Here is a 72,089-nt window from a genome sequence, read left to right as displayed (position 1 = left end):
AAGAGATTCTTAATGAACGCAGCGGGGACTCTGAGTTGCATTTCAAACTATTTCTCCTCCTCTGGGCTTTTGCCCCTCTGTTCCGTATCATGAGACTTCTCTCCAGACATGCAGCCCTGTTTCAGGATGGGCTGTCAAATTTGGAATTGGCCCTGGTGAGGAGAAAGGAGGGATCCCTCTCTCTTCTATTTTCTGTAACAAATGGATGTCAAAACTGACATAGGCTCAATGTTTAAAAGTCAAGTCACTTAAGATGGGTAAGGTACTGAGAAACACTCTAGAAGAGATTCAAAGTCAACAAGGCAAAAAAATCTGGATAATGATATTTGTAAGAAGAATTTGTGCACTGCAGAAAAAAATAATCCCAATAAATATTTGTCCATAGTAACAGTTGTTTATTTTCTGTGGTGCTGCCTTCAGGGCAAAGGAGGCCTTGATCCAGTTCTCACACTTTAAATAGCCCCTGGACATCACACAGGCATACACACATACACTTATTAAAGTGCACACAGACACCCCATCCCTTGAGCGCCAGCGTTCAATGCAGTCACAGCAACCTGCAATCTCAACATCCACTCTTTTGGCCAGTGCTGCTCAGGCCCCAGGGACATTTCCTCACATTGCCTGTCCTTGCATCTTGCCTTTGCAATAAAAGGCAACTGTATCCCAGTACTGAGGTGTCTGTGCAGCCTGCTGTTGACTTCAGAAATGCACACCACTTTAGAGTGTGGAGGGGATGTGAGCATCAGAAGTGCTGATAAGAAAAGACAAACTCACTACCTTGTGAGACTCTTCCTGTCATACAGCAAGGATGTGACAGATTTTTGCATAATAAAGAACTATTTCCCAATAGAGCCAAGAGTTCATTTTTCTCACTTCTCTTCCCATTCCAATTCAGAATTCCAGAGGTACTAAAATATTGCACACAGTAGATTCAGTAGTTCACATACACTAATTTTGTAATATTATATAACTCCTATTTCTCTTACCTTTATATATAAATATAGTTGTAGATGTAATATACGTGAAGTACAAAACCAGTTCTTTACATTAGCAACTAAATGGACTTTGCCAGAATTACAAATCGTTTTCTTTTCATAAAAATATGCAATAAAATGTAATTAAATCATTTAAAGATTAAAAACTCTTCAGATCTGTTTAAATAATTTTATTTTAATTTTTGATACTTATTAATTTGCATTTTGGTTATAATGGATTATTCTGAATATTTGAGAGGAGAAAGAACATTTTGAAACATCCAAAATAATTAAACCTTTAGTTTTTTATATTAACATTGATTTGCATATTGATGAAAATGCACTCAAATTTTGTATATTTTAATATAATTACATTTATTTTCAATCTGTTAGATTATTGCTATCAATGGAACACAGATTGCATGAAAATTTTGATTATAAGAATATAATCGGTGATTTTCCTGAAAGGAAGGCAAGAAAATAAATTGTATTAATAAATATATGAGATTTAATGAATTTATATGTGTTTATTCTTATTACTCATCCAAACATTGCTAGCTGAATAACATCCCAGACAGACTCACAAATGATTAGACTCTTTTCTCCTTGAGATTTTGCTAATTCTTATCGCATTTTACATCCATTATATCACAGCTTTACACATATTTTGTACATTTTGTGATAAAAGAATATTTGTCAGGATGGAAGGATGGAACATACTTAGTGGTCATTTTCTTTGTTTATCTTTTTTTTTTTTTTTTTTTTTGAGACGGAGTTTCGCTCTGTCGCCCAGCCCAGGCTGGAGTGCAGTGGCGCGATCTCGGCTCACTGCAAGCTCCGCCTCCCGGGTTCACGCCATTCTCCTGCCTCAGCCTCCCGAGTAGCTGGGACTACAGGCGCCCGCCACCGCGCCCGGCTAATTTTTTTGTAATTTTTAGTAGAGACGGGGTTTCACCGTGGTCTCGATCTCCTGACCTTGTGATCCGCCCGCCTCGGCCTCCCAAAGTGCTGGGATTACAGGCGTGAGCCACCGCGCCCGGCCAGTTTATCTTTTTAATATCTAAACACACAGCATCTGTGCCCCAGGCCCCCACAAATAAAGGCAGGAGCAGCTTCCCTTCCCTTCCCTGTGAATGCTGGCACCATGGTGTTTTCCTTATTTTTTTTTTTTGAGACAGTCTTGCTCCATTGCCCAGGCTCAAGTGCGGTGGCACAATCTTGGCTCACTGCAATCTCTGCCTCCCAGGTTCAAGCAATTCTCCTGCCTCAGCCTCCCAAGTAGCTGGGATTACAGGCACCGGCCACCATGCCTGGCTAATTTTTTTGTATTTTTAGTAAAGACAGGGTTTCACCATGTTGGCCAGCTGGTCTTGAACTCCTGACCTCAAGTGATCCAGCTGCCTTGGCCTCCCAAAGTGCTGGGATTACAGGCGTGAGCCGCCGCACCCAGCCACACCATGGTCCATGGTGTTTTCTTTCTTTTTTTTTGAGATGGATTCTCGCTCTGTCACCAGGCTGGAGTGTAGTGGTAAGATCTCGGCTCACCGCAGCCTCCGCCTCCCAGATTCAAGCAATTCTCCTGCCTCAGGCTCCCAAGTAGCTGGGATTACAGGCACACACCACCACGCCCAGCTAATTTTTGTATTTTTTTGTAGAGACGGGGTTTCACCGTGTTAGCCAGGATGGTCTCAATCTCTTGACCTCATGATCCACCGGCCTCGGCCTCCCAAAGTGCTGGGATTACAGGCAGGAGCCACCATGCCTGGCCACCATGGTGTTTTCTAACTTTTTTTTTTTTTTTTTTTCCTGAGACGGAGTCTCACTCAGCCGCCCGGGCTAGAGTGCAGTGGTACGATCTCGGCTCACTGCAACCACCATCTCCCAGGTTCAAACGATTCTCCCATCTCAGCCTCCCAAGTAGCTGTGATTACAGGCACCTGCCATCATGCTGGGCTAATTTTTGTATTTTAGTGGAGATGGGGTTTCGCCCTGCTGGCCAGGCTGGTCTTGAACTCCTGACCTCAGGCGATCTGCCCGTCTTGGCCTCCAAAAGTGCTGGGATTATAGGCATGAGCCACCGCACCCGGCCGTGTTTTCTAACTTTTATTGAGAGCTCACACTGGGACAGGCATTGTCCCAAGTGCTTTTGTATATTTCATTCACCCTTGCTACACCCTTCGAGGTAGGTACTGCTACCCAGTTTCCATGAGAAGGCTGGCACACAGGGAGAAGTCATGGGTCAACTGGTTGCCAAGTGTGGTGAGTGGTCACTCCCCTGGCCTCTCGGACCTCACATGCCTCTGCAGCGTGGGCCCTGGTCGTTTCATCCTCTCTTCTTAGCAGAGGCTGAGGAGCCTCAACTTTGTCTATTCCTCGTTTGTTTCATAGAGACCATTTGTTGAATGCTTTTATAATGTTGTCTGTTACACATTTGTTTTAAAAATCTGGATCAATATATCTGTTTTGGATTTCAGGTTGGTTAGGATAATCTAAATCTCTATATGCATGTACAAACAGGCACCTCCAAAATTACATTTTTAGCACAATTATATTTGTAAAACCTTCAAAACAACTGAAAGACCTAATACGCAAATGCATTAGTGCCTCAGTTAATAAACTTTGAGACAGCCATTGAATGGACAATCACGAAGGAAGTGAAAATGATGGTTATGAAGGTATCATAAATACTTATGACAGATGAGAAATACTTCCGACAGATACAATGTTACATTTTAAAAGTACCATATAAAATTATACATATCACATGTCACGATTGTGTAAAAATTAGTATACACATGAAAAACCACAGAAGAAAAGATGAAGAAAATATAACTAAATGTTCTCAGAAGTTCTGTTTAATGTAGTAGGTATTAATGTATTGGAACGACTTTTTTCCCTTTTCGTTTTTTTCTGTTTTTAAAACGGTTTTGGATTAGATTAATTTCTTCTTTTTTTTCTTTTTTTAGAAACAGGGACAGGGTCTCGCTCTGTTGTCCAGGCTGGAGTGCAATGGTGCAATCACGGCTCACTGTAACCCTGAACAGGCTCAAGCAAACCTCCTGCCTCAGCCTCCTGAATAGCTAGGACTACACATGCACCACTATGCCTGGCCAGGTTAATTTTACAATAAAAATATGATTTATTTAGAATGCATTTTTTCCTGAAAACAATAATGAATTTTAGCACAAGTTCCCATAATTTACAAACAGGCATACCACCTAATTGTTTATATAACACGCCTATTCCCCCACCACCTTCCTGGCTCTGTACAGTCTTTAAGAGGAAAGCAGCCGGGTGCGGTGGTTCATGCCTGTAATCCCGGCACTTTGGGAGGCCAAGGTGGGCAGATCACGAGGTCAGGAGTTTGAGACCAGCCTGACCAACACAGTGAAACCCCGTCTTTACTAAAAATACAAAAATTAGCCAGGCGTGGTGGCACATGCCTGTAATCCCAGCCACTTAGGAGTCTGAGGCAGGAGAATCGCTTGAACCCAGAAGGTTGCAGTGAGCAAAGATCATGCCACTGCACTCCAGCCTGGGTGACAGAGCGAGACTCCAACTCAAAAAAAAAAAAAAAAAAAAAAAAAAAGAGGAAAGCTACCAGGGCAGAGGAGAGTCTCCATTGCTGGCTGTTGGCAAGATGCAGTTTTTAGACCAAGCATTTCAACCTTGTCTTATACATTAGGAGGAGCAGAGATGAAAAATATCTGAGAGTCTTTAGGCTTTCATACAAATTCCAGAAACAGAAAAGTCCTACCACTTCCTAAAGAAAGTGCTGTTCCTCAAACGTTCCCGGACCTGGAGCCACTTGGTCAATGAGCTCGAGATAAAAGCAACCTGCGATTTGAATGTCTCCTTTCTTCAGTGACCAGGGCCTGTGGGTACGCCAGAGCTCCCCCATCTTTGAGAGAATGCTGGCATCCTCACAGGGACATGCCAAATCGGAAGCAAGCCTTGAGGGCCACAGGCACATCTATGAATATGCTGGGAAGGCATTATCTTTTAAGAAGCTTCCACTAGCCTTAACTGCACCTCTGCCTCACTTGTGCCTGTCTTGGTTTTTAATAGGTGGTAAATATCAAGAACAGAAAAGATTTACTCAATGGAAAACTTATACCTTCTCTCTCTCTTTTCACCTCTCTTTCTTTTCTTCCTTTCTCCCTTCCTTCCAAACACCCCCCACCCCAACACAAACACACAGCTGGTACAGTGCCAGGTACAGTGCCAAGCACTGAGGATACAGGGTTAAATCAGATCTGACACAGGCCCCCCAGGAGCTTGAGATCTACACCTTCCCACTGAAATGGTAGGGCTCAGACCAGCAGCACCAGCATGGCCCAGAAGCTTGTTGAAAACACAGACTCTCAGGCCCCACTCTGGGCCTGCTGACTTGGAATCTGGATTTTCACAGGCTCCTAAATGTTTGAGGTGCACTGGCCTATAGGACTCCACAAGGGCAAGCCTAATTTCTTCTGAGTGCAGTTATGATAAGGTCTGGGGTTGGCATTGTTACTTGGCTTGCATGAACAATTTTAGCTTATGTTTTACAAATATCACCTGGAATTTTAGGTGACTCTTGCAGGAATCACAGGCTGGGTCACAAGGACAGTGATTGCCTGTGGGTATGGAAAGTCCTCCATCTGGACCTCTCATGCGTGAGTATTTGTGGAGCGGGACAGCAGGGACAGGGACAGGGAGCAAGGGAAAAAAGAAGTGGATATAAGCTTCTGCGGAGGAACAGACAGAAAAGAGCAGGAGTGTGGGATGAGCGCATCCATACGATAGTGATGTACCCGGGCCTGAGAAAACAACTGTGGCAGGAATGCTCTCCTGGTGGCTGCATCTGAGGAACACACCTTCCTCTCAGGCTCAGAAACCCAATGGTTGCCTGTGCTGTGCCTCCTGAACCCATATAATGTGCCACTCAGCACAAGGAGTCCTTCCAGGGCACAGGAGCACGTGGGCAGTAGGACTGTGAGGGGGCAGGGATACCAGTGACTTCCACCTCTCCCTCCCAGTGCTGCAGAATGAAGGGTTCTTGGGAGTTGCAGAGAACTTTTTTCTTTTTAGAAGAGATAAGTCTTATTTTTGTTAGGGTCAGCCTTTCTTCTACCTAGATCAACTAAATTGGAAATAATGCACGTTTCAGAAAGGATGCTTCAGGAATAAAAAAAAGATTTTGGAGTTAGGCTGGACACCTCCTGGGAGCTATCCCAGACCTTACTGGCATCAAGCAGGGGCAGGTGTTTCCAAATCAGGAGTTAGAGGCTAAGACCTACAGCCTCTCTCGAGTCTCCAGAATCTCCAAGCACAGCCTGAAGCAGATCTCATCACACAGGTGCTGCATTGGGCAGAAACCAACTCTTGACGCTAGAGGTTATCAGGAAGGAGAGGCGTACATGAAGATTTATATGTCTTCCTTCCATAGTAATTCACATGTACCAACAACACAGAGGCTTTTTTTTTTTTTTTGGCATGTGCAGAAATGGTTCCAGTATATTTATTCTAGATGGGAATAAAAAACAGTAAGTTTCTTTTCTCCTGTGGTCTATGAAGAAACAATTTATAAGGTACCAATATCTCGTATCTCTTTTTGTTAGACAGGGTCTCTAAACTCAAACACTACCGAGGTTGGAATGCAGTGGTATGGTCATAGCTCATTGCAGCCTCCAACCCCTGGACTCAAGCGATCCTCCCACCTCAGCCTCCCAAGTAGCTGGGACTACAGGTGTGTGCCACCATTCCCTCCTATCTTTTTTATTTTTTGTAGATACAGGGATTCCCCCCTATGTTTCCCAGATTGGTCTTGAACGTCTACCTCAAGCAATCCTCCTACCTTGGCCTCCCAAAGTATTGGGATTACAGGTGTCAGCCACTGCATCTAGTCAATATCTCGTGTTTAAGAGTTGTACTATTCAAACTATACACAGACCATCGAGAATCGGTCAAAAGAGCCAAATGCAAGACAAAATTCCTAGGAAAATGGAACAAACTGGTATTGGAGAAGAAGTATCTGGGGCAAGGAGATAAAATCTCCTGAAAATTGTGTTGACATGAAATTGCAATACACCTAGTACCACTGTGAGGACAAACTGCATGCTCCATAAGGAATATGGTTGTTAGTTAGCCTTCACTATACATGTGACCTGAGACCCACACTTCCCATTATGAAGGCAGAAAACCATATTACTTGCTAAAAATGGCTGTAGATTAAATTCATAATATCTTTTCTGGTATGTGTTGAAAAATGTTTGATCATTCTGTACCAGAGATTATAGATTCATGACTCTACTAAAAGTTCTAGAAGGCTCATGAAAAGGGCCAAGTTTATCTATCAAAGGGAAATGAGAAAGATACTGTTTAAGAGAGTGAACAACTCATGGTTCTTCAGATACAAGTGAATATGCTTATTCATTCATACTATGCCTATTTTGATGAGGAATTAAGCTCTTGACAGAAAGATAACTTTTGTTTACACTGATACATTTTGGAAGATTCTCAAATGGAAAAACATAACATAAACTAACATATTGGAACAGGAGTTACCAGGGTCCTCTGCTACGGTTATCTGATAATAAATATTAATTTATCCATTTAGAAACACTACGGACCACCATGTTAATTACATTACTTTAGACACAAGCAACCTAGACTCTCCCTTCTACTTAAAACAATAGTTTTCCATTGTCCTTAAATTAGAGTAAAACTCCTTAATTTGGCTGATAAGAACATCCAAAATTTAGGATTGCTCCTTTCCCAATCCATCTCTTACCAATTTCCTTTATTTTCTCTTACCCAGTCTAACACATTTGTTTTCCTTTCTAGAGTGTGTCTCTGGCTTGAAGCAGATCCTCTCTCTGCCTGCATACCTCTGCCAATCATTTGGTTGACCAGTTAACTCCCTATATTAGTCTGTTCTCACACTGGTAGTAAAGACATACCTGAGACTGGGTAATGTATAAACAAAGGAGGTTTAATGGACTCACAGTTCCACATGGCTGGGGCGGCCTCACAATTATGGTGGAAGGTGAATGAGGAGCACAGTCACGTTTTACATGGTGATAGGCAAGAGAGCATGTGCGTGGGAATTCCCTTTTATAAAATCATCACTTCTCATGAGACTTATTCACTATCATGAGAACAACATGGGAAGAAACTGCCCCCCTGATTCAATTACCTCCCACTGGGTCCCTCCCATGGCACAAGGGGACTATGGGAGCTACAATTCAAGATGAGATTTGGGTGGGGACATAGCCAAACCATATCACCCCTCCTCACCCTCCAGTCCCAACTCAAATATTAATTTACTCAGCAAGGCCTCTTTTTCTCTCAATTAGGTGAGATGCTGTATTTTGTGCTCCCGTGCTATGCTGTGATCCTCCATCCTGGTTTCATCCCATTCGTGGTCTTTGTTTATTGCCTATTGGAGCAGGCTGGGCTCCTCTCAGCTGAACCCATGAGTGGGGCAGCTTCTTTCAATGGGACTGTGGTCCTGGCCAACACTGGGACTGGCCCACATAATGCAAATGCCAATCAAGACAAGGGACTGTGGGAACAACCTGAGAGACATCAGTGATGGACAGAATAGTTTTTGTCTTTTGGGATTTCATCATCTCTTATAAGGATGGGAAACACCCCCCTTAAAAGGTGAAAAGCATGAATGTGCTAAGTAGCAAAAGGCACAGTGAGTGTCTAGAGGTGGAGACTGTCCGTCTGCACTTGGGGGCCTGCAGAAAGCTGTATGAAGAATTTAGTATTCGTGCTCATTACAGGGTAGGTGGAATTTCTATGGGAAGGCTCGGTGGACACACAGAGGCCTGTGTGGCCAGGTCAGTTAAAAGCAAAGTCTGCAAGGCACGAAAACCTGAAACTTGTGCCAAGAATAGACAATCTCATATTTTGCAGAGTTCATAGGCAGTTAGACATTGATTTTTTCTTCTACAAAGAGAAATTGAGTCTAAATATTTTAAAGACTTTTTCATCTAAGGTAATTCTGAGGGCATGTGAATAATGCAAGAATCGAGTTTAGGCTTCCTGTCTCTGTATTCTCCGGAAAGTTTATTTGATATCTTAGTTTTCCCTCATGCTCCTCCAGAATAATTCTCAAATATGTATTGAAAGTCCATGACACAGCAGATAGCCATCTGGCCTCTGAGCCCAGTGTGTGTGTGTGCGCGTGTTTGCGTGCATGTCTGGGTGTATATGTATGAGTGCACACATGCGTGTGTTTGAACACACTGAGATGGAAGGAAGAACAGGAGGAACAGAGTGAGTGAGTTGTATTTCCAAAGATGGGCAGTGTCTCAGTTCTGACGTGGTCACAACCTTGTGGGGCTGGAGGAGTGCATTACCCTACCGGTGATATCTTAAGCCAGGATTCCCTTTCACCCACTGCAGACAGAGCATAAAAATACCACAGGCAGGCAACTTTCCCAAACAGGGAGAGGCAATTCACTGTCATGGACAATGTTGTCTATTGAAATAAAAGCAAACTGGGGGCGGGAAGGTTGAACTTAACTGAATGTCTTTACCCAGGATACTTGGAAGGACAACAGTGCCAAGGTACTTCTGGGAAACCTAGAGGGCAAAGGTGACATCTCACATCCACCCACAGGTGAAGTTCTCCCATTCCTCCCCAGGAGGCTCTGGGGCCAGCCCAGGAGCTGACATCCCCAGGCCCAGGCGGGACCCTCTCCAACAGACTCCCTCCTTGTCGTCCCTCACCCATCCCACCCCCCTTCCTGCCACAGCCACTGGGGCTCCTTATCCACTCCTCAACCAGCCTTATTTTCAAGCTACCCAAAAATAACAACATTTGATACGATGGCTCAGAAGGCTTTGGCTGGGGTCAAGTTTCCAAATTCTTGACTCAAGTATTGTAAATGAGAACTACTTTTTTTTTTTTTTTTCCAGTCAGGCTATTTTTTCCCTTTTTTTTTTTTCTCTTGAGATGTTGGGTGAACCCCAACCAAGGAATCAGTGCTTAATGGGTCACAGGGTATAAATAGTAGTGTTGAGACCATAACAGAAGGCTCTTTGTACTATCATGCAACTGAACCTAAAAAAAAAAAAAGCTTCCAAACAGACCAGCATGGGGCTCTGTGGGGGCGTCTAGCATTGCTGAGCGCAAGCTACATTCTATATTTGTCCACTCCAACATTCCACTACTGATATCTATTTATGGCTTTGCCATGTACACAGGATACCCTATTCATTAAATCTGTGCTCGAAAATGTCAGTCCGTGTATGTTTTTGTGCTGCTCATAGTTCACAGATACACACTAAGCAAATCCAGTGTGATCTGGAGCTCCGGGCTCATACTCTCAGCCCCTAGCTCTGTAGTCCTTGTTCTTGTTCACATGCAGCAAAGTTTTCTCATCCATAAAATGGGGATAAATGTGCCTATTCCCTAGAAGTTGGCTCTAAGTGGTATGTGGCACTACTTTGAAAATTAAGAGACAAAAATCTGCGGGCTTCTTTTGCTTTGAGGCACTCTTTAAATATGAGCTATTATCCTAATTAAACTAAATTTTCATCATGGGGTCAGTTTCCTGATGAAGTTAAATGGGATGATCCGAAGTCTCTATTAATTTGCTACCAGTCATTGTATTTGGAGACCCTGGGGGATCCTGAAAATTGATTAATTATGACAGGCCTGATGGTATATTTCTGGGTGATTATGGCAAGCCTTGGATGGTATTATTAGGGGTGCCCATTTTTATGTGACAGTGAAATGCATAGGCTTTAACAGAAGTACTATTATCCCACTAGCAGGGACCAGGCTGAAGGGCATGTGACTTAGCAGCTGACAAGTGCAATAATTCTCAGAATTTTGTGGCCCAGAATTTGTGTCGGCTGCTAAGAACCGGGAGTTTAGAAACAGAAAGTTCAGGTTACAAGCCTACTGGGCAGGAACTCAAACTCCTGGTTCTGGCAACAGGTCCCGGGCATTAGGGGGTGGGCCAAGGTTCTGACCATTCAGTGTCCTATGTTTAAATTGTGAGACTGTAAGCAAAAAGAAAAATTATTGGAAGGGTTCTCTTACCTTTTGGAGACAGCAAAATAAAAATCTCCTTTGGCAAAGAGCCTCTTTTTTCTGTGGGCTCTCCTACAGGGCAGCATTGACCTCTGGTCTGCCATGACCCCACCTCTCCAGCTGCCCACACATCCATCTTCGTGTGTGTGTGTGTGTGTGTGTGTGTGTGTGTGTGTGCGCTGTGGGGTTGGGGAGTGAGGGAAGGAGGGAGTATATTCTTTTTTTTTGCTCTGTCGCCAAGGCTGGAGTGCAGTGGCCGGATCTCGGCTCACTGCAAGCTCCGCCTCCCGGGTTCCCGCCATTCTCCTGCCTCAGCCTCCCGAGTAGCTGGGACTACAGGCGCCGCCACCACGCCCGGCTAGTTTTTTGTATTTTTTTAGTAGAGACGGGGTTTCACTGTGTTAGCCAGGATGGTCTCGATCTCCTGACCTCGTGATCCGCCCGTCTCGGCCTCCCAAAGTGCTGGGATTACAGGCGTGAGCCACCGCGCCCGGCCGGGAGTATATTCTTGTTCAAATTGCCAGACTAACCAGAAAATTAACAGGAAAATAAGGCAGCAAAGTGAAAACTATTCTGTACAGTAGAGGTTCTTCATAGATCATTTGACCTTTTAATGAAGTTACCATTTCAGCAGCGGGTATTTGAGTTGAGTTGCCAGGGGAGAGAAGGAAAGAAGGGTATAGGCTACGCTGCTTAGTCCTTGAACTCACACAGAACATGGAGAGCTACATTCTTAATAATACCAGGGATAGTGCAGTGAGCATTTCCTAGGCAGCAGACACAGTACTACACACTTTACATAGCTCATCTCATTCAATATGTACAAAGTGTCTATGAGACTGGTGCTAGCCTATGCCCAGTCTACAAAGGGAACGGAGACTTAGAAACGAACTTGTCCAGGATTAAATAGTGAATCACATTGTGGACACAGAATTCAAATCCTTTTTTTTTTTTTTAACTGCCCAAACCTGGACTGTTAGCAACCTTGCTAAGGTTCATGCCTTTTCCTGTACCTCTCCGTAAGCCTAGAACAATGCATCTAGGACTCAAGGATATCTCTGGGTGGGATTGGAGGTGAAGTCAGGCAGAAGTGTCAGGGATGAAATGTCACAGTGTTATTATAGACCTAAGGACTGGCCCTAGAGGAGGGGGGCTCCCATCTCCTGGCTCCTTTCCAAGCAGGTGAGAGCCTGACAGTCATGCTGGAGAGACAAGGACAACATCTAAGCTGCTGAATGGAGCTCAAGTCTCCACCATCAGGGGAAGTTCTTCTCTCAGGGCCTTTCTTGCTTTCTCCTTGGACCCAATCTGACTGCAGGAAGCAGAATTGCTGGAGAGCTTGCCTTTACTTGACGCTTGGTGCTTAAAAGAATGGTGTCTGGCCTGCAGCCAGGACCCTCTGCGGGGAGATGTGAGCTTACCCTCTGGAGTCCTCTCTGTCTATGGCATCAACTGACGAAAATAAAATCTGCATTTCATGACATTACTATATGCCCATGAAATAGGATTTAGAAGGATCCTGATTGGTGAAAATAAAAACGAGCCAGTTCTCGTTTGCTCAATTTTACCCTTCAATTCGAAAAACCTGTGCTCTGTATCTTAGCCTCTCAGAGGCCACACCAGATTCCTGTAGGGTCTGCTCAACTTCCTCAAACTGCTGTGGCAACAGCTCTGGATTCTTGGATACACTGAAACATGTTTCTAACCCTGAATCCTGCCACCCTCTGCTTTTGCTCCACCTGCAGAGAATTCCCAAGGGAAGAGCTCTGAGATCTTGACCCTCTTCAATCCCAGTTCAACACAACATCCCTTTGGTTAATTTCTGAGAAAATATCCCAAGTGGTTACTTCAGATAGTTTTCTCGGACTTACTCCTTCTGTCTTGAGTTCTGAAAGTCTGTGTATCTGTGCCCTCCTGTGTAGGCTGGGAGCTTCTTGACGGCCTGGCTTCTTCCTTTTTGCCCTGGCACCCAGCACAGTGCCTGGTGCATGTGAATGATAAGTCACGCGTGTCGAATGCGTGAGTCAGTGGAGGAATGAATGGAAAAGCGCTGCTTGGACAGCACAAATACAGAAATGGATCTACGGACTACATAACCAAAAGACTCCTCCTCTATACACACATCCTGGGCACCAAGGACACTTCTGTTTGGGCTGCTGATCATGAAATCTACTCTGCTTAGTTCCTGTGTTTATCTTCGTCCTCCAGTCTGGACTCTCGGTCTCCTTGACCCAGGACTCCTCGCCCCAGCTCTGCTCAACCCGACCTGGACCCTCGGCAACCTGGCCCATTTCCTGTCTGATGTTCTTTGACATCACCCACTACCACTCTTGCCCAACCCTGGAGGTTGTGGGAGGAGAGGAAGATCTTGTTCTGCCTTGCGGCATGTCCCAGCATAACAGCAAGTCATTCTTTTATGCTCATCTAGGCATTTAGACTTCTTCCAAGATTGGGTGGTGCTTCCATTCTCATAAATGACCCACATTTGCAACCTTGGCGTTGAAAGGTTTCAACCATTGTTGAAGCCTCCTTCTTGTCCATGTCCTTAAACAGGTCAGATTCTGAGTCGTATCAGCCCCTTCTTTGATATGTCTCATCGGCTCCTTCTCTGCTGCCATAGTGGGCCAGAATTGGGTTATCATACTGGCCTGTTGGCAGCCTTAACCCTATCCCTGCCTTGTTCCAGGGTTGGCTGCCTGACTTGCCACTGTCATCATGGGCCACACTGAATTCTTGGCCCCTCCCTGTGCACGAGTTTCTGGGCCCCTGGAAGTTTCATCTTACCCTATTTGCTTCCCATCAGGTAGACAGTTCTTCGTGGTTCCCAAAATATAGGATGCTAATTTCTGTCTCTTTGTCCCGCCGCTCATGTCCCTCCTCTCAGACCTCACTTGAGTCTGTCTTCTCCATGAAAACTTCCTTCTCCCTTTCACTCCTCTCTGAAACTACCATGCACCCCTAATCCAAATCCTACCACTCCACACCTGCGTGCGTACTATCTTACACTGGATTCATAATTGAGTGTGCATTAGCTTGAAATTGCCAAATAGGCTCTAAGTTCTTTGAGAACAGAATGTGAATCTTAACTTGTGTTTCTCACGGTACCTGCTAGAGAGAAGAACTTACAGAAATAGCATAATATGCTTCTGTTCATGATTGACTGATCTTTGCTGAAGAAAACTGGGTAAAGTGTTAGTTCAGAAATGTTATACATATTTTGCTTGGGAAAAATGAGGGCTTGCAATGGGGATTTTGTTGACATTGGCTGCTGCTGCTACTTTCATTTCTGCTTTTTCTTTCTCCTTCTCTTTCTCCTTTTCCTTCATGTTCATCAAATCTCTCTCTCTCTCTCTCTGTCCAGTCCTTTTGCTGTAGGCTATAAGACTGTTAGATCATAATAGCAATCTAAAATCTCCAGTACCACACACATAGGAGGCACATAATAAATGTTTGTCAAATGACTTAATCCATGAAATATTTGGTATCTAGAATCCTTAAAATCCCATAGTGGTGGCTGGGCATGGTGGTTCACGCCTGTAATCCCAGCACTTTGGGAGGCCAAGGGCAGGCAGATCATGAGGTCAGGGGTTCGAGACCAGCCTGGTCAACATGGTGAAACTCCGTCTCTACTAAAGATACAAAAAATTAGCTGGGCATGGTGGCATGCGCCTGTAATCCCAGCTACTCAGGAGGCTGAGGCAAGAGAATCGCTTGAACCTAGGAGGCAGAGGTTGCAGTGAGTCGAGATCGTGCCATTGCACTCCAGCCTAGGTGAAATGGTGAGATTCCATCCCCCAAAAAACAAACAAACAAACAAACAAAAACCGGTAGTGGTTAAGCCAAATACCTCCTTTGTTTTTAATTCCTAAACCCAGACCTTTCAATGTTTGAGTATCCTAAGCACTACATCAATTTCTATGTGTTTCTCTATGCGCTCCTCTTTCTTCCACTTCTATTCTGCCCTATCCAATTTTCTGCCATCCTCTTAACAGTGATTATTTGGTTTTCAAAACACCCTCTCACGAAATAAAGTTCCATGATTATTAATTGCAATTATTGGACATTATCATATTTGCTATAGCAAGAGATAATCCATGAAGATTAATCAGTGTGAAATGTGCAATTTATGAAATGACCTTTATACACCCTAAGGAAAAAAAAATTAACACATTAATAAGAGATGAGGTTGCTGGTACATTTGTTACTAGACTCTCCAAAGGTGATCATACATATATCTAGGAATCACCTTGCCTTTGGAATTGGAGCTGCAGATTCAAGGTATATACGTGTGGTCTCTGATGTTTCCCATAAACCACACTGTATTGAATTTGAACAATCAACCTGCATCTACAATGGGGCTGTCAATGAGAGTTAACTAACAATGTCACATGGCAGGACACTGAATGTTGTTGAATCACCCTGCTATCTGCCACAGTAGAACCGAGGGACTTATGTGAGTGCCCCTTGAGAAAACCTAAATAAAAATTAGGAAGAGGAAATAGGAATATTCCATTGACGATTTATGTCCATGTATAGATAGTATGTATTTTAAAACTAAATAATTTATGTTTTCTTTGTGATAGCAATTCCACATTTTATTCAGCATAGCAATCATGACAATTGATTCATAAAAGCAAAATTGCCTAATCAATGGACTAGAAATACAGTCACTGTGAATATAAATTCTTTCCTCTTCTAATGATCCCAAGCTAATCATTTCAGCTCTTCTGGCTCGTTTTCCTGATTAAACCAGGAGAATAAAGACAACAGTAACATGTGACTCCTACATTAGCAAGCTAAGCATGAAGAATGAGTATAAACCAGTCTGTAAGCAAAGGGGTTTGGGGGATTTGTATAATCCATTCCATGGCACGTCTTAACTAATATTCCCTGTACTGATAGGGCCAAAAAAAAAAAAAAAAAAAGTAACTCTCAAATAGCGAAAAGAAGAAAATGGGATTAGAGTTAGATCAGCTTCATTTTATAACTATATATAATTCAAAGCTAGTCGCTCGGCTTTGCCTCAGTTTTTTGTTCTGTAAAAGTGTTTCTTAGAGGCAGTTACGAGGATTAAATGACCCGACAGAGGCAAAACAGCTTTGTAAACCATAAGGCATTTTATTCAGAGTCAACAGGATGACTTTTTCCCCTCGCACAATTTAGAATTATGTACCTGTTGAGATAGCAACGCCCTTGTTTAATCCCAGCAATGCTTGGTTCCCAAATGCCTCTCTCACTTGCCCCGAGTGATACTGGAGCCACAAAAACCTCAGCTGTTTTTTTTGTTTTTGTTTTTGTTTTTGTTTTTATTTTTTTTCTCGTAGTCTTCCTCAGTTCCAACGTGGTACGCAGGTACCTGGCGTGTGTCTGCTTAGACAGTGGATGGCCCTTGTTCAAAGACTGATGGGAACACCTAGTGTAGGAAGCGGCGCCCGGGCGGCCCACACCAACAGGCCGCGCGCTCCCGTCTCACTGTGCGCGAGGAACCGGTGTGCTTTTCCGTGAGGCTGCATCGCCCTCCCTCCCTTGGCTTTCTGGGTGACGTGCCTGTGCCAGAGACTGCAGTGGCAGAACAGTAAAGAGGGAAGAGGCCTAGACAGAGGACGGGGTGGAGGAGGCATTTTACAACTTGTTAAGATGTGAGTCTTCCCACCTCAGCTGTTGGTTTTTTAAACAAAAACAAACTACAGATCAAAATCTCAAAGACAACCCCCTCTTCTGGGCTGCCCCAGCTTGTCTCTAAGCCACCTTCCTCCTTCGTTCTTTGTTCCTGCCAAGCCACTAATCAGAACAGCGTGAATCATGCACCTCAGCTCTGGGTGGCTCCCAGCAACACCCCAAATCCCGCAGTTGTAAAGCCAGCTGCTAGGAGTTTAATCCTGTTGAGGTGAGCGCTCCCTCAGGATCAGAGGGAGGAGCAAACAGATCAGGGACAAGCGCATCTGAAGTGAGCACATGTCCACCAGCCACAACCCCACTCCGCCATGATGTACTGATACTGCTCTGGTATCCACGCAGGGAGCACCCTTCTCTCCAGGCAGCCCTGCTTTGGAGGCTGATGTGGAGTGCTAAGTTCATCTCCCAGCATCTAGTCCATTCCTCAGCCACTCTGCAGCAACCATTTATTGTGGTGGGACTGATCCTATTCCCAATCGCAGGGAAAGACTCCTAACTAGATGCCAGTCAGGGAAATCCCATCTCCTTGCCCTGGGATTGGTTAGGGAATGGGCAGACCTGAGCCAATCAGAGCAGAGTTTTTCCTTGCCCACTAGGATGATGTTGAGACTGAGCCAATCAGAGGGAAGCTTGGGACTTGTTCTGGAAGGAATGCTCTGCCCTCTTTCCTCTTGGATGTGAGAGAAAGTGCATCATCTTGTAAGCAGGAGGGAAGGCTGCCTGAAGATAGTATCAACACAGCGAAGGCACAGATACGAGAATCAGAGAGAGAAGAAGCTTAAACCTTAAGCAAGTCAGAGCCAGGGCCTACCTGACTGTAGATTTTATTAGTTTCCAGAGCCATTAAGTTCCTAAAGTTTAAGCCTATTTGAGTAGGATTTTCTGTGATTTTGCCCTTGAAAGCATCACAACGGGTAGAGGCATCATCATCTGGTGAGGCCAAGGGAGAAGGAAAAGGAAACTTGGAAAATGGCCATGATGGTTAATGCTATGTGTCAACTTGGCTAGGCTATGTGCCCGGTTGGCCAAACACCAGTCTAGACGTTTCCTTGAAAGTATTTTAAAATGTGAGTAATATTTAGATCAGTAGACTTCAAGTAAAGCAAATTACCTTCCATAATGTAGATGGGCCTCATCCAATCAACTGAAGACCTTAAAAACAAAGACTGAGGTTTCCCAAAGAGAAGGAACAGGACCTCAAGTTTACAGCATAAATGTCCTGCTTGAGTTTCTAGCCTGCAGATTTCAGACTGAGGACTACAGCATGAACTCCACAACAAAATTCCAGCATGCTGGTCTGCTCTACAGATGTTAGGCTTTCCAGCCTCCACAATCACATCAGCCAATTCCTTCAACTCGGTCTCTCTCTTTCTCTATCCTATTGGTTCTGTTTATTAGTCAGGTTCTGGAGAGCCCTGACTTATAAGTCAGTGACACCAAACTTGTTTACTAAGAAGGGACAGGCACTGGTTCAACTGATTTGGTGGCAAAATCTGATTTGGGAGATGATGGGCCGGGATGAGGTGCAGCATCCTAAGCTCCAAGAGTCTCAGACACAGTCCAGAAAATGGTCGGCATCATGGAGCCCAATATGAGGTAGGAGAGACCCAACAGGAAGGCACGGTATGGTGACAGAGAACCTGGACAGAACGCCATCCCCTAGGAGATGCTGGGAAGAAAACCAGGCAAGCAGCAGAATCCTCTTCACTGCACTGGGGCTTATGGTAGATCTCCAGTCCTAGAAGAGACCTAAGGTTGTGGGGACAGGGCAACCAAACAGAGCTTAGTCATGGGCCAAGGCACAGTCCTGTCCCATGGACTTGCCCAATATGGGCCCAGAGAGGGAAGAAGTAGCTGAGAGGTGTGATCTAGGGGCCTGGAGCCACCTAGAAGCCTTTCCTAAGGACAATAGCCCTGGGGCAGGGAAGGAAACCCAGGGAGCCCCATGGGAACTCAGAGTTACAAGATGATCTTGAGACTGGGAGAGGCCCCTCAAAAGTCCACTTCATGCTTGGGTCAGCCTGGGGACTGGGGCGGATGTGAGCCTTCATGGTGGGACCTGGGAGCCCAAAGCAAAGGAGTTTCAGTGTCTCTTTCTGTGCGAACCCCTCCCCCTTGCTGCCTCTCTCCTGGCAGAGTGACTGTATCTGCCCCTATGGTGTCTTATAAATGCATTTATTATGGCTCCAGGAAGACAAAGCAGGTAGGCCATAGCTCCCACCTTAGCAATCTTACATTGAATCCTGGCCACACATTGAAATGAGACACTCATTTGTATAGGCCCCCAATTAGTAGCGGAGGTATTTCCAATCTCTGTCAGATATACCCAAAGGAACCAGCCTCCTTCTGTTTTTATATTCAGACTTGAATATAGTGGCCTTCCTATGGGGACTAAAGTAAAGGGCAGCTAGCCTGGCAGGTCTTCCCAGCTTTGCTAGGAGGAAGGTTATGGTATCCTCTGGTGCCTTTGACCTCCTGGCTCCTACTGTGGACCTCATGGCAAATTTGAGCAGAGCATTTCTGCAAGGCAGTGCAGAAACGTGACCCACTGACTTATAACTGCACCAAAAGCCATGAGAACCACCTCACAGAAAAGGCGGCGTCCTCAGGACGAGCTTAGGATTTGGAAGAATTGTGTTCGATACATATTTCAGGTGGTCAGAGAAGAGTTCATCAGTAGTCTTGATATTTGTAAAAATGTTGTGTAAGAAAAGCAGATTCCCAATTTCATCACTAAAGCAAAGTTTGGGTAGAAAATTCCAAGTTAGGCAATAAAAGTCAGCATTTTCATGTTACTTAAGAGTTTGCAGAGCATTTTCATGCTCATAATTCTATAATATAAGCATTAGTGTTCCCTCCATAGCTAGGGTGTGAGGAGTGATAAATACATTTAGTTAATTTAGCATAAAACTGACCTTTGTCCTTGCTGCTAGGGAGAGACAGAACCAAAACTAAAGCAGCCTTAAAATTCTCCAAACCAACCTCTCTCTGGCTCCTAGAACATGGTGTCCTTTCTTGCTTCTCTTCCCCACAGCCAAAAAGGGACCAGAGCTCCCCACAGTGGGGCTCGTAGGAGCCTGAACAGAGCACAGGCATGCAGACTTGCAACTGAAGACTTAGAGCAGAGTCTGCAGAGCATGAGCAGGACAAAGGACCAGCAATCTATTACCTCTGAAAGTGGTGGGGATGGGTTTCACTGAGTAGGGATCTGGAGAGGGGTCTCAGAAGCTTGAGGGTGTTAAATAAGCATTTAAAGAAGATTGGCCAGGCGCTGTGGTTCACACCTGTAATCCCAGCACTTCGGGAGGCTGAGGCAGGTGGACTGCTTGAGTTCAGGAGTTCGAGACCAGCCTGGGCAACATGGCGAAACTCTGTCTCTACTAAAAATACAAAACTTAGCTGGGTGTGGTGGCATGTGCCTATGGGCCCAGCTACTCAGGAGGCTGAGGCTGGAGAATCGCTTAAACCCAGGAGGTGGAGGTTGCTGAGCCATGATCATGCCACTGCACTCCAGCCTGGGCAACAGAGCGAGTCTCCATCTGGTTAAAAAAAAAAAAAAGAATACTGTCAGAGGAACTCTATCCACAGAAGACCTGAGTGGGAAGACTGTGTGAGAGGAAGAGCAGGTGAGGTTAAGTCACCCTCCCAGAACTCTGATGCTTCCTGCTTTGGGATAAATAATAAGACCTCACATATATTAAATCACAGACTCAAGGAGACTTTGCACATTGCGTCATTTAACCCTCACAATGAATTTAAGAAACAGGTACTATTATTATTCCCATCCTACAGATGAGGAGACAGGTTTAGAGACATCAAAGAACTTATCCATTGTCAGGTGGGATAATCCTTACCTCTGTTTGGAGGACAGTATTAGGACATGATGATTGGAGTCACATGATATGATTAATATCTGCTGCATAATCAGGACTCACAACACCCTGATTGCTCCTATCTGATTCTTCATGGCAATCTCTTAAAGAACAAAACGTATTTCCAAGGACACACAGCTAGCTATGGTGGAGCTGGGATTTGAAGGCAGTCCTGCCTTTAACCATGACACTGTCCTATGTCCACTTAGAATCTTTCCAAAAAAAAAAGAACTGCTGCTAACATGCTCCTCAGAGCACCCAAGGAGCTGCTAAGTGAGTCTTGCCCTCCCCCTACCGCCCTCTGTCTCCTCCCATGCCAGAAGATGGAAGACCACAGTGACTGATCAGATGGCAGCAGCACCCGCCTGTGACCCAGCAATCAGAACCAAGTCCCACCACTGCTGCAGGCTCAGCCTGAGCAAAGCGGTCACCATCCTATGCCACAAGGAGAACTGCTTCCTGCCTACTTCCTCCTGCTTTATCTTAAATCCCCCGAAACTCTGCACCTGTAAAAGCATCTCAAGACACATCACCCTTCTGATTGGGACTCTGATGTGGTTAGTTACCATACGCCCTCTGACTGCTTCTTTCCGGTTTTTTTGATCCAGGTCTGTCTGTGTGGACCCTGTGTCCTGGCTGAACAGCATTTGTGGGGTCCCTGTGCTTGCTCAGCATCCCAAAGCCCCTCATATTCCTCTGAGCTCTGTTCTTCCTCTATCCTGTCTGGTCAACCCCACCTCATGGCTGCTACCTTCAGCATTCTCTCCCAAGGTAGGCTGATTGGGTTTCTATTGTATCTTATAAATACATTGTTATGGCTCTTTTCTTATTTTCTATTACTTTTCACCATATTTCCCTTGTTGAGGTTAGAAACTAAATTTATTCCTTTAACAAATATTTACAGCACACATGATCATGACAGGTGGCTGTACTAGTCTGTTCTCTCCTTGCTACAAAGAACCACCTGAGACAGGATAATTTATAAAGAAAAGAGGTTTAATTGGCTCACAGTTCTGCAGGCTGTACAGGCAGCATGGCTGGGGAGGCCTCAGGAAACTTAGAATCACAGCAGAAGGCAAAGAGGAAGCAGGCATGTCTTACGTGGTAGGAGCATGAGGAAGAGAGATACAAGGGGGAGGTGCTACACACTTTCAAACAACCAGATCTCGTGAGAACTTTATCACGAGAACAGCAAGGGGGATGGTGCTAAACCATCGGAAACCATCCCCCATGATCCAATCACCTCCCACCAGGCCGCACATCCAACACTGGGAATTACAATTCAACATGAGATTTAGGTGGGGACACAGAGCCATGCCATATCAGTAGGGGTCACTTTGCCTTTCCTCACAGAGTTTACACTCTATGGCAGCAGTCCCCAACCTTTTTGGCACCAGGGACTGGTTTCATGGAAGACAGTGTCTCCATGGACCTGATAGGGAAGGGGTTAATGGTTTGGGGATGAAACTGTTCCACCTCAGATCATCAGGCATTAGATTCTCATAAGGAGTGTGCAACCCAGATCCTTTGCATGTGCAGTTCACAATAGGGTTCATGCTTCTATGAGAATCTAATGCCGTGGCTGATCTGACAGGAGGTGGCGCTCAGGAGGTAATGCTCGCTCACCGGCCGCTGACCTCCTGCTGTATGGCCTGGTTCCTAACAGGCCATGGACCCATATGGGGCTGCACCCTGGGGATTGGGGATCCCTGCTCTACCGCATGCAGGGCCTAGGATCTGGGGAGAAAAAAACTTATAAATTAGTAAATAATACATAACATCTGATGAGGCAAAGTACTAGGAAGAAAAATAAAAGAGGAACAGAGACTATAGAATGTGAAGTAGCTTAGCATGGATAATTTTATATAGTGCATAAAATATATTACGGTAGCTGAATAATGGCCTCCCAAGATGTCTCCGTTCTAATCTTCTGAACCTGTGAATATATGAAGTCACATGGTAAAAGGGACTTTGCAGATGTAATTAAATTCACCATTTTGAGATGAGATTATCCTAGAACTGCTTAGCTGGGCCCCATATAATTACAAGGATCCTCGTAAGGAGGCAGGAAGAGCAGTGATGATGGAAGCAGGAAGCTGAGTGATGCAAGGAAGGGACCACAAGCCCAGGAATGCGGGTGGCCTCTACAAGCTGAAAAGGCAAGGAAGTGGCATCTCCCCTGAAGCCTCCCGAGGAAACCAGCCCTGCCGACATCTTAATTTTAGATCATGGCATCCAGAACTGTAAGATAATCATTTGGTGTACTTTTAATCCATAAGTTTGTGGGATGTTGTTATAGGAGCAAGAGGATGCTAATAGAGGGTGGTCAGGGAAGATCAGGGGACTGATCAGGGAAGATCACTGAACAGGGGACATTGGCATAGAGACCTGAAGGAAATGAGGGAATGCATACATCTATGCATACATCTGAGGGAAGAGCATTCCAAGCAGAGAAGAGCAAATGCAAAGGCCATGAGGTGGGAGCATGCTCAGCAAGGTCAAGGAATACCAGGAAGCTGGCGTGGCTGGCATGAACAAGGACAGGAGCCATGTCTGGGAGGTAGCATGGCCTTGATGCACATTGTAAAGACTTTGGATTTGACTCTGAAGGAGACAGAAAGGCACCAAAAGGTTTTGAGCAAAGGAGAAACAAGATCAGATGAATATTTTTAAGGTTTATTCTGGCTATTGAACTGAGAATAAGTTGCAGAGGACAAGGAGAAACTGGAAAGACAGTCTGGAAGACTCTGCAACACCCTAGACAAGAGATGATGGCGGCGTCTAGTAAGGAGTGAGATGTGGTCAGATTCTGAATACATTTTGAAGGTAGAGCCAAGAGGATTTGCTGATAGACTGGGTGGAGAGTGGCTGAGAAAAAAATCCAAGTCAAAGACCACTCTAAGGTCGGTCTATGGCTCAAATAACTAGAAGATGGAACTGCCATTTTATAAAACGGGAAAGATTGGAAGGAGACTGTGGTGCGGTGGTGTGGGGAGGGTGGGAGGGAGATCAGAAGTTCAACTTCGGACGTATAAATGAGAGATGTCAATTAGATATTCAAGCGAACAACTGAGTAGGTAGCTGGATATACAAGGCTGGCACTCAAGGACGAAGGTTTAGGCTAGAGAAATAAAACTGAAAGTCAGCATATAATGTTATTTCAAAACCATAAGTCTGGATGAGATTGCAGGGAGTAAGTGTAGACAGAGAGAGGGAAAAAAAAAACCATCTGAGGACGAAGCTTGGGGGCACTCCAAGTGAGATAATGAGGAAGCAGTGAAAGAACAGCCAGTGAGGTGGCAGAATGAAGAAAGTGGTTTCTGGAAGCAAACTGAACATACTGTTTCTTAATACCTTTATATTTAAGGTCAGAGAGAGGTGGAGCTGGAAGTTAAGAGTAAGCAGTCTGACCCCAGAGGTCATGTTATTTACCATGAGATGTATGTGTAGAGTGAAAGAGCAAGTGAACCAATGAACGAATAAGTGAATGAATGAATGGCTATGACCAGATGTTGGTTCCTTCATGTAATTTTTCCTCTCCAGTCTCTCAACTCTTGCACATGCTATCTCTTTTCCTTTTCAATTTATTTGTTTATTTAACAATAAATGTTATTTATTTTAAAGTGTTTGTAGACATGGTGTCTCACTATGTTGCCCAGGCTGGTCTCAAGTGATCCTCCCACCTTGGCCTTCCAAATTGCTAGGATTACAGGTGGGAACCACCATGTCCAGCGTCTTTTCCTTCTTAACTGCTTACAATTCATCTTGTTCATGAAGAGTTTCAACCTAATTCCATCCATGTCCTCAACCCCTCAGCAAACATGGCCTAGATGAAAGATCTCTGGCTTGGTCTGGTCATTGCTTGAGACTCAGCTCAGCCAGTATTTGTTACTAAGACCTTGAATCAGTTCCTTCCAGTGCTACACATCTGTGGTGACAAACCCAACTCTTCATGACCTCTGAAGACTTACTCATGAATCCAGTGGCTCCTGTGTAAAGAAATATGATTTACAAGAAAATTAAAGGATTTTTTTTTTCACAAACACATTTTTATCAAGGTCAAAATCCAATGAAGATGCTCTTATTTCCCATTATACATCATTTTTATTGATTCCTTATTTAAATAAATCTTAACAAAAATGAAATATGTTCAAACATATTTTCAACCCACTCACCCCCAGCTGCTACCAGTCACACAAATACCATCCTCACTTTTAAAGTCATAAATGGAGTGAGGTAGACCATTTTGGTGGTTCATAGGCAGGCTGAGCTTTGAGTAAATGAATCTGAGCATAGGGTGTTTCATATTCTTTCTTTGTGATATTTTAATTTTAGTTCCAATAAAACTATACATCCTCCAAGGTGATGATAACTTCGGGAATCTTTTGGTACTGCGATTGAAACCCAGTGAGTACTCTAGGTACAAGATTCTGGCCTGAGACAATGCATTTTCTGTGATGACAGCAGGGGGAGCCCCTTCTCTCCAGTGTTTCAAAGCGATTTGCTATTATTCTGTTTAATATAATAACTGAAAGTCTCTATTTTGGGTGGTAGGCACTCACTGTGCCAATCACCTAATGATGCCCTGTATGACAGCACCTTCTCATGTCTCATTGATAAATGAAAAACCAGAAACCTGTCATAGAGGTTACCTCATTTGATATTTTAGCCCCCTTTGAGTCAAGTACAACATATATATACATATATACACACACACATATATACACACACATATGTATACGTGTGTATATATACATGTCTATGTATATACATACGTGTGGATATATATGTGTGTGTGTATATATATATTTTTTAGATGGAGTCTCGCTTTGTCGCCCAGGATGGAGTGCAGTGTGGCGATCTCAGCTCATTGCAACCTTCGCTTCCCAGATTCAGGAGACTCTCTTGCCTCAGCCTCCCAAGTAGCTGGGATTACAGGCATGCACCACGGCGCCCAGCTAATTGTTGTATATTTAGTAGAGACAGGGTTTCAGTATGTTGGCCAGGCTGGCCTCAAACTCCCGACCTCAGGTGATCCGCCCGCCTCGGCCTCCCAAAGTCCTGCAATTACAGGCATGAGCCACTGTGCCTGGGCTCTATTGTTTTTAATAATTGCAAAACAGACACAAAACTTAACTGAATTACCTGAGATGACTGCACAAGGCCCAAGAACATCTGGAGATTTCCTGACCTTTATTCTAGTGGTTTTATCTGGGGGCAGAACTGGACAATTCTGAGGTGTTTTCAGAGAACCCTGAATTTGCATCTCTCAGCATAGTTTCCTCTCAAAGGTCTTTGTGAAGGAGCAGAGCCACTGAAATTGCATTGCTGCTGTGTCAAGACAGTCACAGGAAAAGAGCAAGAATAATTTCCTAGGAATTGCATTTCAACCCGAAAAAGCTTCCAGATTCCTCAGTAACATATATAAAGAGTAGACTGTATTGCACGATTTCCATCTCAAGCTTCTAAATGGTTTTTGTGCCTATTATCTAGAAAGAAAAATATGTTGGTGAAGGAAGTCTTTGGGGTAGGGTTGTGTCTAGGAATTCACAAGCCTGAAGCAAGGCTTTATTTTTTTTAGCCTCCTATCCATTCACCCGTTCATTCACTTTTAAACAAAACTATTATACAATACTTAATCCACAATCTAGTTGCTACTTCTGGTAGCCAGCACCCTGCCCCCCCCCCCAACTCCAAAGGTGGTGATGGAGAAACAGTTTAATGTCAGTTTTTAAAGTGACAGGGGTCATGTTGTTCATTTTTTGAGAAAATACTGCAGAGTATTAAAGGGAATAATTAATAAAAATCAGCAGTAAACTAATTCGGTAGAACCTCAGTGCACAACAATGCTATGATCAAAGAAAAATTTTTTTCTTAAAATTTAAATAAAAGTTTCTTGATGGAAAGTAAACTGATTCCAGGCAGTCAGTTGTTACAGTACTCTGGGCAGTTCCCATAGGGGCATGTCCTGAGGTTTGCTTAATAAATACATTTTTATTAGCATGCACCATCCATTAGTGCTAACACAGATGCTTCTTAAACATGCGTGTTTACTTCACCAGCACGGAACATTTGGCTTATTATAGCTACAGCCAAAAAAAAAAAAAAAAAAGGCAGCATCATGATTTCCAAAAAGGGAGTGACATTTGATTTGGGGCAGCTCTTGTCATGCGCCATCTCCAACTTGGAAAATCCACCCAGTACAGCCCGGCCAGTCGGGGACCCTTGCAGGCGGCAGCCAGGGCTGCTGCTGACGCGCGTTTGATCTTTTCTGGGCCACCGAGGGCTCGCCACACCCCTGCTCTGGCGCGCACGTTCCTCGCTCGGCCTCGCCCAGCAGGAGCCAGACCTTTTACTTTATTTGGTTCACCACGCGGTCTCCGCTCCAAAGAGCGCGCCGGCGGCGGCGCCGCACGCGGGCCCTCGCGCGCACTCGCACATTCTTCCCCGGGAACGCGGGTGGGGGGCGCGGGGAGGTGGCCGGGCCCGGGCCGCGGTAGCTCTAATTATAGCCCGGCAGCTGGCGCGCGGGCTCGGCCTGGCGCTCGGAGCCAGGACAGGGCGGCGGGGCGGGGCGAAGCGCACGGGGCCGTTTCCCGTTTCCGGGCCCGCGCCCCGCCCCGTCCCGTCCCGTCCCATCGGGTCCAGTCCGGCCCCGCCCGGGGTCGCGGGGTTCCACGTGCGCAGAGCCGGGCGCGCGGAAACTGCGCTGCTCCAGCCCGGGAAAAGTTCTAGAATAGAGGCGCGGCGCAAGTCAGGGGGCCGCCTTGGAAACCGCAGCAAGGGCTCCTCGTGGGCTCCAGGCTGTTGGAGAGTGAGGGAGCCTCCTCCCCTTTCCTTCCCGTGGAGTAAACAGGGCTTGCCAGGGCTGGATTCTTTCTTCCATTTAAAAAGTGCCATTCTGAACAGCGATACAAAGTGAAAAAATAAATTTTTTAAAAAAGAAAGGAAAAGCTACAATTTGACCACTCTGACCAGCCTCCTTGTTCCAACTGGCCTCTTGATTTGTATAAAGATGATGGGGTCTGGCGGCCCCTTTGATGCATGAGTTGCACGCTGGGCATAATGAACTTATTGTGCGAAAGCACTTTGGACTTCGGACTGTGTTCCTATGTCAGAATTTTACTGTGGTTTGTAAGATAAACTGGAAGGAAACAAACTCATAGTTAACTCTTGTCAATACGTGTCTTGAACCAAGCAAAGTGACATTTCCTACCTGTGGCTTTGACTTTAAGCTGCACAAAAGGTAGGAGCTAGCCTCTCAGCTGTTCAGAGCCTAGAATGAGATGCCTGCTTAGTAGGTGTTAAATAATAACAGCAACAACCCATATGGTGCTTATTAGGAGAATAGTATTACAAAACTTCTCTAATGACTGTGACCCTCCTGTGAAATTCTGATTTCAATTGTATATGGGGTACAATAAATCTTTATCTTTTATCACCAGAAAAGCTAATTGAACTGCTGTTTGCAGGCAGAAATAACAAAATGGGGGTAATGGGCTCTCAGCCTGGGCTAAGGCTCTCAACAGCTTTTTTCTGTTTTGCAGCTCACACATATAGTCGGCTCAGGCAGATGGCCCAAGCCAAGCCTGTGCCAAAGAAATGCTGATTTAGTCTGACCCAGACAATCTCTACTCCCACATGTCACTTCTCTGCAGAACTCTTACTAGTATGGCAAATACTTTAAAAATCATACAATAAGGCAAAAGCTCAGTAATTTGAGGTTCACTTTTAATAAACTCTTTCCATGCATTAAAATAAATTGAGGTCCTTAGCTCTGGCGAAATGTTGTTTCTAGGTTTTTAATTCCACCCCCCTACCCCACCCGCCCCAGACATAAATAGCCACATACGCAATTCAAAGTACTCTATTTGAACTAGTATAGGAAAGATGTTTTCTATAATATTGCAGATAAATTTGCAATGACTTAAATATTTATCTGCTTAAGTTGCTGAGTGCCTCCACAACAAAACCGAACTCAATTTTTGGTGCCTGATGGGCATCTGAATGTTACCTGATGGTGATGATATACTTAGAAATACTAATTGCTAAGTAAAAGTGGTAAGTGATGTGATCTACAGATTATGTAATGTAGTTCATTTCCCCCAAAATGTAAACTATATTTAGAAATATTCAAATGTGACATTATTACCCTATACAGGATGTCTTATCTCAGCATCAAGGGCGTCTGCAGAGCTGCTGGAGGAGGCTCTTTGGATTACGCAATCTAACTTCTGAAAGCCCATTCAAAGGATGAGAGCAACCGGTGCGTTGAAGCTCTCAATTTAAACTAGGAATCCTGTAGTCTAGTCTCTAGACTTATCTGACCTAGGCAGAAATCATCTCCCAGAGGCTTTTCATGGCTGATTCTGTGATATTTTACTTGCATTGAAGATTCATTATTCCATGTTTTGAGTTAGTGTGAGTCATACAGTGCTATTCTATTTTCCAAATAAATGTTTGTCTTACAGAAGAAACTTTATACCATTTTAATAGGGTTGTTTTACAAGGAAATTTTACTCAGTTGGTTTTTGGATTAAAAATAAAAACAGCTTTTAAGATACTATGTCTAAATGATTCTCAATAATGATCTGTGGTATAGTTACTTTTTGCCCTAAAATACCTTTTCTGTGGGTTGTATGGATTGTTTTATGTTGTGCCAGGCAGATGTGCACAATTTTCTGATAAAAACCAGTACAAACACAGACTTTGTATTCTATAATCTTTTAAAGAGGCAAGTTACACTCCAAATCAACAAATCAGAGAGCTGTTTCCAATCAAGCATTTTAGGTTAAGTTGTATTGACACGGGGAGGGAGCAGATGACACAGTAATGAGTTAAAACAATGTTCACTGTTAAATTAGGTATCAATTAATGTAATAACTAGGGGTAGTGTGGGTATCCCTGACAAATTATGGATTTATCTGAGGATTAATGGAGGAATCCACAGATAATCCATAAATCTACTCATTTTCTAGCTAACCTCTTAACGAGTAATTTATAAATTGTCTATTTGTGTGCCTTTTAAGTTACAGTGAGGGGTTCACACATATTAAGGAAAATGCAGGCTGTCAACAGAAACAGCCAACAGGAGATCTAGATAGTTTGTAATCTGGAAAGTCACACCTGTAATTTTTATTTGATTGTAGTACTATTGCTGTCAGAGGCCTAACCAGTGGCACTGAAAGAGTTAAAACAGTCCCCACCCCCACCCCTGATTTCTAGAACCCCAGATGATAAATTGGGTAAATATGTATTCCATTCATTGGTGCATCTGACCTTGGTCTGTGACAGAGGAAAGGCGTGTCTTCTCATACTGTTCCCTACGAACAAAAGGCAAGCAAATGAGGGTGACTCAGGACTTCTCATGGCCTACACACAACTGAACATTTTTCTGAATGATTCCACGTATACACTTAGGAATCAGGAAGAGAAACATTTTACTCTTCACTAACCAAATAAAACCATCTATAAATCATATGCAAAACAACTTTGAGTAAAGAGGGACTTAAAAGTCTAGGAATTAAAAAAGGATTTCCATAGTTTCCTTTTAACTCTCCCTCAACTCCCCTTTGGGGAATAAACAAAGACATCTGCCACATCAAGAGTCCGGTTTGTTTTCTTAACTGAAAACGAAATGCAGTCATTAAAGTGTATCTTTGGGAAGAGGTTTTGAAATGTTGAAAATTACTTCTACAAGCTGCACTATTTTCAATTTCATTAAAAATAAAATTTAGCACTTTTGTTTAAAAAAACTGAAGTTCATCCTATTTCTTTTAACTAGTTATTACATGAAAAATTGTTTATTATTATCTGTAACTTGCTAAGAATATGGTTTCTTGAAAATGACCTTAATAGCCTACTAATAATGAAAAACTATTAAAATATATATAGTGATGGGCCCCCCTCCTAGTCACTGGACCACCCCTAGTGTAAATATATTCAAGTACACATTCACTGTTGCTGTTTAATTTAAAACATATAGTAGTAACTCTACGTATATCCTAGCCTCAAACTCTTTATAAGTTTCACAACTTCCTTTCATAGAGAAGTCTGCCAAGCCGTTAATCAATAAAAAGAGTAAAAGCTGCAACATCTAGGAAATGTCTTACTATATGAGAGTAGCCAGTAAAATGTGTCTCCATGCTTTCTACCTTTTATCTCTATTTATAAATTTAGGTTTCAGGATATCAATAAAGCTCATACATGGATTTGGCTTTTTTCATTCCTAAGCTTTCCAAAGTATAAGGCTTTGCTTTTTTTTTTTTTTTTTTTAAATCCGTTTTGTCTTTAGTGCATTTCCTATGGCCCAAGGTAGCTGTTTTATTCCAAAGCTTTCCAAAGAGCAGCTCCAGGTCTTGACAGTCTTTTCAGTGTCGTCACTATCTTCTCCTTCCAATCTACTATTGCAGAATGGCTGGTTCTGCTGCTAGTTGAAAAATAAACAAATGCTTTCTAGCTGTACTTTGGTCAGCTCTTTCATCTGTGTCCCCTATCCAGTTGCCCTTTCCCCAGTCCCTGGCACTTCTTTTTTATATATACCATCAGTTGCCTTTTTGTTCCATGTCTTTTATCTCCTGAAGTTCAGGCAAACCCCAACCCCAAACCCACACATCCTTTAGTCACATTGCCATTAGTGATTAAAACAATAGCCATTCTAAGCTTGCTTTAGAAAATTAAAAAAGGCCTCAGAAAATGTTCAGTGCTCCCAATTTTATTTTTATTTAATGCTAAAAGTTAAAGAAAAAAAGGTACTGTAAATCTGACAAATGACAGAATTCAGGTGATATTTCCATAGCGTGATTTTAAAATATAATGTTGATATCTGAAATTACACTCACTTCAGTTGACATGAGTTTCATCATATATAGAAAAAGTATCACCTTCAACTTAAAAAAAGTAAAGGTTAAAAGGTGGCACACTTTTAAAATACTTGGTGGCCAAGGGAAGGTATATAGTAAAAGTTGTAAACCATGTGTATGTTCTCATAACTTTAAATGTGAGGCCACATAAAAGACAGTACATCTGTTAAATTCTATAAATTGTTAAAGCAAAAAAGGGAAAGCTTCAACACCCCATCCCCTTATATTTTGAGTATTAAAAGCATAGCTGAAATATTAGGATTTGAAATCTGATACTGCCCATGTACAGTAAGTAGCTTTCTGACATTTTTATCCAGCTGTGGAGAATCTCTGCACTGTCATCAGGTACAACAAAAGATCAAACCCACGTCCCAATGTTAACTTTTTAACTTAAAAGAATGCCAGAAAACCCAGATCAACACTTTCCAGCTATGAGCCTTCCACAAAGGCCACACAAGGGCCAGTCAGACTCGTGCAGCTCTTATTTCTTAATAGTAGTAACCACAATACACAGCTCTTTAAAGCTGTTCATATTCTTCCCCCATTAAACACCAGTACAGAGAAACCACAGGTTGCCCTTCCCACAGCTGGACAGACTTATCCAAAACAGCAGGATGGTTCTCTATTAATCTCTTTGGAACGCGTATCTGTATTAAGATTGCAAAACATACAGATAGCTACCACAAATTAGGTCAAATGACTGATGAAGTTGTAACATCTATGAGGTCAAATTCCAGTTATAATAAAGTGCCTAGATACACATTTATACAACAGATCATAATAGCTGATTTCTTTACAAATGTCTTTATGGGCATGTAAAATTGACTCTGCATTTCTGCATGTGTGCATTCACATAAGAGAGACCAGTCTGAACTGAGTCATATATACTCCAATTTGAAAAAAAAAAAGTGTAACTGGTTAATCATGCAAGTCTGTTTGTAATATAACAATGACTGGTAACATGAATTCTCGCACAGTAGTAATAATAGATGCACTCATTAAAAACACTATGAAAAAATACTGTATTTGGTGCAGTATCTGATTTTCAAGTGTTAGTAACTTGACCATTAAAAAATATTTTGAACAATTTAAAAAGGAAAGACAAACATATAGCTAAAAAAGAATCCAAAGTTGGTAAAAATCTGTATTTTCAAATGAAAATAGAAGCTAGGCTGTGAATCATACACATAAATTCTAGACCTTGAAGCCATAATTCAGCCTAATTATAAGGCCAAGTTACAAACACCTGAACATAAGGATTTAAAAGTGTTCCTGTCAATGTTAAATCATAACAGCACAAAAGAAAAACCAGTATCACTGTGAGACAACTATTTCTAATAATTGATGATTTATTGGTTTTAAAAAAATCATTTTACTGATGCAAAATAGTGATCAAAAGAAATTAGTTTACAAAAAGACTTCTAAAAATATTTTGAGAGGTGGGGCCTATTATATAAAACCCTTAATTTCTTTAATTTCCACTAGTTTATCATTTTTTTCCAGAACAGTATTATTCACTTGGTATTTCAAACACATGTAAGAAGGAAATTACAGGTTTCCTCCACCCACATTTGGGCTGTCACTGATATGCCCAAGGGCAGTCCTGGCAGCACCACGCGGCTGTTACTGTCATTGTACCATACTGTATTCAGCACTCACTAGAAACAGGGTATAGGTGGTAGTATCAACAGCAATAGCACTACAGGTAAATGATAAACAAAACAGAAACAAAACCAATCCCACAATCTCCAAGTTCACCTGGACTGTAACTTCTCTTGCAACTCTTTCAAAATAAAGGACAACAGCAACAACAAACAGACCTCTAGGGTGTTTAAAAAGATGAAGTGGCGCTGCAGAGCTGGGCGCTGCTCAAAGATGGCAGTGCCATCTTGTACACACCACCATCCATTATAACCGCCTTCCATCACTGGAATTGTGTCTTATGTAACCAACTAGCATGCAGCATTGTAATCTTACAACTGATCACGTGGACAGTGAACAGCGGTCAACTTTGTCTTTAAAAAACAAAAAAAAACAAAAAACCCCAAAAGACCACACAATCCTGAAAATTTCCCAGCAGCACTCTCAGTCATCAGTTATCTCAGGAACTGAACTTTTGAACAAAACAGAGATTCAAAATCTACTTTCCTACTCCTCTGAGGACAATGCTTCAGGGTAAACTGGTATTTCCCAGTGGCATGCCCACTTGACAACATGCCCGTTCACTCATTTCCTTTCCTTCTCCACCACTTGGCCTCCGGCCTGAGAAAGGGACCAGCAATAAGGAATGACAGACAGTAAGGCAATCTTACAATGTCAGAAAATGTATTTGGCTTTTTTTTTCTTTTTAAAATAAGTGCATACAAATACAGCTAGAAGCATTTCTGATTTGCCAAGTGCTCTAAAAAAGCAGCGCAAGTCACAGCCTACATAGAACGGTAACTGTCACCAGGATAATAAAGCACAAAGATATGCTAATAACGTTAACAAAAGAAAAAAATGCCTTTATAAGTACATACCTTTTGTCGTCAAAAAAAAAATATAGAAACACAATGTATTCAAAAAAAATCAAAATTATACAGCCATGTTTATGAAGTCTACATTTCCCTTGTCTTGGATATATATATATATGGAGATATATATATACAATTCAAGCAGTTTTAATTAAGGGTAATCATTGGGTTTTTCTGAAACCGGAAAGTCACGAGTCTCTCTCTTTTTTCACTTTCACATCTCCAGCAAGGATGGTTGCAATTTCCCCTTGCATAAAGGCCCAGGGGACATTGGAGCCCACAAGAGGGCATTTTTCCCCACTGGGACAATAGACCTCTCCACTAGCTCCCTGCTGTTTGATGCTTTGTCTGGAGCAAGGGAAGCAGAACTTGTGCGAAGGGACGGACGGGCACTGCACAAAATGGGTGTCCTCCAGCCGCTCGTGGCAGAGGGTGCAGCACAGCGGGGCACTGGCTGCCAGAGAGGAGTCCGGGAGGCTGGAAGGGTGCACTGGCTCCAGTCCTCCTGTGTTGCCTGCTCCCTGGCCCCCCACCTCTCTGGGGCCCAGCCTTCTTTGGTTCATAGAGGACGGAGAGGGCGGACTGTTGCTATTCCTCCTGGTAGTGGAGTGAACCTGGTTGGCATCTTTTGAGGCATGACTGCCCCCTGCATTGTCTGCTACTAAGATCAGGGCTGCCATGGGGGACTGGCCATTCTGGGCCGCTTCAGGCGGTGTGGTCCGGTTGGAATGAGGTGAGGCAGTGGGTGGTGGCGGAGACACAAAAGAGGATGTAGGAGTCATGGGGATCTTGAGCCCTTCTGTGGATGTGGACAGCCACGGCTGGGCCTCTCCATTGATCTTAGGGGGCCCGACTTCACCTTCTGGTTCTGGAGAGGGCTTCCTTTTCCTTGCTGTTCTTGCAACTGGAAACACAAAGAAATAAAAGGAAAAAGGAAACATAAATGGCGGTGCACTGAAAGGGATCCTTCCCTTCCTAACCCGAAACAAAACTCGTTACAGAATTCCTGCTCTCTAAAAGCAGAGACGGAAAACCCTCCTACGAGTTTCAGGTGCACGTTTCAGGTGCACATACACGCAACTTGAAACATTTAGGCGTGTGGGGTTCTGAGGCAGTAGACTGAAAATAAAACGGAGCCACTGAAAATGGCAGGCTTGTAACTGCCTGTTTTTACACATGCACAAAAGTACCCTAGTTTGCACTGGGCATGTGACTGCTAATGTCCCCCAATAGGTTAAAAGGTGACTAGTGCCCTCATGCTCCCATCCAAGAATGTGCTGGGAAAGGAAAACCCCGTGTCAGAGCGTATCAGCCCAGTCTGACTCATCTCTGTTATGCTGCTTCAGCACATGAACACGTTGCCACTAAGCACTGGTTCCGCCTCAGGCAGATCAGGAAGTGGGGTATTTGTTGTTTCTGAGCTGGGGTAAAATGGTGAATCGAAAGAACCACCCCTCCTCTGCTCTCTGTCCCCTTTTCTCCCCTAGAACCCCTCACTTCACAGCCGCCCCTACCTGCTTTAGACCCGTTGGCCCCGTTGGCCTCGAAACCCAACAACCTGCCTGCAGTCAGGGCCGGCTCCTTCTTAAACTTGCTCTCGAAGGGCCCCGAGTGGCCGTGCTGGTGCAGCGCCAGCAGCGTGTCGCGCACGGTCTTGGGCCTGTTGACCCAGTCCTGCTCTCCAGACCCGCGGCTCTTGCCCGCACCTTCCGCGCTCAGCTCGGCGGCCCCGGCCGCGGTGGACAGGCTGTCCGCCGGGCCCCGGTGCGCAGGCGGCGGCGGTTGCTTCTCCTTGGCTGCCGCCTCGCGCTGCTCGTGCTCCACGGCCGCGCTGCTCGACACGGATGCCGGCCGCTTGTGGGCGCCCAGGTCGGTGGGCTGCGCGGAGCCCAGGCTGGCGGCCGCGGTTCCGGACACCGCGGCTAAGGAGGCGGCAGCGCGGCCGCCGAGGCCGAGCGCGGTGGGTAGCGGCGTGGCCGAGCCGTTCATGAGCGGCACCAGGGTGGGCGGCACCGCGTGGCCGCGCCGCGGGTTCGGGCTCTGGCGATTCAACTCGGGAGGCTCCTCTAGCTTGGAGAAGCCGTTGGGCACCAAGATGCCGTTCACGGGCGGCGGCTGCGGCGTCGGCGGCTGGGCCAGGCTCGCGGCCGGACGACTGCCGCCGAAGTCAGAGCCGAGGCGCGGGGGCCGCTCGGCCGCGGCCGCCAGGGGGTAGCGCTCCAGGGCCTGCGGCGCGCGCGGGGCCGCCTCGGGGCCGCCGTGGCCGAGCTGCTGCTGCTGCTGCAAGAGGATGTCCTTGGCCGAGAGCGGCGGCGGCTTGGCGGCGGCCGGGGCCGCGGCGCCGGGCGGGGAGCGACCCTCCGGGAAGCAGCCGTGCGCCCGCTTGAGCTGCCGCGCTGTCTCGATGACGAACTCGACGCGGTCGGCGCCCTCGTAGTTGACGCAGCCGCGGCACACAGGTTCGGTGAAGTCCCAGATCATGGCCCAAGGCATGCGGGGCAGATCACACAGGTAGCACGACTGCCGCCGGGACGCGGCCGCCACCGCCACCGCCGCGGCCATGTCCGAGGAGCCCGCGGCGCCGGAGGAGGAGGAGGAGGGGGCGCCGCCGCCGCCCCCCACCGGCACCACGCGCGCCCTCCTCCCCCCCCAACCCCGCGTCTCCCCCACCAGCGGCGGCGGCGGCCGCAAAGGCGGCGGCGGCGGCGGCGGCGGCAAAGCCCGCGAAGGCTCGGCGCCCGCGCAGCGCCCCCGGTGCACGAGGGGCGGCGGGCGCGAGGCGAGGGGCTGCAGCCGCGGCAGCAGTTCCCCCCGGCCGGCGCGGGCGCGGGCGGGCGGCGCGGTGCGGCGGTGCGGCGGGCGCGGCGGCGGGGGCTCGGCTGGAGCCGCGGCGGGCCTCCAGACCGGGGCGAAGACGGGCCGCGCGGGCGCGGGGGAGCGCAGCAGGTCGCGGCGGCGGCCGGCACAGTGTGCGGGGCGGGGGGCGGGGAGGCCGGGGGGGCAGGGGGCGGGGGGCGGCCGCCGGGGCAGGCTCAGCCCGAGCGGCGGGGCATGCCGCGCCGGGGCGGCGGCGGCTGGGCGGCGTGGAGCTCGGGTGCGGCGCAGGCCCCGGGTCGCTCCGCCGCTCTCTCACAGCTCCTGGCGTCGCCGCTCTCCAGCGCCAGCGTCAGCGGCCAGCCAGCCTCAGCTCTGCCGCCGCCACCGTCGCTGCTGCTGCTGCCGCCGCGGCCGCTCCACTTCTACAGACTTGATTCTTCGACAGTCTCGCACAGCGCCTGCGCGGGCCCCCTCCCCTCGGGCGCGTGCCCGCCCTCCCGCGCGCGCGCTCCCCTCCCCCCTGCGCGCCGAAGGAGCGCTGTCGGGAGAGCCGGCTCTGTGGCGCCCGCCCGCTCGCGGGGCAGCGCGGCAGCGCAGAGCTGGTGTCCCCTCGGAACACGGCGCAAAGTGGTCGTGTGCTTTTCCTCCACTTTCCCTCACTTCACGCCCCACCCGGCTGTCTCGACCACCCTCAGGATGTTTTCCCCTGGTGTGCCTCTGGACCAAATCGTGCTAAAAGCCATTTCTTTTTCTTTTATGCAAGGCCACTTTGTCACTTGGTTTCCGTCAGTCTCCTGAGAATGGGGATTTTAGGTCTAGCGTGGTTCACAGTTCTGGTTTTTTAGGAGTTATACTTGAAAGCTCAATGTCGGACACAAGAGCATGAAATCCGTCACTGGTGCTTTGCATTTGCATTTGTCTTGGGAAGGACATACCCGCCGCCTGCCCCTTCTACTAACTAGGGAGAATCTGGATGTTCCCAAGCCCAGCACCACGTGCACACGCCGCCAGCTGGCTCGCGCGTTTTCCACGGAGCCCTCTGGAGGGGAGGGAGCGCGGTTCGGATTAGCAGCTCGCGAACACCAAGTGCTGCTCTTAGCCCCGTCCAGCCCGCCCTGTTCAGCTAGGGCCTCGCCGCGCCAGTTGCCCCGGCCGCCTTATGTAGGTCTGCGCGGCGGGCGCGTGACGTGGACTCGGGACCGTGGGCGGCCGCCGCCGCGTGTGCGCACGCTCCGCGCAGACGTGCCTCGGCGCCGCTGGCACTAGGGCCTCGTGGAACGAATGCACATTCCAGGGATCCGGGGTGTACGGCCAGCGCGACCGCGTCACAGCGCAGGCCCCACCCCCTTCGGCGAGTCTGGGCGTCCAGGCGCCGCCCCGGGCCCGAACTTGGACTCGAGGTGGCGGGAGGCGCGGGCGCGAGTCGTGGGGGGAAGTCCTGCTCGCCTCCGCGGGGTCCCCGCTGGCCGTGGGGGCGACCGGCTGGCTGGCTCGCCGTCGCGCAGGGCGGGCCGCCGATGGGGGCAGACTTGCGCCCTATATGCCACCCAGGCTGGGGTAAGCCCAGCCCAGCCGCGCGGCCTTCAGCTCTGCCACCGTTGGCAGCCTCAGACTCAGCCCAGACTGAATTGAATGCTTGAGTTTCGCACTTTTATCGGGAGGAGGAGCTGGTGTGTGTTATGGTAAATCACTTTGGGCTGGTCGTTAGTCTCCCTAATACACGTAGGCTTAGTCGCTCTTCAATTGGGACTTTTACACTTCAGCTCTTTAAGGGCGGCCTCTGGGGCTGCTTTTGTTGGGAACACAGGCCCACAACTCTCCCTTGAGACTGGAATGAGCTGGTTAAGTGTGGGAAGAACAGGGTACTAATTATATTATCTTTCCTACAACTGGATTGGTAGGTGGAGAGAAAAAAAAAATCCTGCTGACGTTTCTCTCTAGTCGTTGCTATTGAAAATACCAGGTTGCTTCAAAGGATTAACCACAAGGAAGAGGAAAAACACCCTTAGAGAAACAGTGGAGGGAGCTGCTTAAAACACATGAAAAAACCTGTTCGAAAATGGCACAGAAAACGTAATGTCAGACCTAAATGTTTTTACAGGCTAACCTTGAATGCCTTTTGGGGATTTCCATAGAAGGTGCGCTTGCTTTAAAGGTCTCTCCATCTGTTCCTGGATCTTGCCCTGCAATTGCAATCCTGCCTCACCCTCTCCAAGCTGGGAGAACGGGGCCTGCCCAGATCCTTCCCGGGAGTAGCTGGTGCCAGCGGGTTTGGTCACTCCCAGGCCCTGCTGTTGCACACCACTTTGAAGACCGGTCCCTTTGGTCATCCTCCTCAGAGACCCTGTGACACTCATTCCAGCACATGGCTTCACCCACTGCGTCACTGCCCAAAGGGGATGAAGTCCAGTCCTTGTGCTGCAGAGAAATGAACCAACTCAACGCCCCCAAGAGACGGCCCCACTAAGCACTGACTGAAACATATTAAAAGAAAACACAACCCACCATTAGAGCTGTGGCCTAATTATACTCATTTCTCTGCAAGCTGGTACTGTAATGGCCTCAAGGGAGAGCCTGCCACTCCATCCCCAAATAGAATTAGAGATACAAATTCTGCCTTGAGAGATACTAAGATCTTTGTAGAACAGAGCTTTTCTTCTCCAAAGGAAGAACATTTCCTTCTTACTTTACACTGCCAGTTTCATGTCGAAACTGAGTTGTTGTAACTTCCCTAATGAAATGCCCGATGGAAAATGGAAAGGCTATTTTAGTTCTGGGCTCGATCTGGAATCAAGGGGGTTAAGGCTGGATTCAGGGCAGCAATTCCTTACATTGTACCAGAAGTCTTTCATGCTGCCTGGCCTTTCATGTAGCTCTGAAGCAGCCTTATCGATGTATGCTAAGTAAACATAGCTTTGTTTTTGTCTTCCACCCACCGTTCCCTCCCGGCACAGACTGGAGTTGGATCCCGTCCAAAGCGGCTGCTGCAGCAGTTACAGCCGCCTCCTCCACACACAGGAGCAGGGTTTCTAGGGTGAGGCAATGCGTCTGCAATTCGCAGAGACAAGGCAGGAATTGTAATTGTAGTTCATCATGTGATGACTTATGAAAGAGGAAGTTGGTATGTTTTAGTCACGTAGACTCTGCCCTCTTGCTTAAGGCACCAGGTCCTCTCAGAAGAGAATTATGCTCATCTTTGCCACCCAGAGTCAAGGTTACCGGGTTGGCTGCAGTGTGCTCCTGCACATTCATATACCGACAGGCAGGCAGATGCTGGGCCAAGTGTCGGCGAAGCAGCGGGATGAGGCTGGCTTTTCACCAGAACACTGAAATGTTGCAATTTGTCTTAAGGACTAAAGGAAATATTCTATGGAGAACACTCCTGCTGAGACTAGACAAACCAACCTCCAGCTCTAATTTCTGAGTGTTTTTGTTTTTTTTTTTTTTTTTAAATAAAAATACAGTTTAGGAGTAAAAGGAAAGCCATTCAGTATGACACCATCAGAAAAGCAGGAATAAGGAAGTACCTTGGAAAGCAAACCTAAGAGAACAGTTGTAAGCGATAGCTCAATGGGTAGAACAAATATGACCTTCCCACACCGAGATTGAAATGGGCTTCTACTGCCTGAGCGTTAAACATCTAAAATCTGAATCTGGTTTCCAGAGCTTACTCCAGTCAAGCAGCTCCTAACACATGGAAGCCCTGAGCTGACAGTCTATAGAGCAGTGTAAAGAAACGGTTCCTACAAGAATACCTTATTGAACTTTGTCCCCAGGATACGCAGCTGCAGGAAGGGTGCAGCCCCATGCCCCCAGCAGCTTGTGGGTGCTGTCCAGGAGATAGATGGTATTCCTAGGAACTGCTGAGTCCGTGGCTTTCACCCTCTATCCAGAGGTGGAATCATAGCCTTCATTCTTTAGAGTGCAGTTTCCTTAAATAGCATGATGTTGCAACCATGCTAAAGCTTCTTAAACTCTGACCTTGGCATATTTGAAGAAGAGAAAAAATGCAGTCACATTTCATCAGGATTTCTGTGGACATCGTTGCAGGTTTTTTCAGCTTTGGCAAAAGTGTCATAAGGCTTGAAGAGCACACGTGATATTCAGGGCTTTTCCAATTCTTTTAAAAAATTATATATATTTGAACACATTTGTTTATATGAATATATCTACACATACTATGGAGCACCATGACATAAATGAACCTTCTGTAATTGATATGAGAGTCTTCCTTCTCAGCAACAGCATTTTATGAGGCAGTCTTACTGTTTTTCAAATTGCAAATACTCTTTTGTAGAAATGCTTTCCCTCTGTTTGACCTCTCTCTGTAGCCCACCTCCCCTGTGCACAGAGAGCATACAGATAGTAAAGCCACTTTTGCATGTGGAGGAGATAAACTCTCTGTGGAGGGTCTAAGAATCAAGCCAAATAAAATCACAGCAGCTCTTAATCATCCACATATTACACAGAAGCTGTTAGTCACCAGCCTATATGTCAACATATGTATAGGTCCCTATTTAGAGCAAAATTTGGGGTCTTGATGAAGGTTAAATACTTACTGTGTCAGAATTTAAAGAGCTAAGTGAGAAACAGACAAAACAGACAAAGGAGAGATTGAGGTCACACACTTGCTCAGTCTGCAAGGAAATTTGTAGAACTGGAAGGGATTCAACAGCCATTTGATGCCAGTAAACCTCCTATTGACTTTTTGGAAAAAGCAGGATGAAATGCACTTTTCTGGAATAATATCTGGATGTGGGTTTAACTTAGAATATTTAAGACACTCACTGTAACCCTTTGAAAGATATCAGTAGGAAGGTGCTGACAAAATAATGAATTAACTTCACAGATAATGTTTGAAAATATAAAAATGGTAAATTTTCTCTTCTTAGCTTTCCTATTAAAAAATGTATGTTTCCTACATACACATTCCATAGCACAAGAACTGAAAAACTCAAATAATGTAATAATTCAAAAAGGTTAAAGAACAGTACGATGGCATGGTATTTGGTATATCTTTCATATGAACATTTAAAAAAGATATTTCGAGGATAAATTCTGTTATCCTGTCATCCTTTTCAGAAACTAAAAACCTGACTTACCTAAAGTAACATGAAAAGTGAGTGTCAGAGGCCAGACGTGGTGGCTCACGCCTGTAATCCCAGCACTTTGGGAGGCCACGGTGGGCGGATTAGGAGGTCAGGAGTTTGAGACCAGCCTGGCCAGCATGGTGAACCCCCGTCTCTACTAAAAATACAAAAAATTAGCCAGATGTGGTGGCAGGTGCCTGTAATCCCAGCTACTTAGGAGACTGAGGCAGGAGAATTGCTTGAACCCAAGAGGCGGAGGTTGCAGTGAGCCAAGATTGTGTCACTGCACTCCAGCCTGGGCGACAGAGCAAGACTCTATCTCAAAAAAAAAAGAAAAAGAAAAAAAAGAAAAAAAGTGTCAGAACTGATATCTAGGTATGAGTCCTATTGCCTAAGGATGTAGTCGAGAATATTCTATTTGCATTTCACATTGTTAAAAATCATGTAAGCACAGTGTAGAGTGCAGCAAAAGAGTGTTAACATCTGAGTGTTAACAGGAAAGGTGTTAAGATTTGCTTATCTATACCTATATTTATAGGAAAAAGGAAAATTTTACTATAGTCCGTAGAACAATCAATCCAAAAGAAGTAAACATTCACCACAGACAAAAGGAGCTGACAGAGTTAAGGCACAGTTGCTACAATACCATGTCTAGTGTGGGACTGTTTAAATGGCAAACCATTTTTATGCTGGTCTTTATGAACCTTGGATAAAAACTGATGTTGGTGTTAGGATAAAAGATTCAATTGTGGGAGTCAATTGGGTGATGAAATGGTTTTGGCACTTACCAAATTGAATACTGCACCTCCAACTCTTTGTGATCTGTTTTCTTAAAAAGAGGAAAAACTCATTAAATAATTTAATTCCAGTTGTAGGAGTCCAATCCTGACTACTTTGCACTCAGACAAATAAATACAATGGGCTACAGGGTACTGAAAAGAAAAAAGTATGAAACAACATTGTATAGAATATCACAGTTATAAGGGTACAAGTTGTTCATAAATTATTCAAATGGACTTTTATTATTATTATTATTTGAGACAGAGTCTTCCTCTGTCGCCCAGGCTGGAGTACAGTGGCGTGATCTCAGCTCACTGCAACCTCCGCCTCCCAGGTTCAAGCAACTCTCCTGCCTCAGCCTCCTGAGTAGCTGGGATTACAGGCTCGCACCACCACACCCAGCTAATTTTTGTATTTTTAGTAGAGACTGGGTTTCGCCATGTTGACCAGGCTGATCTCAAACTCCTGACCTTAGATGATCCTCCCACCTCGGCCTCCCAAAGTGCTGGGATTATAGGCATGAGCCACCGCACCCGGCCATGTTTTGTATTTCTTATGAAATAGAAATTCGCCAATAGAACTAGGCTTTCTCTTGACAAGATGAAAATATATTTTGCAAAAGAATGCCATTCAGCAGGAGAATTTGGCCTTACCAATGGAGTTTCACTAATCTGTTCTGGTGACTTACTTACTTTAGTCTAATAGGCTCAGCAAAAAATAAAGTAAGGTTGTTATTTGAAACAATTATTGTATGTATATAGTGCAGATTCCAATGCTATCTCTCGGAGATCTACACATTTAACAATAAAATTCTTTCTCCAACACCTGTTTTTTGGCATGGGAGGAGTAGTGGTCATTTTTGTAGGTAAAGGAGACACAGAGAGCTCCCTACAGAAGGAAGGAAAGTTAAACAGACTGACCGAGGACTGTACTTTATTAGTTGGAGTGAATTCCTGTATGCATTGGCACATCCATTTCTGTGCCCACATAGTAATGCCTCTTTGTGAGACAGAGTGCAAAACCACTGGGAGAATTAAGATTCACACCCAGAACTGAAGTTCATACAGGGGAGAAGGAAACAGACATGTGGTAGGCAGCCTAGATGTGAGCCCTAGCAAGAGACCACTGATGGATTCCCCAAAGTGACTGCCTAAATATAGTGTGTTTACTACAAAGCTTGTCACAGACAGCTAAAATGCAAATACAAATGAACTTTGATGGACTTCCTGGCAAGACTCCCAGCCCTTCAAGCAAATTCCTGAGTGAGGAAGCTAGTTCTGAAACATGCCTGGGAACTGGATACACGTGAACTTCCTGAGGACTCTTCTCTTTAGCATTTAACAGGTAGCTGGATTTTAAACATTTGTCAGGCTGCTTTTATTCTGTCTACCTGCCTCTCAATTATCTACCTATCTACCTATCCATCTATTTATCTTTGCATTATCAGACCAATTCATTATTCTTAATAATGGCTAAGAACATCAGCGTCTGTTCACTTTATGAACCGAGACACCAAGGCAATAAGGAATCTGTCTTAAAACAAAGAAAATGTGCAGTTAAACGACAGTTAGAATTCAGTTTTCCCAAACTGCAGTTCTTTCTTTAGCCCACTGGTGGGCTGCCTCCTATTTATATTTCGTTCATAGGTTCTTCTTTGCATACATGTAAATATCCATGCAGGAGATCACCGGGGGACCACAGGTTCTCTTCGTACACCTGGCATGTGATCTGAGGCAGGTCAGTTGGATACCCTAGGCCGGTTTTTCTTGAGTGGAGGAGATGGTGCTGGCCTTGATGTCATTTCTGTTCTGACCTCTCATGTGGTGGGTGGGGGTGATGGGAATACACAGGAATTTGACAAACCCAAGCCCAACATTCTTCTGACCCACATGGGATTACAAAACAATGCGGAAAAACTACCAGTAAATGCCTGCCCATTATTTGGGGGCACTGTGCCATCCAAATAAAGTCAGGAGGTTAAATGGCTACCAGAGCATCACATCATCTGAGAACATCATGTCTGTTTGGTTTGGGCTTAATCCCAGGTTAGGAGAATCTAAACCACGGTCTATACTTAGTTTAAATTAACCAGGGCAAAACATCTGTATCAGCATTAATATAAGACCAACTTCAACGTCTCAGGGCTTATGGAAAATATTTGCATTTTTCTTTCCTTAAGAGACTGCCTTATTTCATATATGTATGTGTGTGTATGTGTGTTTATATATAATTGTATGTGTATGTGTGTATATGTATATATACATGTGTATATATGTGTATATATATGCATATACATACATATATACATACATATATATATATATGGGCAAAGACTTAATATACTATCCACAGGCTATTCAGATTATTCAAGAGGCCCTCAGTTGAAGAAGCAAACAGACAGACAAAACGGTTTCATACACAGGCAGGCATTTAGCTGAGTAGGTCAGCAGGATACGGAAACTTGCTTTGAGGTGGTTTTGTATTCTCACCTAGGATTCTACTACTTAATGGCTGTGTGGCTTCTTTGCAGGCTATATACAGAATTCATAAAGGGTGTTATGAAAGTAAATTCAAAGAATTCTGATGTTTTGAAATTTGTTGTGACTTGGTTAACTATGGTGAAATGTTACATTCATGTTACACTGTGGCATTTGTTTATACGGGTCTGATTATGGGAAAACTTAATGAAGTTTTAAAAAATTCTATGTTTTTCAAAAATTCAGTGTTTTTCTTAGGTGAAGAATTTGTTTCAACTATTCTTCAAAAACCAAAAAAGGAGCCACCATATACTTTACTTTTCATATAAAGATTACTCAATATATTTTAAAATGGGTGTTCCAGAATTAGACTTCCAGATTCCTTGAATTCAGAGTGTGGAAAAGGATAGGCAGCTCCTGTAATAGGAGACATTCTTTTAAAAGCCTGGAATGTTGAAACCCTCTTAGACTGAAAACATGTCAGGACATGCCTTTTTGGGATACTGTCAAATGGTTTAGGCTCAGAATTCCACATTCTGTACTTTTGAAGTTGTTTTCTGTTGGCAAATGACCTCTTGATTATTTTCATGTGGTGAGTATTCAGGCCAACCTTTTTGGCTCCAAGTGATTTAAAAACACACACACACACACACAAAAACAAACCACTCTGAAGTGTCCGTATTTTTTTTTTTTTTTTTTTTTTGAGACGGAGTCTCACTCTGTCGCCCAGGCTGGAGTGCAGTGGCCGGATCTCAGCTCACTGCAAGCTCCGCCTCCCGGGTTCACGCCATTCTCCTGCCTCAGCCTCCCGAGTAGCTGGGACTACAGGCGCCCGCCGCCTCGCCCGGCTAGTTTTTTGTATTTTTTAGTAGAGACGGGGTTTCACCGGGTTAGCCAGGATGGTCTCGATCTCCTGACCTCGTGATCCACCCGTCTCGGCCTCCCAAAGTGCTGGGATTACAGGCTTGAGCCACCGCGCCCGGCCTGAAGTGTCCGTATTTTAGCATAAAGTTAGGAATTATGCGAGTGCTGGGTGTATCATGGTCAGTTCTGTGAGCCTCGCCACAGTTTATAGCCAAAGTCAGAGGCTTCAAAATCAGACACACATTGACCTGGAATGCTTTATTCTCCAGTGCTCTTTCTTGATTCTCAAAAGTATCGCTACTGTGAAAAAATTTTCACTATTAGGGAGCTGTCATTTCCCTGGTAAAAGTAAACAGCAATTTCATTCACCTCTGCTCGTTTCTGGATGAAGGCTGGCAATGGCTTAAGGAACAAATAAATGAATGAGTAAATGAGTGGAGTTCCCTCCTCCTGACTCAGAAAGGTGCTGTTTCCCCTCATGAAGGAGACACAACTTAGATGCAAGCCAGTTCTCCCACTACATAGAGCCCTTCTGTTTTTAGGAAGTTCTGATTCATGGATTGGAGAATTGCACTAAATGAGTGTGCTGTACAGCATGGGCCTGGTTAAATTAAACATAAATGCTCTGCCTCCTGCCACCCACCTCAGTCTGACCACGGAGAGTTCATTTGATGGGCGCCACTATCTGTGAGACCCAAAGGTAGCTGACTTCAAACCCTGTCTACATTTGCCTTATTTAGACCATGTGTTAGTAGATGTTGTAATATTTTTTATGAACCAGTAGGATTCTCAGAATGCTTCAAAACAGAGAGGCATGATATTGGGTGATGATTTTTTTTTTTTTAAGTCTCGTCTCGATTTAATTTTGTGAGAATTTTTAAAAATTGTCTGTTTTATTGAGAAATTACTCAGAGATCATATACAATGAGAATCTCGGCTGGAAGAAGATAAACAAAACAAGTATAACAAGGGTTCTTTTAAAACATTTCATTTTGCAGACCAATAATACAACTTGTAAATCTTTTACAAATACTTTTCTTACGGTGTATAAATTATATTTTACTTGAAGCTAATAAAGCCACCATAGAGAAGAAAGTTAATTTTTTTTCTTTAAGCTTTCCATAGGTAGTATAATTTAAATAATTCTATGGTAGAGTTTCAACACCTCAGATTGAGCACTTTTGTTTACGAAGTAAGAACAGTAATCCTCATGTAAAAAGGTGGTATTGCTACCCTAGACAGCAGATGGTGTTATTAAATACACAGGCAAAGTCTAAGGTCATAAGGAACTAACAATTAACCAGAAATACGATCTGTCACAGTCGTTTAATGGATAACCTACCAGATATATACCACTTGTATTCTTCTGAGTGGTGGGAGGTAGTCAAGCTTCAGAGCAGTTGCAAAATCGTTTAGAAATATTGTAATTATATTCTTATTCAAGCATATAGTGAAACCAACAAGCCAGAAAGTGAAAATCAGTGTGATTTCCTCATAATACTGTGTCCTATTAATCTAGTTTGAAAAATACTTTACCAATTCAGACAGCACAATTTCATAGCTATCCCTGAATCTAACTGGTCTCCCCAAAGTAGGACTGTTAAAAGTTTGAATTTTTTACTGCTAGTCTCAGTTGTTCTCAGATCTCTTTACATTATCATAGGTATAATTTTTGCTCCTGAAGTTTTCATTGTGTGAAGGTAAAAAACTGGAGCATACACAATAGCAAATGGAAGCAGGGTGACAGGAGACAGCTGGGAAACTGTAGTGGGGAGGAGAGGGAGTCAGCTGGGGCTGGTGGGGTGGACCGTAGGAAGAGGATGGTCTCACCAGTAAGGAATGGGTGGCACTATTAAAATCTGGATGTGGGCTCAATTTCTATTGTAAATCAAATATAAATCTATCACTAAAATAGGAGCTGGAGACACAGTGCCCAAGTCCTCATGAGAGTTTCACAATAAGGGTTTGCCATGTTGAATGTGTCATCAATTCCTTTTCAGTTAGGGCTTTTGAGGATGAGGAACTGAATTCTAAATTCACCCAAAGGAAAAATGGCCAACAGGGCAGCAACTAAGCTTGAATCACAAAGAACAAACTGCTTGGTTAGAATTTGGAAAAGTGGCTGTGTGCAGTAGTGCACACCTATGATCCTAGCACTCTGGGAGGCTGAGGCAGGAGGATCACTGGAGACCAGGAGTTTGAGACCAGCCTGGGCAACATAGCAATATCTCTACAAAAAAAAAGAAAAAAAATACAAAAATTAAGGCCAGGTAGAGTGGCTCACACCTGCAATCCCAGCACTTTGGGAGGCTGGGGTCTCTAGAAAAAAATTAAGAATTAGCCAGTTGTGGTAGTGCATACCTGTAGTCCCAGCTACTAGGCAGGCTGAGGTAGGCGGATTGCTTGAACCCAGGAGGTTGAGGCTACAGTGATCCATGAACCATGATCATGCCACTGCACTCCAGCCTGGGGAACAGAGCGAGACCCAGTCGCTAAAAAAAAAAAAAAAAAAAAAAAGTTTGGAAGAGTGAACGTTTTCCCATAGGCAAATAACTACGAAGCATACCCAAGAGTCGTGACTCTAGCCGTTGTGTCAACCAATTGTAAAAACAGCATCTGGAAAAGCAAAAACATCCTCAGTGCCCCAGGTGAATAGAGATGAACAATGAAAAGCAAGGTTCAGAGGTCACTGGCTGATCAGGGTAAAAAAGTGGGTAGATTCCAATCTTCAGACAAAAACTATTCTTAAAAGACAAAAAGTTATTCAATTTCCTTGCTGTTGGATTTGCTGAGGATGTCTGAGTCCCAGAGAATGCATACTAATAAGGACTTTTTTCTTATACAGTTTCATGCATTTATATATGTTTATTTAAATTTCTCTAAATTTAAATTGAATAAGGAAGGCAACAGCATCTCGGGGCACAGACTCGTAATTGGAGACCTTCATCCGCAAGCTTAGCTAGCTTGATTTTCCATGTGGCCAGGACACCTGCTGAAACTTCCAGCAGTCCTCAGAAAAGATGATGAGATACCCTTGGGCTGAATGAGTAAGAACTTTCTGGAGAGTGGAAGACTGGTGAAAGTCCAGCTGGAAAAACATATGGCAGCAGAGGCAGAAAGAGTGCTTTATGACCGGGAGCTGTATAAAAAAAAAGTCTGAAGGCTCAAGGCAGCCGTTACAACCTAGGATCTTACTAAGCATGATGGATGTTCTGACTTCTAGGATTGTCTCCAATTTACCTGGACCGCAGCCAGTACCGTATCCTCAGGCACCCCGTGGGACAGTACATACAGAAGAACAGCATCGCACCACATCCTATCGCCAAGGCCAGGATTCCGTGCCTCTGCCCACCTCCCCACCTCCTTGAAATGGGGGAAGTAGGGGGAAGAGTCAATTCTTCTTGGAGCACATGAGATGGTAGCTTGCTGTGTTGTCCTGAAAGAAAGCAAAGTTTCTAAATCACTGTAGATAGTTTTTGGTTTTTTTTTTTTTTTTTTTTTTTTATAATAGATATGTTGGGAGGGAAAATGACTATGGTAAATTCCATTCTCAACCACCACACATTAACTCAGAGAATTCTTGAGCCACACAGTGACAGACTGAGCTCGAGGAGAAAGACAGGTAGTCTGAGTTTCAGACTACAGAGCCATTTGGAGGTGACATGTACAGAAAAATGCACAGCTTTGAGGTTTTATATCGGTCCTTCCCTGCCCAATGTCATTTCCCAAGTAATAGAAAGGAATATTTTATTTTTTCATGTTAACTCTTCATTATAATCATCTCTTATTGCAATGACCATTTGTATCTGTTACTGAGAACAGGTATAACTAGCTTTCAGAACATTCTACATGGAATGATACATTCCTTAGAAATCCATTAAGAGGTGATTATTCACAATTACAAAAGGACCCTTTATAAAGTCTGTAATTTACCACAGGATTAAAGAAAAGTACAGTTGACCTTTGAACAACACAGGTTTGAATGGCACAGATACATACCTTGATTTTCTCTTGCCTCTGCCACCCCTAAGACAAGGAGATCAACCCCCGCTCTTCCTCCTCCTCCTCAGCCTACTTAACTTGAAGACAAGGAGAATGAAGACCTTTATGATGACCCACTTCCCCTTAATCAATAGCAAATATATTTTCTCTTTTTTTTTTTTTTTTTTTTTTTGAGACAGAGTCTCACTCTGTCGCCCAGGCTGGAGTGCAGTGGCATGATATCGGCTGACTGCAACCTCCACCTCCCAGGTTCAAGCAGTTCTCCTGCCTCAGCCTCCCGAGTAGCTGGGATTACAGGTGCCTGCCATCACGCCCAGCTAATTTTTGTATTTTTAGTAGAGACTGGGTTTCACCATGTTAGCCAGGCTGGTCTCGAACTCCTGACCTCAAGTGATCCGCCTGCTTCAGCCTCCCAAAGTGCTGGGACTACAGGTCTGAGCCACCGTGCCCAGCCCCTCTTCTTTACGATTTTCTTAATAACATTTTCTTTTCTCTAGCTTACTTTTTCTGTAAGAATACATTATATAATAAGACACATACAAAATATGCATTCATGGACTGTTTATGTTATTTGTAAGACTTCTAGTCAACAGGTAGGCTATTAATAGTTAAGTTTTTGGGGAGTCAAAGTTAAACTCAGATTTTCGAATTCACGGGGGTTGGCACCCCTACCTCCATGTTGTTCAAGGTCAAATGTACTTAAATAGTATTAGATTTTTAAAAATATAATCACCGTAGACTTGTGAAAGCTCCGCACAGGTTGCTTTGGAGAGGCAAGCATGCAAACCTCTTTTCATGGATGCCTCAGCGGTGGCATCTGTAATGCAGCCATTGCAGACACCACTGTTTTTCTTCAACAGACAATACTGTCTCCCTTTCGGCTTCTCTGATAGATGTTTCACCACTATTTCACTTAAGCTGTGGTGACAGTAGAAGCAGCAATTACTGTAGTCACAAAAATCAGGGTCTACCTTTATTACCAGATCATTATGACAATTATCTCCTCCATTTTCTCTGTCCGTGCATACACATTTCCAAGGCATGTATTTTCATTACCAGACAGAGAAGGGCCCACAGGTCAATTGCACACACTCCGTGCTGATAAAGTAATGTCATTAACTTTTGATTTTTTTTAAAAAGCAAATTATGGTCCTCTATTCCTGGATTGTGTTTTTCCTCTTAGGTACTCAAGTAAAAACCAAGATGGTCTCTCTCTCTCATTCTCTCCCTCTCTCTCTCTCTCTCTATATATATATACACACACACACACACACATGCACACATGTATATATATTTATATACACACACACACACACATATTTAATTTTAATAATGTCAGGCAGTATGTTTTTTGTTCGGAATGTGCTTTGCACCCATGAGCGAAAGCCAGTGCTGTGAATCTAAAACTACCTGGGCCTAATGAGGAAAGGTTTTGAAACCCCGGCATTTCCTAAATGTTCAGGGAGAGAAAACAAAGTCACCTCTTCTTAAGAAAAACTTTTCTCTTTAGGGGGTTCCAAGGATGTTGACATAGATCTAGGCCAGGGAATGGTCAGATGTTTGTTCTTTTGAATGGTGTCCCCACTTCCCCTTTCTGGGGACCTCGGTCGACTTCTTTTGCATTTCCTGGCTCTGTTTCACACAATGCTCAGAGCTTCAAATCCCCCTTCTCTGCAGTTACTCCAAGGTTTAAGCTGTGGGAAAGTCACCCAGGCTTATGCGGGGGATGCCAGTGCTGCTTCTGCTGCTGTACTGCTGTGTCAACACACCACTTCTCTCTGCTTCCCTTGCCTCTGTAAATTGATATAAGAACAGCAACAACAAAACCAACGGCCAAGTCAGTATGTGATTTACAAAGATGTCCAGAGACCACTCAGTATCAGTATCAGCCAGCAGATAAAGCACAGGGCTTAGAGTCAGAGAGCCTGGGCTCTTATCCCAGCTCTACCACTTCTTAGTTGTATGTTCTAGGCAAGTGACTTAAACCGTCTGTGTCTCAGTTTCCCTATCTGTGAAACATGGGTTTAAAGTTAGTACCTACTGCAGAGGTTGATGGGGGGATTAAATGATGTGCAAAATGCCTGGAACAATGCATGGTCCATGGCAAGCCCTGGATTCACATTGGCTTTTATGTTACGTTAGTTCCAGACTATGCCAAAGCAGGCACTTGTAAAACCAGCCAGTTCTGCTGCTGCTCCTGGCCAGGCTTCAGGATCCTCAGGAACAACCTCTGCTACTTAGCAGTCCTCCACATCCACCACTCCATGGAAGCAGCTGTCATCAGAGCTGCCAGTGACTTCCCTGTGACCATCTCCAAGAGGCTCTTAGTGCTCTAATTCTTTCTGAGTCATCTGCCACTTTGGATATCACTCCTCGGCATCTTTTTCTCACCTTGACTCTTAAAGAAATATCCTGTACCTACTGAACTTCTTTTCCTATGTTTTTATTTTATGTGTTTTCTCTCTGCCTCCCAACATCCCCGACTCCCTACTCCACACTGGAAGTGTCAGTATTTGGCACATAGTAGATGCTCAGTAAATGTTTGTGAACTGACTTGAACTGTGTTGTTGAAGTAGTTCCTTAACTGTATCCCTTTGTATCATTTTCTTGATATTTGAGCCCTTGCTGCTCTGCCTGGAATCTCTGCTATGATGAAGCAAACCCTTCAACATCTTCTGACTTATAGTTCATCTTTTTCTTCTTTTGAGCCTTGAAATTCATTTTATTTTATTTTATATATATTTTTGATACAGGATCCCACTATATCGCCCAGGCTGGAGTGCAGTGGTGCAATCATGGCTCCCTGCAGCTCCGACCTCCCAGGCTTAGGTGATCCTCCTGCCTCAGCCTCCCCAAGTAGCTAGGACTACAGGTGTGCACCAACACACCTAGCTGATTTTTTGTATATTTTGTAAAGACAGGAGTTTGTCATGTTGTCCAGGCTGGTCTTGAACTCCTGAGCTCAAGCGATCCACCTACCTTGGCCTTCTAAAGTTTTGGAATTACAGGCGTGAGCCACCATATCCAGCCTGAAATTCTTTACAATTAAATTAACCTGTCTCAAGCTTCCAATTTTGGGACGGAGGTATATTTTTAAGTTCTAGATTTCACTTTATTCAGGAAACAGGAATTAGGTCCCACCACACATCAAGACTACATACTATCATCCTAAAAATAACTCCTCTTGAGGCATACAAGATCATGTTAACAAGGGAATCATATTCTCTGAGTGGCAGAACCCAACATTTTAATATGCATTTTATGGGTGTGGTGGCACATGCTTGTAGTCCCAGCTACGCAGGAGGCCGAGGTAGGAGGATCACTTGAGCCCAAGAGTTCAAGGCAGCAGTGAACTATGATGGCACCTCTGCACTCTAGCCTGAGCAACAGAACGAGATGCTGTCTCTAAAAAAATAAAAGCTAAAATAAAAACAAAATTGATTCCTTTTCTTTTTTTTCTTTTTTGAGATGGAGTCTCGCTCTTTTGCCCAGGCTGGAGTGCAATGGTACGATCTTGGCTCACTGCAACCTCTGCCTCCTGAGTTCAAGCAATTCTCCTGCCTCAGCCTCCTAAGTAGCTGGGATTACAGGCACGTGCCACCATGCCTGGCTAATTTTTGCATTTTTAGTAGAGACAGGGTTTCACCATGTTGGTCAGGCTGGTCTTGAACTCCTGACCTTGTGATCCACCCACCTCAGCCTCCCAAAGTGCTGGGATTACAAGTGTGAGCCACCGCGCCTGGCCCATAAAATTGATTTCTTAAAGACAGTGAAGTATGATAACTGTTGGTTTGCTCTTGCCCAGAAGTTGAATGAAGGTTTGACCTATGAGAATCAAGGACAATTAAAATACTAGCTTATAGCATAAAAAGAGAAGCAGACTTCCCCTTACATGCACATACATACACACTCTTTCTGAAGTCAACTATACATACTTTTTAAGACATTACACATTGGATTGTTCCCACTATCACACGATCTTGTAATGATCAGGTCTGACTTTTCTGTTACGCATAGTGGGGAACCAAGATACTTTTAGGGGCTCATGAAAACGTTTGATTTTAATTTATTTTAAAATCAGGGCTGGGTGCAGTGGCTCATACCTGTAATCCCAGCACTTTGGGAGGCCGAGGTGGGAGGATTGCTTGAGCCCAGGAGTTCAAGACCAGTCTGAGCAACATGGCAAAACCTCGTCTCTACAAAAAAAAAAAAAAAAAAAAAAAAAAAAATTAGCGTAGTAGTGCATGCCTGTAGTGCCAACTACTTGAGAGGCTGAGGTGGGAGGATCACTTGAGCCTGGGAAGCAGAGGTCGCAGTTAGTCAAGATAGCTCTGCTGTCCTCCAGCCTGGGTGACAGAGTGAGACCCTGTCTCAAAAAAATAAATAAAATCAAATCAGAATGAAAAAAATAATAATCACAAGTATGTAAGAACAAATTCATATACTTTTAAATTTTATTTTTAATGAAGAAAGGAGCCCACAAAGACAAAAATACCCCTGGCATTTCCAGGCACCACAGGAGTCACAATGAGGCCCTAGTAAGGACACTGATTCAGTCGAGGTTCATGTATTCACACTGAGTACTCCTGGAAATTTTCATATTTTAGAGTTATATATTGTGCAAGACTTAGTCTTTGATTTTCTAGTTTTTTCTATTTATACTAACACCTCAGAGACCTAATACATTTCATGGCCTTTGTTTACTGTCTCTATTGTAACGACTTCCAAGTCCCTCTCTATTCTTGTGTTGGAGTTCTAATTTTGTACTTCTAACTGCCTGTTGGGTATTTCCACCTGTGTATCTCATCGCTAGCTCAGTTAACAAAGACATCGCTGAGCTCACCATCTTCCCCTGCTCTTCGGTTTTCTCTCTTCAATTTTCATGTCTGTTAGAGTTCCTGCTAATTCTATAGTCAGTAATGAGCCAACCACGAGCTTATCTCCTTCTTCATCCCCTTATCTGAGGACCTGATTGAGCCTCTGGTCCCATGCCCACTGCCATCCCTATTGGAGTCTCACTGCCGGTTCCTCAGCCAAGCATCCTTACCTCTCATCGAGTTCCACATGCAGACTCCTGACTGACTTCTCTGCATTCCAGCTTCCTCGTGCGACACATTCCTGACCCTCCCTGAATTGATCTTTGTACTGCTTTCATCATTTTCCTCCTCTGCTCCATAATTCCTCCACACTTCAACCCAAACTCCTCACCCAGTTTAGAAAGCTCTGCTCACATGGTTCCCCACACTGTAGCCAATGCATCTCCCAACACATTAACACCCACCAGAGGTAGTGATTAAGGAGTCCATTCACTCACGAACTAGACTTGCTGTCTTAGTCTTTTGTTCCTGCTCATTCATTCATTCATTCATTTATTCTGTTTTGAGGTAACTACTCTGTCCCAGGCACAGACACCTTAAATGTTCCTCTTTTACCTATGCCAACCCTATACAGCCTTCAAAGCTCAGGACAAGTTCCAATCCATGAAGCCCAGGTCTCCCTTCTATCACAAGTCTTTTTCTTCTGAACTCCTGGGACGCTTAGAGACATTGTCAAACATTTAGGACTTAAACATGTGACGTGAGATTTCCTGACTGTGTCATGCATGCTGTCCAGTCTGACTTGTTGGAGTTTCTGCAAAGGTCTTTACAGAAGATCTGTCTTTTTAGCACTCAGCTGCATCTGGCATCAAGCCCTGGATGGACTAGTGGTATGCTAACCCATTGGTTATTAATCACCGCCACGATTGTTCATGTGTTTACTATAGTATGATCCAGGCATTGACTACACCAGGCACTTTATGAGGTTGTTATTATCCTCCGTTTTTTACAGATGAGGAAAGTGAGGCTCAGAGAGGTTAAGTGACTTCTCCAGTTTTACATAGTTTTGAAGTGGCGGAGTGAGAATTTGAATATAGGTCCGACATAATTCAAATATTGTGCTCTTGACCACTTAACTAAATTAACTCTACTTTCTGATTGATTCATATATGTTCAAATCTACTCCTTCTCCTCCTAGTGTCATTATGTTTGTTTTTTCTCTCCTTTGTATTTTTAAGGCCTGCTGGTCTATCCTTTCAAGGTTCTACACTTATGCTGGACCCACTAAGCTGTCCTAGAACATCATAGTAAATGTCCACCAGATGTTAATTATTTGAGTGAGAATGGTTGTGAGCATTGGGATTCACATGTGGGCTCCCCCAGCCAGTACCCTTCTCTTTTGCAGTAGCATATTTTGTAGATTAAATAAAACTCAAGATTTAAAAAACCAAATTAATAAATGATCAATGGAAACAGAAATTTGGAACATAGAAGTAGCATTTCAAAATGAACACCTTATATGTAAAAGCTCACAACCAGGAATTTCTTCAGTTGGGTTTACAGCAATGTTACATCACTAATACTAGGTTTCTCTCTATATGGCCAAACATGTAAAGCCTTCATATCTGATTATGGAGCACATCTAGACTGTTAAAAAGCTTTCTATAATATTAATAAAATCAAATAATTAATAACAATTAAATTGCATAATCATAGCAATTTCATTCTGAGAATGTTTTGTGGCCTAAAAGCAAATCCTTGAGATATTTGTGCAGAAGCGTCATTGCAAAACAGAATCTGCAGTAGAACTATGTCATCTTTTGGTTCTAAGTTTGCCCTGTCATTGCTGGCAGACAGCAAGTATTTATGTGCTTGCTAGCTCTTTAGTGGAACCTATCTTCTGTTTTCACTGTTGCCTCCTGTGACACAAAGTGCCACCTATCTCCCAAGGTTCTTTCTTGGTAACAGAACTCTAGTTTTTGGCTGGACTCATTTCCCCAGTGGTAGAGGCTGCTGGCTGGTCATGCCATGAGCCCAGGTCGTCTTCTTCGTCACAACCAGATGCCATTTCTCAGCCTCCCTTGTGGTTATGTGCATGGTGTGCTTGAGTTCTGGCCATTACTGAGCTGAAGCGATGTGTCCCTTCTACTCACACTTCTGTAGTCCTGGCCTACAGAAACCCATGATGGTTCTCTATGCTCTTTATCGTTCTACAGCTTAATGCAGATAAGTAACAAGATATTGGAAGACAAGTGTTGAAGATGAAAGAGGCACAAGATAGAAGAAACCTGGGTCCTTAGATCCCTGCTTGAAGGAAAACCACTTGCCAATCCAGAACATCATTTTGGACTTCATATGAGTGAGAAGCAATCCTGTATCATGTTTGAGCCATTAAGTGTATTTTGGTTGTTTGTTCTGATAGCTGTAAGTATCTTACTAACGTAGACATCATAAGTGAAAGACCATGTTTCCTCACCTCCCCTGCTAAGTGTAACCGTGTAACTAAATTCTGGCCAATGAGATGTAAGCGGAAGTGTTTTGTGTGACTTTGAAAGAGGATGCTTCAGGGAAGCTGATTTGGACGGGATGGGAACACTTCTGTCTTCTTTTGCTCCTTCTCTTTTATAGTCCAGAACTCAGACAAAATGTCAGGAATTGCTCTGACCGTCTTGCACGTCTGTGGATGGGAACTATTTTCTAAGACAATGGGGTAGGGTGATAGAGAAGACTAGGTTTCTGATGGACGTGGAGCTGTTGGGCCCATCTGGGATCCTTAATCCCGTCCACAATGCTTTTATGTTAGAGGAATCTCTTTCTTGTTTAAGCCCCTATTTTATTTCTCATAGAGACACACATTCTTTCTATAGGAGCACAAGTGACCATTTTAATATTTGAATCAAGTTATGCCACTTCTTGGCTATGAATCCCTTCATGACTTCATGAATCCCTTCATGATGAATATTTCTATATTTGAAATATAGAATCGAATTTATATTTCTACCATGGTTTATGAAGCCCTGCTTAATTTGTCTCCTACCTACTCCACTGACCTCACTCCAATTACACTGGCCTGCCTTCTGTTCTGCTGTAGTGACTGATCATTCACCTCCATGAGGCCCTACTGCCCTACTGAAGATGTCACCTTTTCAGAGAGGTTCTCTGACCTCCACCTACAATAGGCTCTCCCAGCTTTCGTCTGTCTCACCACCCTGTTTATTTTCTACATGGCTCTGATCACGGTCTTTAATCATCTGGCTGATGTATTTATTCATTTGTTTGTCATGATCTCCCCAACTAAAATGTAAGCTCCGTAAGGCAAAGATGGTCTCCCATACAACACAGTGCCTGCTGCATAGGAAGCGCTTATTACGTTATGAAAAACACAGCAAACGTGTATGTATATTTGAATATATATAAACACTAGATGTATGTGCATGTGTACACATATACAGTTAACCTGTGACTAATGCAGGGGTTAGGGCGCTGACTCTCCATGCAGTTGAAAATCTGACTTTTAATACAACTTGGTTTTTGAGTTTATAGTGTGTGGATTTCTTTTTAAAAACCTGGCCCTGATTCTAATGAAAGAAAAAGTGGAATTAAATTTAGCCATTATTAAGGATCCAACAAATCAAATATAAGTCACAGTGAATACTAAAATTTTGAGGTGAAAAAGAAAATTAGAACTGGAGATAGACATTACAGTGCCGTCCCAGAAAATGGCAGTATCTAGCCCATGAGAGAGTTTCTTTCATGTTTTTTTCATTGCATGTACTAAACATAGTGATTGCTTTTTATCTTTTTAAAAAAATCTAGGCTGGGCGCAGTGGCTCACGTCTGTAAACCCAGCACTTTGGGAGGCTGACGCAGGCGGATCACAAGGTCAGGAGATCAAGACCATCCTGGCTAACACGGTGAAACCCCGTCTCTACTAAAAATACAAAAAATTAGCGGGGCGTGGTGGCGGGCGCCTGTAGTCCCAGCTACTCAGGAGGTTGAGGCAGGAGAATGGCATGAACCCGGGAGGCGGAGCTTGCAGCAGTGAGCCGAGATGGCACCACTGAACTCCAGCCTGGGCAACACAGCGAGACTCTGTCTCAAAAAAAAGGAAAAAAAAAAAATATATATATATATATATAAATAATTATTTGCTCTCTGTTCAAAAATCACTCAGCCATATAGAATTTCCTGCTGAAGACAATTATGATATAAAAATTTTAAAATTACCCCACCACTTTTTTTTTGTTTGTTTTTTATCTCTGTCAGTTTGTTACCTTTATTCCTGAAAGAAAGACTCAAGACTCATGTAATACTCTAAAATAGGTATTAACAGGAAATGTTCCTGGACAATGTGGGTTTGCAAGAGAAACAAAGAATTTATTGTTGACTCGATTACTAGCTTGAAGTAATCAGAAATTCCATGAAAGACACTGCAAGTTGACCTTTTAAAATTACTTTAAAAAACTGAGGTTGATTTGTATTTCTTAATCAGCATCTCAGAACAATGTACATTCTTTCTGCATAGTGTTATGGGCATCTGGGGCTTTGGCTTGATCAACATCCACTTCTTCCTGTGATACCAAAGAACCACCCCTCCCTGACTCTCAGTCTCTGTTTTCTGGTGGGGTTGACTCTTACCCCTAACCCCAGGGGTGGGGCATGTGGTCCAAGTCTGGTCAATAAGAATTTTAACCATGCTGGTGGTTCAGGAATGAGTATGTGTTATATGCTGAGCTTATCAGAACCAATATTGTCAGCCCCAGGGGTTATGCTAGAAGTTTTGAAAAGGATAAATTCTCTTCCGGGGTGGTTAAACCTATAGAAAATTAGCCTGGAGCTTCTGGTGGACATCTTGTCAAAAAATAGCGATTGCCTGCTTGAGAATGAAATCAAGAGAGAGGAAGGCAAAGCTAAAATGCCTGGAGAAAATTCCTGAAGACATTTTTCAAGGATCTGGAACCACCCTTGAACTTTTTTTTCTTTCTTTTAGAGACAGGGTCTTGTTCTGTTGCTCAAGCTAGAGTACAGTGATGTAGTCATTGCTCACTGCAGCCTCAACTCCTAGGCTCAAATGATTCTCCTGCCTCAGCCTCCCAAGTAGCTGGGACTACAAGTAGCTGGGACTACAGGCAGGCACTGTGCCCAGTGATTTTTTTTTTTTTTTGTAGAGATGAGGTCATGTTATGTTGCCCAGGCTGGTCTTGAACTCCTGGCCTCAAGTGATCTTCCCACCTTGGTCTCCCAAAGTAACTGACTTACATGCATGAGCCACTATGTTTAGCCTGAGGATTTTCAGGTACATAAACAAATATATTGCCCTTATTTGAGTTTCATTTCTCTCACTTGAAACTGAGAATCTTAACTATACACTTAATTTGTTACTAAATGAATTAGGATATAAAGATTTTTTTTAAATTACTTCACTACAAAATTTTCTGTAACTAGAAGAAAGATGGCCATTCCTCCCCAAAAGAACTCTTACGACTTGTATTCATTTATCAGAAAATGCAGTTTCCTTTTGCCTATATACAATCTAAAGATTTTTTAGTATACTTGTTTAGTTGCCTAAATGTTCTTTATATGCTTGTCTTGTCCTTGCAGTTCATATGAGGTATTATGTCACCAATGAGCAGGGACTATGATGAATGTGTCTTTAGAACACCCAATGAAGTGCCACTTGCCACAAGAAGGTAAGTCACAATTTCTGATGGCAAGAAAAGGCAATCATTCTTCCTATAGTTTTGTGCATAAACCGTCCTGCCTCTCTGCTGGGGGCCACCTATGGGGAGAGGAAAACTTCTCTCTCATGGCCGTCCTTTCCCAGCACAACTTTAGCTCCTGTTGAGACCAACGCCTTACCTGGAAAATGCAGAGTGAAGGGGTTAGGCCCATCAAAAATTTCTATTCATGATGTTAGGTCAAGCAAGGCATCACATAGAATCAATAGAAACAGAAACACCACCACATGTGAAGAAGGAGCCATGCTGGAATGAACGAGGGATGCGGTATGGGTGAGTTACATGGTACGGAGCACAGGAGCTGACTGCTTTGTGCTCTTCCAGGTGGGATCATTACTTGCCAGCCTTCTAGCTGATGCCAGTGACAACAGCACGACAGGCTGAACTGGTTTCTTTATGACTATGTATTCATTAGGGGGAAAAAGCACTTCCAATGCAAATGACGGAAATGGAAACAAGATGTACACTCTGCTGCCTAAATGAAAGCTCTACCAGGTAGGCCGTTCACACTAAGAGTAGCCAAACAGGGTCTGTCAGGACAGTGGCTGCAACCCCTGTCACAGAGAATGGACAGTGAGAGGTCCAAATGGATTGGGGGGCATGAATGGCACCTGACTTACAGCAGGAGCTCAGCACTTTTACTGTCTTTGCCGCTTCACTGGAACAAGGAGAAAAAGACATTAGGATGAAGGATAATGTGTGATACACACATAAAGATGAAAGCGAGAGGGACACATGCAATGTCACTTATTGGAAGGACCACTTTAGGCTGCTCTGTCCTCTCTCCCCTTAAAACATGCTCCACATTGTTTTAACCATCTGTGGCCCACTCTGGAGCTCAAGGAACCGTGGCCTTTCTGCTTTATTGTGAGCACAGCCATATGAAACTGCAATCTGGCAGCTGAAGGGGAAAGTACTTTTACTGTCTCTACTGAGAAAGGGTTTGGATGAATCGAATCCCCTGTTATGCGTGAAATTGTACCCCCTAGAAAGCTCTGTTTATGACCCAACCCACGGTACCTGTGAATGTGACCTTATTTGAAAATACGGTCTTATAGATGTAATCAAGCAAAGATGAGGTGACAGTGTATTAGGATGGGCCTCAGCCAACATGACTGGTGTCCTTATGAGAAGCAAGGAAGAGATATAAGGAGAACATGGTGTGACAATTGAGACAGAGATTGGAGTGATGCATCTACAAGCCAAAAAATGTCAAAAGCTGTGAGTCACACCAGAAGCTAAGAGAAAGGCGTGGGACTGACCCTCCCCTAGAGCCATCAGAAAGAGTCTGACCCTGGTGACACCTTGATTTTGGACTTCTAGCCTCCAGAATTATGAGAATAAATTTGTGTTGCTTTAAGCCACTCCGTTTGTGGTAATTTGTTATGACAGTTCTAAGAAACTAATCCACCCTGCTAAAGAGTAAATGTCCAATGCAAAACTTACTACAAGGATGAAAAGGCTGAGATATTCCGAAGAGTCATAATGAACTGTGCCATCATCTACAAGGAAGTGCAGCACTGCAACAATTCAAGATAGATCCTGGAGGCGTGGCAGGACAGATGTGCCCACCAGACCAGGAGCACTTTCAGGACAGCATCATGCCTTGTTCTCCTCCACATCCCTCCCTCTGTGCCTGAAAACCAGAAATGCTCAATTAAATGTTGAAAATGTCAATGAATTCATAGGAAAACTATCTCAGATAAGTGATTAACATTATTATTATTATTATTATTATTATTATTATTATTATTTTTTGAGACAGAGTCTTGCTCTGTCACCCAGGCTGGAGTGTAGTGGAATGATCTCGGCTCACTGCAACCTCTGCCTCCCAGGTTCTAGTGATTCTCCTGCCTCAGCCTCCTGAGTAGCTAGGATTATAGGCATTTTTTTGCATTTTTAGTAGAGACAGAGTTTCATCATGTTGGTCAGGCTGGTCTCGAACTCCTGACCTCGTGATACACCTGCCTCGGCCTCCCAAAGTGCTGGGATTACAGGCGTGAGCCACCACGCCCGGTCATGATTAATGTTATTTTATGATGCCATGTGAGTCCTTACCATCACCTTCCATGAAGACGTAACTGACAAAGACATCCAATTTGATGCTTTCATTGGAGAAACCCACCCTTGGCCATTGAAGGGCACAACTTTGGGTTTCTTTGAGATTTAATCTGGTCCTTGGAGTCCCAAATGGCAGATGTGGCCAGTAACAGCTTTTTACAAATCTTCAAATCCCACTGACACTGGGATTCTGCCCTTCAGATGTGGCCGTGGTTTTTTCATTGGCAGGGCAGGATATGTTACTCTCCATTTAACATCGGCCCACCCAAAGTGTTAGCCTGCTGTTTCGTACATGAATCCATCTTAAATGCCTCCGAGTCTCCCGGCGAAGGGTGCTGCCATCAGCAGCAGCCAATAAATGAAATAACACCAGATATAAAATCAGCCACATTGGTCTCCTGGAGGTAAATAGAGCACAGGGGCGTTTTATTTACTGAAAGGCCAGAATGGCGATACCTGTAAATGTTGAATGTGAATGTGTTTTATAAAGTGTAAAGGGCTGTAAAGAAGTCAGTTATTATGTTTATTATTGCTCCTGCTCTGTACACTTGATCAAATGACAAACCCAAAGACTCACTTCTCTGGGCTCCAGTTTCCTTACTAAAATGAGGGAATTATGTTTAATATCCCAAGGTCCCATTTTTTTTTTTCTTTGACTCCATGAATCTATCAGCAGGAACTTCCATCCAAGTTCCTGAAATGTGGGAATATATTTGGTGATGCTGTTTACATATAATATTAAGTTATTTTGCATAAATTTTTCAGAATGTGTTTTGTATAATATCGAAGACGAAGAGGGAAAAAGTAAGGTAAGATGGGAAAGTAGGCCATAAGAAAGGATAAGGAGAAACACTTAAGAAAATCTACCTATTATTATAATTAAAATTCAACTTACCTGGAAAGGGGAGGAGGGTATTTATGATTAACATGAATATAGTCTGTGCTCATTGCAAAGTAAATTTTCAGAAAAAAAGGGCAAAATCTGATTATTTTAATCATCAGATTAAATGAAATTAGAAATCCCACCTACCTTTTAAAGTAAACAGCAAACTTAATATTTTACTACATAAAAGAAACAATTGAAATAATCCTAACTTCAGGTTATCGTTGCATGTAACAGAACACCGTATTTGAAAATGATCCTCATTGAGTTTTTTGGATTCAGCAACTTTTTCTGTGGCTAAGAATGTCCCTTGAGTTTCCTGAAATCTGCTAGAATGCTGGGAAGAGCTGTGTAGAAATACTTCCAAAGGGTCAGGAAGTAATTTAGGATTTTGCATTCAATGGAATCAATCTTTCTTGTGTATTTTTACTTACCTTTTTAGACAATAGGCCAATGATTGTAGGGTTTGTTCTAGCCTTGAAACCAACTCTCTGCAGAGCAACTCCTGTTTCCACAAAGGGTGCATCAGGATGCACAGGACCCCGGATCGCAGGCCGCACGTGTGAACGAAGCAACACAGACCATCGATAACAGAGACCTCTCTAGGGTGAGTTCTCCTGAGATGCAGGGCACAATCAACAGGACAAATAGCCCTAAAGATGACAAATGAGTATACTGGCCTGGGCTGGACGAAAAGAGGCAATAGGGCTAAAAACACAAAACCAAACTTGTTATTTCTCTCCATAACTACCGTGTGTTCTCACTTACAAGTGGGAGCTAAACAATGGGTACCTTGGGCATGAAGATGGAAATCACAGACACTGTAGATTCCAAAGTGGGGAGAATGGAAGAGGGGCAAGGGTTCAAAAATTACTTGTTAGGCTGTTAGGTACTATGTTCACTTTTTTTTTGTTTGTTTTTTTGTTTTTTGTTTTTTTTTTTTTGAGATGAAGTCTTGCTCTGTCGCCCACCCTGGAATGAAATGGCATGATCCTGGCTCACTGCAACCTCCGCTCACCAGGTTCAAGTGATTCTCTTGCGTCAGCCTCCTCAGTAGCTGGGACTACAGGCATGTGCCACCACGCCTGGCTAATTTTTGTATTTTTAGTAGAGACACAGTTTCGCCATGTTGGGCAGGCTGATCTCAAACTCCTGATCTCAAGTGATCCGCCTGCCTTGGCCTCCCAAAGTGCTGGGATTAGACATGAGAGCCACGGCACCTGGCCTATGTTCACTATCTGGGTAGCAGGTACACTAGAAGCCCAATCCCACTATTATGCAATATACCGACGCATATGTACATACACCTCCTGAATCTAAAATAAAATAGAGATGCAGAAAAGAATAATTCAAAAAATATTTTGAGAAATGTATAACAAGAGCCATAAAAGTGTTTATATTCCCTTGTCCTAGTAATTCTGCTTGTGGATGTTTATCTTAACAAAATAATCAGAAGTGTGTAAAATGATTTATGGATAAGCATGTTCACTGAAGCATTCCTTAGACTACAGGAAAAATCCCCAGTATACAAAAATGAGGAAACACTTAAATTCATCATAGTCCATTCGGATGATGGAATGCTGTGTAGCTATGTAAAAATCACATTTTCAGAGATGGCTGTTGATCAGTGAAAATGCCCATCTATAACATTCTGTGAAAAAGACAGATATACAGCCATATTTTCCATATAATTATAATTTTAAATATGTATGAATGTGTGTGTATATATGTGAAAAAATTGGAAAGAAATGTACTAAAATGTTAACTCATTATCTCTAGGTGGTAGAATTATGAGATTACAGGTGATTGTTTCTGGTTCTTTATATTTTTCAGTTTTTTTTTTTTTTTTTTTTTTTTTTTGAGATGGAGTCTCACTCTATTGCCCAGGCTGGAGTGCAATGGCATGATCTCAGCTCACTGCAACCTCCGCCTCCTGGGTTCAAGTGATTCTCCTGCCTCAACCTCCTGAGTAGCTGGGACTATAGGCGTACACCACCATGCCCAGCTAATTTTTGTATTTTTAGTAGAGACAGGGTTTCACCATGTTGGCTAGGATGGTCTCGATCTCTTGACCTCATGATCTGCCCTCCTTGGCCTCCCAAAGTGTTGGGATTACAGGCATGAGCCACTGTGCCTGGCCTGTTTTTAAGTATTTTAAGATTTTTCTACAATGACTCTATATTGCTTTTAATGTCAAAAGTCTCAATAATTTTGAAGGTTGTGGTATTTATATACTTTTCTTTAAAATGATGAATGTTCTCCCTAAATCAGAAATGTGGACACTGTGTTTTGGCTTTAGTGTAGTGAGGTGGAGTATTATGACTAAATACTGTGTTTTCAAGCATTAATGACTCAAAGAGCAAGTACTTACAGAGCACCTACTATTTCCATCAACCAGTGTTATCGAACACTTACTCAATAAGTGTTGGCCTCTGACTTTACACCCAGAGCCAGGAGACCACAAAAAAGCAATAATGCCAGGTCTGCAAGGTGAACGCGAGAAGCTCCTGTTCTAGGTACTTGTGACTGTCCTGTAATGCTAAAGAATGAACCATTCCCAAAGATTTGGCAAACTCGCCAAGCTTACTCCCAAGGAGTCTAACCTTTCCCCAAGTATCTAGTACTCAGGCCCACCTGCTTAGCCTGGTCTCACTGAAGTGTGGAGGCAAAGCATTTGCAGCTTCATCATCTGCCATTTTGTCTCATAAGGAAATTGTGTTAGTCCAAGAGGCTTGGTGTGTTATATGGTTGTACAGCTTAGTGCTTTCTTAGCATTCTGTTTAAGTGCTGACAACTTGATATTTTCATCAATGGTTGCTATATTTCTCCATATGTTATGTTGACAGGCTAATAATTTCGGAAGTCAATTTATCTCTCTCTCTCTCTTCTCCCAGTTTACGTATTTCTATTTTCCAATTCCTTTATCTGCATTTTGTAAATATCTCAAAATAGTAGAAGACAGGGCCTCTGGGATCACTTGGCCCAATCCCCATATAATTGGATCCTTAGGGCTTGCTATATCTTTAAAGAAATTGAGGTCACCTTTTGTCACCAAGAATGAAGCACCTGTTGTGTGACTGATGGAGATCTGTATACAGAGCACATTGCCCAGGCAGGTATGATTTGGTTACAGACAGCCTCTTGGTGTATAATAAAAGTTGGGATCAGGTTGTACACATTTTGCTTACTGTAGCAGAGAGCTCTCCACGAACAGAGAACTGTCTAAATGGGGTGGTTGGCCACAGAAGCTGCCCAGGGATGAACCTCCTTTCCACATTAGCCCATGGCCTTTCCAGACCTGAAATTTGAGTTGCATGTGAGTCACTTAGACAGGCCATCTGTCAATTATTAAGCGCCATCAGTGGGCCCAGCAATTCCATTCTTCGTAGTGCAGAGGTCCTCTACACACTCCAGGTCTATACCATCAAAGTGGCTATTTTTCTCAACTGATCTCTGCCCTTTAAGAAAATGGGGGTCATCTATTTCCAGGGATCACTATTTACTCCCGATTGTCAGATGGTGGAGCCCAGTGGTTAATAAACAACCTTGTTTTAAATCCCATCTCAGTTGTTTGCAAGCCATGTGTCTTTCAGAACTTTACTTAAATTTCTTGAGCCTCAGTTTCCTCACTGGGGTGTGGTCAAGTGATAATCAAGTATTTGTACTTTAACCCAGTATGTACCTCGCTGATAGCAAGCCCTCAGAGAAGAATTAACTTAGAGTTTTTATACATTCCCTCCAGTGCAATGTTCCTAACATACAAGGGGCATATGTGTGTATTATGAGTGGGAAGAAGGAAGGAAGGAAGGAAGGATGCAATTGATAAGGCTTGCATTCAGCATTTCTGTAGTCTAACTCTCTTTCCTTAGGAAGATCTGGATGTGCCAACATTTCTTATATATCGTGTGGAGGTGACTTCGGTTTTTCTTTCAGCCCTTCATCACTTGAAAGAGCATTTGGTGATAATGAGCAGGTTTTGAAGTCTGTGAACTAAATTAAAAGTAAAAATAAATGGGATGGTGAAATTTTGTTTGTGCCTTAAGGGAACTCCCTTTTACCCTCTCACTCTGTTGATGATGTAATGTTTGCTCTAACATATCATCTAACAATTCCCTCCATTCATTTTTTTCTCCTTATTTCTTCTCCTTTCAAGTAACAGTATCTTCAACAATCGTTCAGCTGTTCAGAAACTTAAAAATCATGAGGCGATTCTTAAAGGATAGGAATTCATATTGATCACACAACGTGTAATCCCACATCTATATACTGGCAAATGGTGGCACAAACACCATAAAATCTCGGCTTGCTTTGTAGCCATTCTGGATTGCTGAGTTCTAGGTAAGTAAGAGCTGGTCCTTCAAAGCACCAAAAGAAAGAAAGAAAGAAAGAAAGGAAGGAAGGAAGGAAAGAATGGAGGTGGGCAGAGAGGGAGGGAAGAAGGAAGGAGAGGGAGGGAGGGAGGGAGGGAGAGAGAGAGAGAAAGAAAAAGAAAGAAAGAAAGAAAGCGAGCGAGAGAGAGAGGGAGGAAGGAGAGAGAGGGAGGAAGGAAGAAAGGAAGGAAGGAAGGAAGGAAGGTGAGAGAGAGAAGAAAAAAAAAGAAAGAAAGGAAGAAAGAAAGAAGAAAGAAAAGAAAGGGAGGGAGGGAGGAAGGAAGGAAGGAAGAAAGAAGGAAGAAAAGAAAAGGATTTTGGTAGAAAATTTTCTAAAATGTAATTCAACCGCCCCTGCTTTCTTAAAGAGTGGAGGAACTTTATTTAACAACTCTTTTTTTCTCTTTTTTTCAGTCTTAACATCATCACAAAAAGAACTGATTTCACTGCTATTGGATAAAAAAATAATGGGTTTAGGCCATGGTGGGGGAGAGAGAGAGAGAGACAGAGAAGTGAGAGAGAAAGACACACACACACACACACACACACACACACACACACAGAGACAGAGAAAGAGAGAGAGAGAGACAGAGAGAGACATACATACACAGACAGAGACGCAGACAGAGAGACAGAGAGAGACACATACAGAGAGAGAGACACACACACACGCACACACAGAGACAGACACACAGAGAGAGAGAGAGAGAGAGAGAAATATTTGCCTGCACACCTGAGAGGTCCCAATGACTGTGCCTTCTGGAATTCTTGTGCCTGTCTGTTTTTTGCACCTTTTTTCTGTTGCTCTCTTCTTTGGGCCATCAGCAGTTACTTCTTGTTAGTGTGCAAGACTATGCAAAGCCTTCTCCCTAATGCTGATTTTCTATTTCTAAATTGCTACGGGCATGGAGAAACTCACACTGGTTAGGGATATGTGTACAATAAACATAAATGCTTTCCAAGTCAGGAACTGAGGGCTGGTTCTTCTCTGAGAAAAGTATAAGAAAAGTGTTTCTCAAGTGTTGTTTTATTTTTTAAAAATTCATTGTTTCCAAGCTATTTTCTAGATATGAGAGGTTAGCAATGGCTCAGTTCTATGTAAATAAAAATATATATGAAGTATTGTCAACCTACCCGCCCCACCCCTGGCAGAGATTTCTTACTCAAATGCTTACATTCAGATGATATATATCTTTCTTGCCCTGAAGTTTTGAAAATTTTAATAGCTCCATGGATTGAACTGACACGAGAGAAAAATATTTCAAGTCTCTTTTAGTAATTTTTATGCTCATAAAAATGTTTCCAGTGTATCAAAGGCAAGTTTGAACTCAGAGAAGTAATATCCTCCAAAATCTATCTCAGGGGCTATCTCCCTACTGATGACACTTTCCTCTTTTCCCAATTGGTTTATAAAACTCATTTTCCAAGTGGGCAAAGGACATGAATAGACACATCTCAAAAGAATACATGCATGTGGCCAACAAATATATGAGAACATACTCAATATCACTAATCATCAGAGAAATGCAAACTAAAACCACAATGAGATACCATGTCACACCAGTGAGAACGGCTTTTAAAAAGTCAATAGGCCAGGCGTGGTGGCTCAAGCCTGTAATCCCAGCACTACAGGAGGCCAAGGTGGGCGGATCACGAGGTCAGGAGTTCAAGACCAGCCTGACCAATATGATGAAACTCCGTCTCTACTAAAAATACAAAAATTAGCCAGGCACGTTGGCAGGTGCCTGTAGTCCCAACCACTCGGGAGGCTGAGGCAGAAGAATCACTTGAACCTGGGAGGTGGAGGTTGCAGTGAGCTGAGATCATACCACTGCACTCCAGCCTGGGAGACAGAGCGAGACTCCGTCTCAAAAAAAAAAAAAAAAAAAAAGAATTACAGATGCTGGCAAGGATGTGGAGAAAAAGGACTGCTTATACACTGTTATTGGGAATGTAAATTAGTTCAACCCCTATGGAAAATAGTATGGAGATTTCTCAAAGAATTAAAAATAGAATACCATTTGACCCAGCAACCCCACTACTGGGTAACTACCCAAAGGAACAGAAATCGTTCTGTCAAAAAGGCACCTGCACTCAAATGTTTATTGTTGCACTACTCACAATAGCAAAGAGGATGGAATCAACCTAAGTGCCCATTCATGGTGGGCTGGATAAAGAAAATGTGGTACCAGGAATATCCTGTGGCCCCATGGAATATTACGCAGCTCTAAAAAAAGAATAAAATCATATCCTTTGCAACAATATGGATGCAGCTGGAGGCCATTATCCTAAGTGAATTAACATAGAAACAGAAAACCAAATGTCGTATGTTCTCACTTATAAATGGGAGCTAAACAATAGGCATACGTGGACGTAAAGATAGAAACAGTAGACACTGGGGATTCCAGAAGGGGAGATGAAGGGAGTGGGGTAAGGGCTGAAAAACTACCTATTGGGTACTATGTTCACTATTGGGGTGATGGATTCAGTAGCAGCCCAAACCCCGGCATTATGCAATATACACTTCTAACACACCTGCATAAGTATACCCTGAGTCTAAATTTTTTTTTTTTAAGTTAATTTTTTAAAAACTCATTTTCCATGACTGGTCATTTCTATTTAAGATTCTGTTGGTCAAAACTGCTATCTAGGCAGTTGCCAGTCCTTCAGGATTTCCAAGCAGAAACCATAATGAGTATTAAAAATCAGTGGGCTGGGAGCTCTAGGTCCCCAAACACCTTCACAGTCAACCATGTGATGTTTCTGATTGACAACCCACAAGCAGGGGTAAACTGCGGGGGTCCGCCGGACCAGAGCAGATTGCAGCCAGGCTGGCCTTCCTGAAAGATACACACACTGGTCCCCAGACCCTGGGAGCCCCCGCTCCCCCGACTGTTTATGTTTGCTATCACACACTGAGCAATCATGCGGTACACTTCACAGTCAGCAAGTTTATCTTGAGTTAAAGTTTGACCAGTAGAAACCAAGTTGTGTTTACCCCCGTTCTACAGCAAGTCATGTGCAAATAGCACCTGTGAACATTTTTCAGCACACATTCTGTACCCCCTCCATGGCTCATGGCAATGAATGTTGCGGGGAAAGCCAGCAAGTGTCAAATCTTTGGCAAATGTTAAAATCCTCTCCGGAAATGATTCACAATTACTGCCATCAGGGTGCATGGGTAATGACCATCTTTGTCATTAGCACACATTCTCTCTTCCCCAAAATGCAAACTCAACCCAGTAACCCCTCTACTAAACAGATTAGGAACTCTGAATGCTGTGACAAATATTTTCTCACTGTAATCAGAATAATCTACACTTATTTTTTTTTCATTGTTAGAATTTAAAAGGATTTTTATAGACTGGATTTCACAATACTTTCCAACTGTTGTATTTCATATTTATGTATTGGTCACAATGTGTTAAGCACTATTCTAAGTGCTTTCAAACATTATTAATTCATTTATTCCTCCTAACAACTTTGTGAGATAAGTACAATTACCCCGTTTTACAGATCTGCAAACTGAGGTACAAAGAGATTCAGTAATTTGTCCAAGGTTACATACATTGCTAGTAAGTGGTAGAGCCAGTGAGTTGCACCCAGGCCCAGACGAAAGCAAGTATATACCCATTTTCCATGCTGCCTTACTATGTAAATATAAGTATTGGTAATACTGTCTCTTTTTTTCCAAATAAATTGAAGCTGATTTTTAAAATATTTACTATATTAGTTTGCTAGGGCTACTATAACAAAGTACCCTAGACTGAGTGGCTTAAACAATAGAAATTTATTTTCTCACAATTCTGGAGGCTAGATGTCTGAGATCAAGGTGCCGTCAGGGTTGGTTTCTCTTGAGGCCTTTCTCTTTGCCTTATAGATGGCCACCTTCACCAGTTCACCTTACACAGTCTTCACCCTGAGTGCATCTGTATCATAATTTCCTCTTGTTAACAAACACCAGTCATATAGGATTCGGGCTCACAGTAATGACCTCATTTGAACTTAATTACCTCTTTGAGACCCCGTCTCCAAATAGAGTCCCATTCTGAGGTTAGTGGGATTAGGGGTTCAACATATGAATTTAGGGGGACATAATTCACTATAATATCTACCACATGGTCATAATGTGCTGGCTACTATATAAAATGTCAAAATGTTGAGCTCCAAGTTCTTTAAGAAGGCACAGTATTCATCGTGGACATTTATTTGAATGACAAAGTGGACACGGCTCTTGTTTCTTTCCTAGATGGT

At 43.7% G+C, this 72,089-nt stretch overlaps 1 protein-coding gene, 1 long non-coding RNA gene and 1 other non-coding gene across 4 annotated transcripts; 2 read left to right on the top strand and 1 right to left on the bottom strand.

The window, feature by feature from the left end:
• Window positions 1-18,237: 18,237 nt before the first annotated feature.
• On the top strand, window positions 18,238-28,852 carry LOC139357398 (uncharacterized). Its single transcript, XR_011610414.1, has 3 exons — window positions 18,238-18,374; window positions 21,170-21,332; window positions 28,723-28,852. It is a non-coding gene; the product is annotated as an uncharacterized lncRNA (long non-coding RNA).
• Window positions 20,521-20,649, top strand: LOC112425385 (U8 small nucleolar RNA). The gene has a single exon (XR_003016430.1). It is a non-coding gene; the product is annotated as a U8 small nucleolar RNA (small nucleolar RNA).
• Window positions 28,853-31,259: 2,407 nt separating the features above from the next.
• LOC105474590 (interferon regulatory factor 2 binding protein 2) lies at window positions 31,260-36,976 on the bottom strand. 2 transcript variants are annotated; one of them, XM_011729379.3, is made up of 2 exons: window positions 35,451-36,976; window positions 31,260-34,840 (listed from the first exon to the last, which is right to left on the bottom strand). In XM_011729379.3, the coding sequence occupies exons 1-2, from the start codon at window positions 36,496-36,498 to the stop codon at window positions 34,125-34,127; spliced, it is 1,764 nt and encodes a 587-aa protein (XP_011727681.2). In that variant the 5' UTR covers window positions 36,499-36,976; the 3' UTR covers window positions 31,260-34,124. The 2 variants fall into 2 exon arrangements, with proteins under 2 accessions (XP_011727681.2, XP_011727683.2); XM_011729381.3 differs by having other exon boundaries at window positions 35,499-36,550.
• Window positions 36,977-72,089: the final 35,113 nt, after the last annotated feature.

Source organism: Macaca nemestrina, chromosome 1 (genome assembly GCF_043159975.1).
Source record: "Macaca nemestrina isolate mMacNem1 chromosome 1, mMacNem.hap1, whole genome shotgun sequence".
Lineage (NCBI taxonomy): Eukaryota > Metazoa > Chordata > Mammalia > Primates > Cercopithecidae > Macaca > Macaca nemestrina.
The sequence above is the reverse complement of the archived record's forward strand: the minus strand, read 5'-3'. Positions and strand labels throughout refer to the sequence as shown.

Excerpts from the sequence above, each read along its gene's own strand:
- LOC105474590 (XM_011729379.3), bottom strand. The coding sequence starts at position 36,498 with ATGGCCGCGGCGGTGGCGGTGGCGGCCGCGTCCCGGCGGCAGTCGTGC. Across the intron at positions 34,841-35,450 it reads GGCCAACGGGTCTAAAGCAG|TTGCAAGAACAGCAAGGAAA; the intron begins GTAGGGGCGGCT and ends TTGTGTTTCCAG.